Source organism: Narcine bancroftii, chromosome 11 (genome assembly GCF_036971445.1).
Source record: "Narcine bancroftii isolate sNarBan1 chromosome 11, sNarBan1.hap1, whole genome shotgun sequence".
Lineage (NCBI taxonomy): Eukaryota > Metazoa > Chordata > Chondrichthyes > Torpediniformes > Narcinidae > Narcine > Narcine bancroftii.
The window spans coordinates 27,033,337-27,103,638 of NC_091479.1; the positions used below are offsets into that span (position 1 = coordinate 27,033,337).

The following is a 70,302-nucleotide window of genomic DNA, read 5'->3' on the forward strand; positions in this document are numbered from 1 at the left end:
TGCTGGGGTTATGGCAGGTCTGGATCGTGCAGTTACGGCAGCACTGGGTAGTGGGGTTACGGTGGCTCTGGGTAGTGGGATTAAGGCGGCTCTGGTTAGTGGGGTTACGGCGGCTCTGGGTAGTGGGGTTACGGTGGCTCTGGGTAGTGGGGTTACGGCGGCTCTGGGTAGTGAGTGATATGGTGGCAATGGGTAGTGGGGTTATGGTGGCTCTGGGTAGTGGGGTTACGGAGACTCTGGGTAGTGGGAGTTACGGTGGCTCTGGGTGGTGGGGTTACATCCGCTCTGGCTTGTGCTTTTACGGTGGCTCTGGGTCGTGGGGGTTACGTTGGTTCTGGGTTGTGGGATTATGGTGGCTCTGGGTCGTGGAGTTACGGTGGATCTGGGTAGTCAGGTTACGCTGACCCTGGGTACTTAGGTTACGGTGGCTCTGGGTAGTGGGGTTACAGAGGCTGTCGGTCGTGGGGTTACGGCGGCTCTTGGTTGTGGAGTTACGGTGGCTCTGGTTGGTGGGGTTAAGGTGGCTCTGATTGGTGGCGTTACGGCGGCTCTGGGTAGTGGGGGTTACAGTGGCTCTGGGTAGTGATGTTACGGTGGCTCTGGGTAGTGGGGTTACGGTGATTCTGGGTAGTGGGGATACGGCGACTGGGTGGTCAGGATACGGCGGTTATGGCGGCTCTGGATGGTGGTGTTACGGCAGCTCTGGATGGTGTTTTTTTTCGGCGCCTCTGGGTGGTGGGGTTAAGGTGGCTCTGATTGGTGGCGTTACGGCGGCTCTGGGTAGTGGGGGTTGCAGTGGCTCTGGGTAGTGATGTTATGGTGGCTCTGGGTAGTGGGGTTACGGTGATTCTGGGTAGTGGGGATACGGCGACTGGGTGGTCAGGATACGGCGGTTATGGCGGCTCTGGATGGTGGTGTTACGGCTACTCTGGGTGGTGAGGTTAACGGTGGCTCTGGGTAGTGGTGTTACGATGGCTCTGGGTAGTGGGGTTACGGTGTGTCTGGGTAGTGGGGTTACGGCGGCTCTGGATAGTGCGGTTACGGCGACTCTGGGTCGTGGGGTTACGGCGGCTCTGGATTTTGTTGTTAAAGTGCCTGTGTGTAGTGGGGTTACGGCGGCTCTGATTAATGCGGTTATGGCGGCTCTGGGTAGTGGGGTTACGGCAGCTCTGGGTAGTGGGGTTATGGCGAATCTGGGAGGTTGGGTTTCGGCGGCTCTGGGTCGTGGTGTTATGGCGGCTCTGGTTCGTGGGGTTACAGCGGCTCAGGGTGCTGGGGTTATGGCAGGTCTGGATCGTGCGGTTACGCAGCACTGGGTAGTGCGGTTACGGCGGCACTGGGTAGTGTGGTTACGGCTGCTCTGGGTAGTGGGGTTATGGTGACTCTGGGTAGTTGGATTATGGCGGCTCTTGGTAGTGTGGATACGGCGGCTCTGGGTAGTGGGGTTATGGTGGGTCTGGGAAGTGGGGGTTACGGTGGCTGTGGGTAGTGGGGGTTACGGTGGCTGTGGGTAGTGGGGGTTACCGTGGTTCTGTGTCGTGGGGTTACGGCGGATCTGGGTAGTGGGGGTTACGGTGGCTCTGGGTAGTCGGGTTACACTGACCCTGCGTAGTTGGGTTATGGTGGGTCTGGGTAGTGGGCTTACGGCGGCTCTGGGTAGTGGGGGTTACGGTGGCTCTGGGTAGTGGGGTTACGGTGGCTCTGGGTGGTGGTGTTACGGCAGCTCTGGATGGTGGGGTTACGGCGCCTCTGGGTGGTGGCGTTACGGTGGCTCTGGGTAGTGTTGTTACGATGGCTCTGGGTAGTGGGTTTGCGGTGATTCTGGGTAGTGGGGATACGGTGACTGGGTGGTCTTTTTACGGCGGTTATGGCGGCTCTGAATGGTGGTACTACGGCGACTCTGGGTGGTGGGGTTAACGGTGGCTCTGGGTAGTGGTGTTACGGTGGCTATGGGTAGTGGGGTTACGGTGTCTCTGGGTAGTGGAGTTACGGCAGCTCTGGATAGTGCGGTTACGGCGACTCTGGGTCGTGGGTTTACAGCGGCTTTGGGTCGTGGGGTTACGGCGGCTCTGGATTGTGTGGTTAAAGTGCCTGTGGGTCGTGGGGTTACGGCGGCTCTGGATTGTGTGGTTAAAGTGCCTGTGGGTAGTGGGGTTACGGCAGCTCTGGGTAGTGGGGTTACGGCGACTCTGGGAGGTGGGGTTTCGGTAGCTCTGGCTCGTGGTGGTATGGCTGCACTGGTTCGTGGGGTTACGGCGGCTCAGGTTGCTGGGGTTATGGCAGGTCTGGATCGTGCAGTTACGGCAGCACTGGGTAGTGGGGTTACGGTGGCTCTGGGTAGTGGGATTAAGGCGGCTCTGGTTAGTGGGGTTACGGCGGCTCTGGGTAGTGGGGTTACGGTGGCTCTGGGTAGTGGGGTTACGGCGGCTCTGGGTAGTGAGTGATATGGTGGCAATGGGTAGTGGGGTTATGGTGGCTCTGGGTAGTGGGGTTACGGAGACTCTGGGTAGTGGGAGTTACGGTGGCTCTGGGTGGTGGGGTTACATCCGCTCTGGCTTGTGCTTTTACGGTGGCTCTGGGTCGTGGGGGTTACGTTGGTTCTGGGTTGTGGGATTATGGTGGCTCTGGGTCGTGGAGTTACGGTGGATCTGGGTAGTCAGGTTACGCTGACCCTGGGTACTTAGGTTACGGTGGCTCTGGGTAGTGGGGTTACAGAGGCTGTCGGTCGTGGGGTTACGGCGGCTCTTGGTTGTGGAGTTACGGCGGCTCTGGGTAGTGGGGGTTACAGTGGCTCTGGGTAGTGATGTTACGGTGGCTCTGGGTAGTGGGGTTACGGTGATTCTGGGTAGTGGGGATACGGCGACTGGGTGGTCAGGATACGGCGGTTATGGCGGCTCTGGATGGTGGTGTTACGGCAGCTCTGGATGGTGTTTTTTTTTCGGCGCCTCTGGGTGGTGGGGTTAAGGTGGCTCTGATTGGTGGCGTTACGGCGGCTCTGGGTAGTGGGGGTTGCAGTGGCTCTGGGTAGTGATGTTATGGTGGCTCTGGGTAGTGGGGTTACGGTGATTCTGGGTAGTGGGGATACGGCGACTGGGTGGTCAGGATACGGCGGTTATGGCGGCTCTGGATGGTGGTGTTACGGCTACTCTGGGTGGTGAGGTTAACAGTGGCTCTGGGTAGTGGTGTTACGGTGGCTCTGGGTAGTGGGGTTACGGTGTGTCTGGGTAGTGGGGTTACGGCGGCTCTGGATAGTGCGGTTACGGCGACTCTGGGTCGTGGGGTTACGGCGGCTCTGGGTCGTGGGGTTACGGCGGCTCTGGATTTTGTTGTTAAAGTGCCTGTGTGTAGTGGGGTTACGGCGGCTCTGATTAATGCGGTTATGGCGGCTCTGGGTAGTGGGGTTACGGCAGCTCTGGGTAGTGGGGTTATGGCGAATCTGGGAGGTTGGGTTTCGGCGGCTCTGGGTCGTGGTGTTATGGCGGCTCTGGTTCGTGGGGTTACAGCGGCTCAGGGTGCTGGGGTTATGGCAGGTCTGGATCGTGCGGTTACGCAGCACTGGGTAGTGCGGTTACGGCGGCACTGGGTAGTGTGGTTACGGCTGCTCTGGGTAGTGGGGTTATGGTGACTCTGGGTAGTTGGATTATGGCGGCTCTTGGTAGTGTGGATACGGCGGCTCTGGGTAGTGGGGTTATGGTGGGTCTGGGAAGTGGGGGTTACGGTGGCTGTGGGTAGTGGGGGTTACGGTGGCTGTGGGTAGTGGGGGTTACCGTGGTTCTGTGTCGTGGGGTTACGGCGGATCTGGGTAGTGGGGGTTACGGTGGCTCTGGGTAGTCGGGTTACACTGACCCTGCGTAGTTGGGTTATGGTGGGTCTGGGTAGTGGGCTTACGGCGGCTCTGGGTAGTGGGGGTTACGGTGGCTCTGGGTAGTGGGGTTACGGTGGCTCTGGGTGGTGGTGTTACGGCAGCTCTGGATGGTGGGGTTACGGCGCCTCTGGGTGGTGGCGTTACGGTGGCTCTGGGTAGTGTTGTTACGATGGCTCTGGGTAGTGGGTTTGCGGTGATTCTGGGTAGTGGGGATACGGTGACTGGGTGGTCTTTTTACGGCGGTTATGGCGGCTCTGAATGGTGGTACTACGGCGACTCTGGGTGGTGGGGTTAACGGTGGCTCTGGGTAGTGGTGTTACGGTGGCTATGGGTAGTGGGGTTACGGTGTCTCTGGGTAGTGGAGTTACGGCAGCTCTGGATAGTGCGGTTACGGCGACTCTGGGTCGTGGGTTTACAGCGGCTTTGGGTCGTGGGGTTACGGCGGCTCTGGATTGTGTGGTTAAAGTGCCTGTGGGTAGTGGGGTTACGGCGGCTCTGATTAATGCGGTTATGGTGGCTCTGGGTAGTGGGGTTACGGCAGCTCTGGGTAGTGGGGTTACGGCGACTCTGGGAGGTGGGGTTTCGGTAGCTCTGGCTCGTGGTGGTATGGCTGCACTGGTTCGTGGGGTTACGGCGGCTCAGGTTGCTGGGCTTATGGCAGGTCTGGATCGTGCAGTTACGGCAGCACTGGGTAGTGGGGTTACGGTGGCTCTGGGTAGTGGGATTAAGGCGGCTCTGGTTAGTGGGGTTACGGCGGCTCTGGGTAGTGGGGTTACGGTGGCTCTGGGTAGTGGGGTTACGGCGGCTCTGGGTAGTGAGTGATATGGTGGCAATGGGTAGTGGGGTTATGGTGGCTCTGGGTAGTGGGGTTACGGAGACTCTGGGTAGTGGGAGTTACGGTGGCTCTGGGTGGTGGGGTTACATCCGCTCTGGCTTGTGCTTTTACGGTGGCTCTGGGTCGTGGGGGTTACGTTGGTTCTGGGTTGTGGGATTATGGTGGCTCTGGGTCGTGGAGTTACGGTGGATCTGGGTAGTCAGGTTACGCTGACCCTGGGTACTTAGGTTACGGTGGCTCTGGGTAGTGGGGTTACAGAGGCTGTCGGTCGTGGGGTTACGGCGGCTCTTGGTTGTGGAGTTACGGCGGCTCTGGGTAGTGGGGGTTACAGTGGCTCTGGGTAGTGATGTTACGGTGGCTCTGGGTAGTGGGGTTACGGTGATTCTGGGTAGTGGGGATACGGCGACTGGGTGGTCAGGATACGGCGGTTATGGCGGCTCTGGATGGTGGTGTTACGGCAGCTCTGGATGGTGTTTTTTTTTTCGGCGCCTCTGGGTGGTGGGGTTAAGGTGGCTCTGATTGGTGGCGTTACGGCGGCTCTGGGTAGTGGGGGTTGCAGTGGCTCTGGGTAGTGATGTTATGGTGGCTCTGGGTAGTGGGGTTACGGTGATTCTGGGTAGTGGGGATACGGCGACTGGGTGGTCAGGATACGGCGGTTATGGCGGCTCTGGATGGTGGTGTTACGGCTACTCTGGGTGGTGAGGTTAACAGTGGCTCTGGGTAGTGGTGTTACGGTGGCTCTGGGTAGTGGGGTTACGGTGTGTCTGGGTAGTGGGGTTACGGCGGCTCTGGATAGTGCGGTTACGGCGACTCTGGGTCGTGGGGTTACGGCGGCTCTGGGTCGTGGGGTTACGGCGGCTCTGGATTTTGTTGTTAAAGTGCCTGTGTGTAGTGGGGTTACGGCGGCTCTGATTAATGCGGTTATGGCGGCTCTGGGTAGTGGGGTTACGGCAGCTCTGGGTAGTGGGGTTATGGCGAATCTGGGAGGTTGGGTTTCGGCGGCTCTGGGTCGTGGTGTTATGGCGGCTCTGGTTCGTGGGGTTACAGCGGCTCAGGGTGCTGGGGTTATGGCAGGTCTGGATCGTGCGGTTACGCAGCACTGGGTAGTGCGGTTACGGCGGCACTGGGTAGTGTGGTTACGGCTGCTCTGGGTAGTGGGGTTATGGTGACTCTGGGTAGTTGGATTATGGCGGCTCTTGGTAGTGTGGATACGGCGGCTCTGGGTAGTGGGGTTATGGTGGGTCTGGGAAGTGGGGGTTACGGTGGCTGTGGGTAGTGGGGGTTACGGTGGCTGTGGGTAGTGGGGGTTACCGTGGTTCTGTGTCGTGGGGTTACGGCGGCTCTGGGTCTTGGGGTTACGGCGGCTCTGGATCGTGTGGTTACAGTGGCTCTGTGTCGTTGGATTACTGTGATTCTGGGTAATCAGGATACAGTGGCTCTGGGTAGTGGGGTTACGGTGCCTCTGGGTAGTGGTGTTACCGTGGCTCTGGGTAGTGGGGTTACGGTGATTCTGGGTAATGGGGATCAAGTTGTTCTGGGTAGTGGGTTTACGGCATCTCTGTGTAGTGGAGTTACGGTGGCTCTGGGTAGTAGAGTCACGGTGGCTCTGGGTAGTGGGGTTAATGCGGCTCAGGGTAGTGGGGTACGTCGGCTCTGGGTATTGGGGTTACAGCAGCTCAAGGTATTGGGGATATGGCGGCTCTGGGTAGTGGGGTTACGGCAGCTCTGGGTAGTGGGGTTAAGGCGGCTCTGGGTAGTGGGGTTATGGCGGCTCTAGGTAGTGGGGTTACGGTGGCTCTGGGTAGTGGGGTTATGGTGGCTCTGGGTAGTGAGGTTAAGGCATCTCTGGGTAGTGGGGTTACGACGGCTCTGGCTAGTGGAGTTACGGCGGCTCTGGGTAGTGGGGTTACGGTGGCGCTAGGTAGTGGGGTTACGGCGTCTCTGGGTAGTGAGGTTACGGCAGCTCCTGCTAGTGGATTTACGGCAGCTCAGGCCTGTGGGTTTACGGAGTTACAGCGGCCCTGGGTAGTGGTTTTACGGTGGCTCTGGATGTGGGGTTACGGCAGCTCTGGATAGTGCGTTTACGGCGACTCTGGGTCGTGGGGTTACGGCGGCTTTGGGTCGTGGGGTTACGGCGGCTCTGGATTGTGTTGTTAAAGTGCCTGTGGGTAGTGGGGTTACGGCGGCTCTGATTAATGCAGTTATGGCGGCTCTGGGTAGTGGGGTTACGGCAGCTCTGGGTAGTGGGGTTACGGCGACTCTGGGAGGTGGTGTTTCGGCAGCTCTGGCTCGTGGTGGTACGGCGGCTCTGAGTTGTGGGGTTATGGCGGCTCTAGGTAGTGGGGTTACGGTGGCTCTGGGTAGTGGGGTTACGGTGGCTCTGGGTAGTGAGGTTAAGGCATCTCTGGGTAGTGGGGTTACGACGGCTCTGGGTAGTGGGGTTAAGGCGGCTCTGGGTAGTGGGGTTACGGCGGCGCTGGGTAGTGGGGTTACGGCGTCTCTGGGTAGTGGGATTACTGTGATTCTGGGTAATCGGGTTACAGTGGCTCTGGGTAGTGGGGTTACGGTGGCTCTGGGTAGTGGGGGTTACGGAGGCTTTGGGTAGTGGGGTTACGGTGACTCTGTGTAGTAGTCTTACCGTGGCTCTGGGTAGTGGGGTTACGGTGATTCTGGGTAATGGGGATCAAGTGGTTCTGGGTAGTGGGGTTATGGTGGGTCTGGGTAGTGGGGTTACGGCGTCTCTGTGTAGTGGAGTTACGGTGGCTCTGGGTAGTAGTCACGGTGGCTCTGGGTAGTGGGGTTAAGGCGGCTCTGGGTATTGGGGTTACGGCAGCTCTGTGTATTGGGGTTATGGCGGCTCTGGGTAGTGGGGTTATGGCGGCTCTGGGTAGTGGGGTTACGGAGGCTCTGGGTAGTGGGGTTACGGTGGCTCTGGGAAGTAAGGGTTACGGTGACTCTGGGTAGTGGGGTTACGGCGTCTCTGTGTAGTGGAGTTACGGTGGCTCTGGGTAGTAGTCACGGTGGCTCTGGGTAGTGGGGTTAAGGCGGCTCTGGGTATTGGGGTTACGGCAGCTCTGTGTATTGGGGTTATGGCGGCTCTGGGTAGTGGGGTTATGGCGGCTCTGGGTAGTGGGGTTACGGAGGCTCTGGGTAGTGGGGTTACGGTGGCTCTGGGTAGTAGAGTCACGGTGGCTCTGGGTAGTAGGGTTAATGCGGCTCAGGGTAGTGGGGTACGTCGGCTCTGGGTATTGGGGTTACGGCAGCTCAAGGTATGGGGTTATGGCGGCTCTGGGTAGTGGGGTTATGCGGCTTTGGGTAGTGGGGTTACGGCGGCTCAGGGTAGTGGGGTTGAGGCGGCTCTGTGTATTGGGGTTATGGCTGCTCTGGGTAGTGGGGTTATGGCGGCTCTGGGTAGTGGGGTTACGGCGGCTCTGGGTAGTGGGGTTACGGTGGCTCTGGGTAGTAGAGTCACGGTGGCTCTGGGTAGTGGGGTTAATGCGGCTCAGGGTAGTGGGGTACGTCGGATCTGGGTATTGGGGTTACGGCAGCTCAAGATACTGGGGTTATGGCGGCTCTGGGTATTGGGGTTACGGCAGCTCTGTGTATTGGGGTTATGGCGGTTCTGGATAGTGTGGTTACGGTGGCTCTGGTTAGTGGGGTTAAGGCGGCTCTGGGTATTGGGGTTACGGCAGCTCTGTGTATTGGGGTTATGGCGGTTCTGGGTAGTGTGGTTACGGTGGCTCTGGGTAGTGGGGTTAAGGCGGCTCTGGGTATTGGGGTTATGGCGGCTCTGGAATGTGTTGTTAAAGTGCCTGTGGGTAGTGGGGTTACGGCGGGTCTGGGTAGTGGGGTTACGGCAGCTCTCGGTAGTGGGGTTACGGTGGCTCTGGGTAGTGGGATTACGGTGGCTCTGGGAAGAAGGGGTTACGGTTGCTGTGGGAAGTAGGGGTTACGGTGGCTATGGTTAATGGCGGTTACCGTGACTCTGGGTCGTGGGGATACGGCGGCTCTGAGTCGTGGGGTTACAGTGGCTCTGTGTAGTAGGATTACTGTGATTCTGGGTAATCGGGATACAGTGGCTCTGTGTCGTGGGGTTACGGTGGCTCTGGGTAGTAGTCTTACCGTGGCTCTGGGTAGTGGTGTTACGGTGATTCTGGGTAATGGGGATCAAGTGGCTCTGGGTAGTGGGATTACTGTGGCTCTGGGAAGTAGGGGTTACGGTGGCTCTGGGTAGTAGAGTCACGGTGGCTCTGGGTAGTGGGGTTAAGGCGGCTCTGGGTATTGGGGTTACGGCAGCTCTGTGTATTGGGGTTATGGCGGTTCCAGGTAGTGGGGTTACGTTGGCTCTGGGAGTGGGGTTACGGTGGCTCTGGGTAGTGGAGTTATGGCGGCTCTAGGTAGTGGGGTTACGGCGGCTATGGGTAGTGGGGTTACGGTGGCTCTAGGTAGAGAGGTTACGGCAGCTCTGGCTAGTGGATTTACGGCGGCTCTGGCTAGTGACGTTATGGAGTTACAGCGGCTCTGGGTAGTGGTTTTACGGTGGCTCTGGGTAGTGTTGTTATGGCGGCTCTGGTTTGTGGGGTTACTGCGGCTCAGGGTGCTGGGGTTATGGCAGGTCTGGATCGTGCGGTTGCGCGGCACTGGGTATTGGGGTTATGGCGTCACTGGGTAGTGTGGTTACGGCGGCTCTGGGTAGTGGGGTTACGGTGACTCTGGGTAGTTGTGTTATGGCGGCTCTTGGTAGTGTGGTTACGGCGGCTCTGTGTAGTGTGGTTACGGTGGCTATGGGTAGTGGGATTACGGTGGCTCTGCGAAGTAGAGGTTACGGTGGCTCTGGGTAGAGAGGTTACGGTAGTTCTGGCTAGTGGATTTACGGCGGCTCTTGCTAGTGACGTTATGGAGTTACAGCGGCTCTGGGTAGTGGTTTTACGGTGGCTCTGGGTTGTGGGGTTATGTTGGCTCTGGGTAGTGAGGTTACGGTGGCTCAGTGTCGTGGGGTTACGGTGGCTCTGGGTATGGCGTTACGGCAGCTCTGGGTAGTGGGGTTATGGTGATTCTGGGTAGTGGGGTTACGCTTGCATGGGTAGTAGGGTTTCGGTGGCCCACGACCCAGAGCCGCCGTAACCCCATTTCCCAGAGCGACCGTAACCCCCACTACCCAGAGCCACCGTAAGCCTCACTACCCAGAGCGACCATAACCCCACGACCCCACGCTGCCGTAACACCTCGACCCAGAGCCGCCATAACCCCTCGAAGCAGATCCGCCGTAAACCCACGACCCAGAGCCGCCGTCCACCCACTAGCCAGTGCCGCCTTAACCCCACTACCCAGAGTCGCCTTAACCCTATGACTCAGAGCCGCCGCAAGCCCACTACCTAGAGCCACCGTAAACACACTATGCTGAGCCAGCGTAAACCCACTACCCACATCCGCTGTAACCCCACAACCCAGAGCCGCCGTAACCCCACTACCCAGAGCCACCGCAACCCCACTACTCAGAGCCACTGTAACCCCACTACCCAGAACCGTCGTAACACCACTACCCAGAGCCGCCGTAACCGCACTAACCAGAGCCGCCGTTACCCCACTACCCAGAGCCACCGTAACCCCACTAACCAGAGCTGCCGTAACACCAGTACCCAGAGCAGCTGTAACCCCACTACCCAGAGCCACCGTAACCCCACTAACCAGAGCCACCGTAACCCCACTAACCAGAGCCACCGTAACCCCATGAAACAGAGCCGCCGTAAACACACGGCCCAGATCCGCCGTAACCCTTCGAGCCAGAGCCGCCGTAACCCCACTACCCAGAGCCACAATAACCCCACGACCCCACGCTGCCGTAACACCTCGACCCAGAGCCGCCATAACCCTCGAACCAGAGCCGCCGTAAACCCACGACCCAGAGCGGCCGTACACCCACTAGCCAGTGCCGCCGTAACCCCACTACCCAGAGCCAGCGTAAACCCACTACCCACATCCGCTGTAACCCCACTACCCAGAGCCAGCATGACACCACAACCCAGAGCCGCCGTTACCCCACTAGCCAGTGCCGCCGTAACCCCACCTCCCAGAGCCGCAGTAACCCCACTACCTAGAGCCGCTGTAACCCCATGACCCAGAGCCACCATAACCCCACAACCCAGAGCCACCATAACTCCACTACACAGAGCTGCCGTAACCCCACCACCCAGAGGCGCCATAACCCCATCACACAGAGGCGCCGTAACCTCACCACCAAGAGCCGCGGTAAACCCACCATCCAGAGCCGCCGTAGCCCCAACACCAAGAGCTGCCGTAACCCCACGACGCAGAGCCTCCGTAACCGCACGACCCAGATCTGCCGTAACCACACTATCCAGAACCGCCTAACCCCACTACTAAGAACCTCCGTAACCCCACTACCCAGAGCCGCCGTAACCCAACCACCCAGAGCTACCGTAACCCCACTACCTAGAGCCACCGTAACCCCCACTACCCAGAGCCACCGTAACCACACTACCCAGAGGCACCGTAACACCACTACCTAAAGCCACCGTAACCCCCACTACCCAGAACCAGTGTAACCCCACTACCCAGAATCACCGTAACCCCATGACCCTGAGCCACCGTAACCTCACTACCCAGAGGCAACATAACCTCACTAACCAGAGCCACCGTAAAACCACTACCCAGAGCTGCTATAACTCCGTAAACCCAGTAGCGAGAGCCGCCGTAAACCCACTAGCCAGAGCTGCCGTAACCACTCTACCCAGAGCCACCGTAACCCCCACTACCCAGAACCACCGTAACCACACTACCCAGAGGCACCGTAACACCACTACCTAAAGCCACCGTAACCCCCACTACCCAGAACCAGTGTAACCCCACTACCCAGAATCACCGTAACCCCACGACCCTGAGCCACCGTAACCTCACTACCCAGAGACAACATAACCTCACTAACCAGAGCCACCGTAAAACCACTACCCAGAGCTGCTATAACTCCGTAAACCCAGTAGCCAGAGCCGCCGTAAACCCACTAGCCAGAGCTGCCGTAACCACTCTACAAAGAGCCTCTGTAACCCCACGACCCAGAGCCACCGTAACCCCCAAACCCAGAGTCACCGTAACCCCACTACCCAGAGCCACTGTAACTCCACTACCCAGAGCCACCGTAACCCCTCAACCCAGAGTCACCGTAACTCCCACTACCCAGAGCCACCATAAACCCACGACCCAGAGGCGCCATACGGTGGGACTCGGTAGTGGGGTTACGGTGGCTCTAGTTCGTGGGGGTTACGGTGCTTCTGGGTCGTGGGATTATAGTGGCTCTGTGTCGTGGAGTTACAGTGGCTCTGGATAGTGGGGTTACGGTGACTCTGGGTTTGGGGGTTACGGTGGCTCTGGGTCGTGGGGTTACGGCGGCTCTGGATAGAGTGGTTACGGCAGCTCTGGCTAGTGGGTTTACGGCGGCTCTGGCTACTGGGTTTACGGAGTTATAGCAGCTCTGGGTAGTGGTTTTACGGTGGCTCTGGTTAGTGGGGTTATGTTGTCTCTGGGTAGTGAGGTTACGGTGGCTCAGGGTCGTGGGGTTACGGTGATTCTGGGTAGTGGGGTTACACTGGTTCTGAGTAGTGGGGGTTACGGTGGCTTTAGGTAGTGGTGTTACGGTGCCTCTGGGTAGTGTGGTTACGGTGGCTCTGGGTAGTGGGGGTTACGGTGCCTCAGGGTAGTGGGGTTACGGTAGCTCTGGGTGGTTGGGTTACGGCGGCTCTGGGTAGTGGGGTTATGGTGGGTCTGGGAAGTGGGGGTTACGGTGGCTGTGGGTAGTGGGGGTTACGGTGGCTGTGGGTAGTGGGGGTTACCGTGGTTCTGTGTCGTGGGGTTACGGCGGCTCTGGGTCTTGGGGTTACGGCGGCTCTGGATCGTGTGGTTACAGTGGCTCTGTGTCGTGGGATTACTGTGATTCTGGGTAATCAGGATACAGTGGCTCTGGGTAGTGGGGTTACGGTGCCTCTGGGTAGTGGTGTTACCGTGGCTCTGGGTAGTGGGGTTACGGTGATTCTGGGTAATGGGGATCAAGTTGTTCTGGGTAGTGGGTTTACGGCATCTCTGTGTAGTGGAGTTACGGTGGCTCTGGGTAGTAGAGTCACGGTGGCTCTGGGTAGTGGGGTTAATGCGGCTCAGGGTAGTGGGGTACGTCGGCTCTGGGTATTGGGGTTACAGCAGCTCAAGGTATTGGGGATATGGCGGCTCTGGGTAGTGGGGTTACGGCAGCTCTGGGTAGTGGTGTTAAGGCAGCTCTGGGTAATGGGGTTATGGCGGCTCTACGTAGTGGGGTTACGGTGGCTCTGGGTAGTGGGGTTACGGCAGCTCCTGGTAGTGGATTTACGGCAGCTCAGGCTTGTGGGTTTACGGAGTTACAGCGGCCCTGGGTAGTGGTTTTACGGTGGCTCTGGATGTGGGGTTACGGCGACTCTGGGTAGTGGGGTTACGGCAGCTCTGGGTAGTGGGGTTACGGCGACTCTGGGAGGTGGTGTTTCGGCAGCTCTGGCTCGTGGTGGTACGGCGGCTCTGAGTCGTGGGGTTATGGCGGCTCTAGGTAGTGGGGTTACGGTGGCTCTGGGTAGTGGGGTTACGGTGGCTCTGGGTAGTGGGGTTACGGTGGCTCTGGGTAGTGGGGGTTACGGAGGCTTTTGGTAGTGGGGTTACGGTGACTCTGTGTAGTAGTCTTACCGTGGCTCTGGGTAGTGGGGTTACGGTGATTCTGGGTAATGGGGATCAAGTGGTTCTGGGTAGTGGGGTTATGGTGGGTCTGGGTAGTGGGGTTACGGTGGCTCTGGGTAGTAGAGTCACGGTGGCTCTGGGTAGTGGGGTTAATGCGGCTCAGGGTAGTGGGGTACGTCGGCTCTGGGTATTGGAGTTACTGCAGCTCAAGGTATTGGGGTTATGGCGGCTCTGGGTAGTGGGGTTATGTGGCTCTGGGTAGTGGGGTTACGGCGGCTCTGGGTAGTGGGGTTACGGCGGCTCTGGGTAGTGGGGTTGAGGCGGCTCTGTGTATTGGGGTTATGGCTGCTCTGGGTAGTGGGGTTATGGCGGCTCTGGGTAGTGGGGTTACGGCGGCTCTGGGTAGTGGGGTTACGGTGGCTCTGGGTAGTAGAGTCACGGTGGCTCAGGGTAGTGGGGTTAATGCGGCTCAGGGTAGTGGGGTACGTCGGCTCTGGGTATTGCGGTTACGGCAGCTCAAGATGCTGGGGTTATGGCGGCTCTGGGTAGTGGGGTTATGCGGCTCTGGGTAGTGGGGTTACGGTGGCTCTGGGTAGTGAGGTTTAGGCATCTCTGGGTAGTGGAGTTACGACGGCTCTGGCTAGTGGAGTTACGGCGGCTCTGGATAGTGGGGTTACGGCGTCTCTGGGTAGAGAGTTTACGGCAGCTCTGGCTAGTGGGTTTACGGCGGCTCAGGCTTGTGGGTTTACGGAGTTACAGCGGCCCTGGGTAGTGGTTTTACGGTGGCTCTGGATGTGGGGTTACGGCAGCTCTGGATAGTGCCGTTACGGCGACTCTGGGTCGTGGGTTACTGCGGCTTTGGGTCGTGGGGTTACGGCGGCTCTGGATTGTGTTGTTAAAGTGCCTGTGGGTAGTAGGGTTACGGCGGGTCTGATTAATGCGGTTATGGCGGCTCTGGGTAGTGGGGTTAAGGCGGCTCTGGGTATTGGGGTTATGGCGGCTCTGGAATGTGTTGTTAAAGTGCCTGTGGGTAGTGGGGTTACGGCGGGTCTGATTAATGCGGTTATGGCGGCTCTGGGTAGTGAGGTTACGGCAGCTCTGGTTCGTGGGGTTACGGCAGCTCTCGGTAGTGGGGTTACGGTGGCTCTGGGTAGTGGGATTACGGTGGCTCTGGGAAGAAGGGGTTACGGTGGCTGTGGGAAGTAGGGGTTACGGTGGCTATGGTTAATGGCGGTTACCGTGGCTCTGGGTCGTGGGGATACGGCGGCTCTGAGTCGTGGGGTTACAGTGGCTCTGTGTAGTAGGATTACTGTGATTCTGGGTAATCGGGATACAGTGGCTCTGTGTAGTGGGGTTACGGTGGCTATGGGTAGTGGGGGTTACGGAGGCTTTGGGTAGTGGGGTTACGGTGGCTCTGGGTAGTAGTCTTACCGTGGCTCTGGGTAGTGGTGTTACGGTGATTCTGGGTAATGGGGATCAAGTGGCTCTGGGTAGTGGGATTACGGTGGCTCTGGGAAGTAGGGGTTACGGTGGCTCTGGGTAGTGGGGGTTCGTTGGCTCTGGGTAGTGGGGTTACGGCGTCTCTGTGTAGTTGAGTTACGGTGGCTCTGGGTAGTAGAGTCACGGTGGCTCTGGGTAGTGGGGTTAAGGTGGCTCTGGGTATTGGGGTTACGGCAGCTCTGTGTATTGGGGTTATGGCGGTTCCAGGTAGTGGGGTTACGTTGGCTCTGGGTAGTGGGGTTACGGTGGCTCTGGGTAGTGGAGTTATGGCGGCTCTAGGTAGTGGGGTTACGGCGGCTATGGGTAGTGGGGTTACGGTGGCTCTAGGTAGAGAGGTTACGGCAGCTCTGGCTAGTGGATTTACGGCGGCTCTGGCTAGTGACGTTATGGAGTTACAGCGGCTCTGGGTAGTGGTTTTACGGTGGCTCTGGGTAGTGTTGTTATGGCGGCTCTGGTTTGTGGGGTTACTGCGGCTCAGGGTGCTGGGGTTATGGCAGGTCTGGATCGTGCGGTTGCGCGGCACTGGGTATTGGGGTTATGGCGTCACTGGGTAGTGTGGTTGCGGCGGCTCTGTGTAGTGTGGTTACGGTGGCTCTGGGTTGTGGAATTACGGTGGCTCTGGGAAGTAGGGGTTACGTTGGCTCTGGGATGTAGGGGTTACGGTGTCTGTGGGTAGTGGCGGTTAACGTGGCTCTGGGTCGTGGGGTTACGGCGGCTCTGGGTCGTGGGGTTACAGTGGCTCTGTGTAGTGGGATTACTGTGATTCTGGGTAATCGGGATACAGTGGCTCTGGGTAGTGGGGTTACGGTGGCTCTGCGTAGTGGGGTCTACGGAGGCTTTGGGTAGTGGTGTTACGGTGGCTCTGGGTAGTGGTGTTACCGTGGCTCTGGGTAGTGGGATTACTGTGGCTCTGGGAAGTAGGGGTTACGGTGGCTCTGGGTAGTGGGGGTTCGGTGGCTCTGGGTAGTGGGGTTACGGCGTCTCTGTGTAACCACACTACCAAGAGCCGCCATAACACAACTACCCAGAGTCACCGTAACCCCACGACCCAGAGACGCCGTAATGGCACTATCCTGAGCCGCCGTAACCCCACTACCCAGACACACCGTAACCCCACTATACAGAGCCACCGTAACAACACTACCCAGAGCCACCGTTAACCTCATGAACCAGAGTCGCCGTAACACCACCATCCAGAGCCGCCATAACCGCCGTATCCTGACCACCCAGTCGCCGTATCCCCACTATCCAGAATCACCTTACCCCACTACCCAGAGCCACCGTAACATCACTACCCAGAGCCACGGTAACCCCCACTACCCAGAGCCGCCGTAACGCCACCAATCGGAGCCACTGTAACCCCACCACCCAGAGGCGCCGAAAAAACCCACCATCCAGAGCTGCCGTAACACCACCACCCAGAGCCACCGTAACTCCACAACCAAGAGCTGCCGTAACCCCACGACCGAGAGCCTCCGTAACCCCACTACCCAGAGCCACCGTAACCCCACTACCCAGAATCACTGTAACCACCTAACCAGAGCCACCGTAACCCCACTACCCAGAGCCACCGTAACCCCCACTACCCAGAGACACCGTAACCCCACTACCCAGAGCCAACGTAACCTAACTACCCAGGGTCAGCGTAACCTGACTACCCAGATCCACCGTAACCCCACTACCCAGACCCGCCTTAACCCCACTACCCAGAGACGCCGTAACCCCACTACACAGAGCCGCCATAACCCCACTACCCAGAGCCGCCGTAAACCCAATACCCAGAGCTGCCGTAACCCCACTACCCAGAGCCTCCGTACCCCACTACACAGAGCCGCCAAACCCCACTACCCAGAGCCACCATAACTCTACAACCCAGAGCCACCGTAACTCCACTACACAAGGCCGCCGTAACCCAACTACGCAGGGTCAGCGTAACCTGACTACCCACATCCACCATAACCCCACTACCCAGAGCCACCATAACCCCACTACCCAGAGCCACTGTAACTCCCACTACCCAGAGTCACCGTAACCGCACTACCCATTGCCACCGTAACTCTCACTACCCAGAGTCACCGTAAGCCCCACTATCCATAGCCAGCGTAACTCTCACTACCCAGAGTCACCATAAGCCCCACTATCCATAGCCAGCGTAACCCCACTACCCTGAGCCACCGTAACCCTACTACCCAGAGCCACCATAATCCCACGACCCAGAGCCACCGTAACCCCACTACACAGAGCCACCGTAACTCCACTATCCAGAGCCATCGTAAACCCACTTGCCAGAGCCACCATAACCCCTCCTAGTAGGCCTTTCTAGTTGGGACGTGCCTTTGTTTTTGATAATTTGAACACAGCTTAAATGTACTTATAAATACCACTGCTACTATTATTCTATGTTCTAAAAAATTCCAAATTCTGAAAGTGACTGGTCCACAGGATGTCGGATAAACGATTGAGCACCTGGAGACAGAAAGAAGAAAGAGTTAGAGAAGAGAAATCAAACTATTGTATAAACACAATATCGTAACAGTCAAATGACAACAAGGTCGTAAAAACATCAACAATTATAACATATGGCGAATTGTAAAAAGTAACAAAATTATATAATACGACAAATTCTATCCTCTCCCCTTCTGAGCCACCGTAACACGACTACCCAGAGCCACCATAACCTCACGACCCAGAGCCACCATAACCCCACGACCCAGAGCCACCATAACCCCACGACCCAGAGCTGCCGTAATCCCAATACCCAGAGCCGCCATAACCCCACTACCCAGAGCCGTCTTAACCCCACTACCCAGAGCCACCGTAACCCCACTACCCAGTGCTGCCGTAACCATATGATCCAGACCTGCCATTACCCCAGCACCCTGAGCCGCCGTAACCCTACGAACCCGAGCCACTTTACCACCACGAGCCAGAGCTGCCGAAACCCCACCTCCCAGAGTCTCCGTAACCCCACTACCCAGAGCCGCCTTAACCCCACTACCCAGAGACACCGTAAACCCACTACCCAGAGCCACCATAACCGCATTAATCCAGAGCCGCCGTAACCCCACGACCCAAAGCCGCCGTAACCCCACGACCCAGAGTCGCCGTAACTGCACTATCCAGAGCTGCCGTAACCCCACTACCCAGAGCCACCGTAACTCCACTACCCAGAGTCGTCGTAAACCCACTACCCAGAGATGCCTTAACCCCACTACCCAGAGCCGCTGTAACCCCATGACCCAGAGCCACGATAACCCCACGACCCAGAGCCACCATAACTCCACTACACAGAGCTGCCGTAACCCCACCACCCAGAGGCGCCATAACCCCATCACACAGAGGCGCCGTAACCTCACCACCAAGAGCCGCGGTAAACCCACCATCCAGAGCCGCCGTAGCCCCAACACCAAGAGCTGCCCTAACCCCACGACGCAGAGCCTCCGTAACCGCACTATCCAGAACCGCCTAACCCCACTACTAAGAACCGCCGTAACCCCACTACCCAAACCTCCGTAACCCCACTACCCAGAGCCGCCGTAACCCAACCACCCAGAGCTACCGTAACCCCACTACCTTGAGGCACCGTAACCCCCACTACCCAGAGCCACCGTAACCACACTACCCAGAGGCACCATAACACCACTACCTAAAGCCACCGTAACCCCCACTACCCAGAACCAGTGTAACCCCACTACCCAGAATCACCGTAACCCCACGACCCTGAGCCACAGTAACCTCACTACCCAGAGACAACATAACCCCACTAACCAGAGCCGCCGTAACACCAGTACCCAGAGCAGCTGTAACCCCACTACCCAGAGCCACCGTAAACCCACTAGCCAGAGCTGCCGTAACCACTCTATCCAGAGCCGCCGTAACCCCACGACCCAGAGCCACCGTAACCCCCAAACCCAGAGTCACCGTAACCCCACTATCCAGAGCCACTGTAACTCCACGACACAGAGCCACTATAATCCCACGACCCAGAAGCACCGTAACCCCCACGAACTAGAGCCACCGTAACCCCACTACCGAGTCCCACCGTATGGCGCCTCTGGGTCGTGGGTTTATGGTGGCTCTGGGTAGTGGGAGTTACGGTGACTCTGGGTTGAGGGGTTACGGTGGCTCTGGGTAGTGGAGTTACAGTGGCTCTGGGTAGTGGGGTTACGGTGACTCTGGGTTTGGGGGTTACGGTGGCTCTGGGTCGTGGGGTTACGGCGGCTCTGGGTAGAGTGGTTACGGCAGCTCTGGCTAGTGGGTTTACGGCGGCTCTCGCTACTGGGTTTACGGAGTTATAGCAGCTCTGGGTAGTGGTTTTACGGTGGCTCTGGTTAGTGAGGTTATGTTGCCTCTGGGTAGTGAGGTTACGGTGGCTCAGGGTCATGGGGTTACGGTGATTCTGGGTAGTGGAGTTACACTGGTTCTGGGTAGTGGGGGTTACGGTGGCTTTAGTTAGTGGTGTTACGGTGCCTCTGGGTAGTGTGGTTACGGTGGCTCTGGGTAGTGGGGGTTACGGTGGCTCTAGGTAGTGGGGTTACGGTAGCTCTGGGTGGTTGGGTTACGGCGGCTCTGGGTAGTGGGGTTACGGAGGTTTGGGTAGTGGGGTTACGGCGGTTCTTAGTAGTGGGGTTAGGCGTTTCTGGATAGTGTGGTTACGGCAGATCTGGGTCGTGCGGTTACGGAGGCTCTGCGTCGTGGGGTTAGGGCAGCTCTTGGTGTTGGGGCTACGGCGGCTCTGGATGGTGGGTTTACCGCGGCTCTTGGTGGTGAGGTTACGGCGCCTCTGTGTGATGGGGTTATGGCGCCTCTGGGTGGTGGGGTTACGGCAGCTCTGTGTAGTGGAGTTATGGTGGCTGTGGGTCATGGGGTTACAGCGGCTCTAGGTAGTGGGGTTACTGTGGCTCTGGGAGGTGGGGTTACGGCGGCACTGGCTAGTGGGGTAACGGCGGCTCTGGGTTGTGGTGTCATGCTGGCTCTGGGTAGTGGGGTTACAGCGGATGTGGGTAGTGGGTTTACGCTGGCTCTGGGTAGTGGGGTTACGGCGGCACTGGCTAGTGGGTGTACGGCCACTCTGGGTCGTGGGTTTACGGCGGCTCTGGTTCGAGGGTTATGGCGGCTCTGGGTCGAGGTGTTACGGCAGCGTGGGGTCGTGGGGTTATTGTGGCTCTGGGTAGTGGGGTTACGGCGGCTCTGGCTCGAAGGGTTACGGCGGATCTGGGCCGTGTGTTTACGGCGGCTCTGTTTCATGGGGTTACGGTGGCTCTGGTTAGTGGGGTTACGATGGCTCTGGTTAGTGGGGTTACGGTGGCTCTGGGTAGTGGGGTTACAGCTGCTCTGGGTACTGGTGTTACGGCGGCTCTGGTTAGTGGGGTTACGGTGGCTCTGGGTAGTGGGGTAACAGCGGCTCTGGGTACTGGTGTTACGGCGGCTCTGGTTAGTGCGGTTACAGCGGCTCTGGGTAGTGGGGTTACGACGGTTCTTGGTAGTGGGGTTACGGTGGCTCTGAGTAGTGGGGTTGCGGTGGCTCTGGGTAGTGGGGTTACGGCGGCTCTGGGTTGTGGGGTTACAGCGGATGTGGGTAGTGGGTTTACGCTGGCTCAGCGTAGTGTGTTTACGGTGGCTCTGGGTAGTGTGGTTACGGAGGTTTGGGTAGTGGGGTTACGGCGGTTCTTAGTAGTGGGGTTAGGCGGTTCTGGATAGTGCGGTTACGGCAGATCTGGGTCGTGCGGTTACGGAGGCTCTGCGTCGTGGGGTTAGGGCAGCTCTTGGTGTTGGGGCTACGGCGGCTCTGGATGGTGGGTTTACCGCGGCTCTTGGTGGTGAGGTTACGGCGCCTCTGTGTGATGGGGTTATGGCGCCTCTGGGTGGTGGGATTACGTCAGCTCTGTGTAGTGGAGTTATGGTGGCTCTGGGTCGTGAGGTTATGATGGCTCTGGGTAGTCGGGTTACGGTGGCTCAGAAGGGGAGAGGATAGAATTTATCGTATTATATAATTTTGTTACTTTTTACAATTCGCCATATGTTATAATTGTTGATGTTTTTACGACCTTGTTGTAATTTGACTGTTACGATATTGTGTTTATATAATAGTTTGATTTCTCTTCTCTAACTCTTTATTCTTTCTGTCTCCAGGTGCTCAATCGTTTATCCGACATCCTGTGGACCAGTCACTTTCAGAATTTGGAATTTTTTAGAACGTGGAATAATAGTAGCAGTGGTATTTATAAGTACATTTAAGCTGTGTTCAAATTATCAAAAACAAAGGCACGTCCCAACTAGAAAGGCCTCTACACAGGCTGGGGTTACGGTGGCTCTGGATAGTGGAGTTATGGTGGCTCTGGGTTGTGGGATTATGGTGGCTCTGTGTAGTAGGGTTACGGTGGCTCTGGGTAGTGGGGTTACGATGGATCTGGATAATGGAGTTACGGTGGCTATGGATAGTGGGGCTTACGGTGACTCTGGGTAGTGAGAGTTACAGTGGCAATGGGTAGTGGGGTTACGGTGACTCTGGGTATTGGGAGTTACATCGGCTCTGGGTGGTGGTTTTACGGTGGTTCTGGGTCGTGGGGGTTACGGTGGTTCTGGTTCGTGGGATTATGGTGGCTCTGGGTCGTGGGGTTACAGTGGCTCTGGGTAGTGGGATTATGGTGGCTCTGGGTAGTGGGGTTACGGTGGATCTGGGTAGTCGGGTTACGCTGACCCTGCGTAGTGGGGTTACGGTGGCTCTGGGTAGTGTGTTTACGGTGGCTCTGGGTAGTAGGGGTTACGGTGACTCTGTGTAGTGGGGTTACGGTGGCTCTGGGTCGTGGGATTATGGTGGCTCTGGGTAGTGGGGTTACGCTGGCTATGGATAGTGGGGCTTACGGTGACTCTGGGTAGTGAGTTACGGTGGCAGTGGGTAGTGGGGTTACGGTGACTGGGTTGTGGGAGTTACGGTGGCTCTCATCAATGCGGTTATGGCGGCTCTGGGTAGTGGTGTTATGTCGGCTCTGGTTCGTGGGGTTATGGCGGCTTTGGGATGTGGGGTTACGGCGGCTCTGGATTTTGTGGGTAAAGTGCCTGTGGGTAGTGGGGTTATGGCGGCTCTGGTTCGTGGGGTTATGGCAGCTCTGGGTAGTGGGGTTACTGTGGCTCTGGCAGGTGGAATTACGGTGGCTCTGGGAAGTAGGGGTTACGGTGGCTCTGGGAAGTGGGGGTTACGGTGGCTGTGGGTCGTGGGGTTATGGCGACTCTGGGTCTTGGGGTTACGGCGGCTCTGGGTCGTGGGGTTACAGTGGATCTGTGTAGTGGGATTACTGTGATTCTGGGTAATCGGGATACAGTGGCTCTGGGAAGTAGGGGTTACGGTGGCTCTGGGTAGTGGGGGTTCGGTGGCTCTGGGTAGTGGGTTTACGGCGTCTCTGTGTAGTGGAGTTACGGTGGCTCTGGGTAGTGGGGTTAAGGCGGCACTGTGTAGTGGGGTATGTCGGCTCTGGGTATTGGGGTTATGCCAGCTCAGGGTATTGGGGTTATGGCGGCTCTGGGTAGTGGGGCTATGGCGGCTCTGGGTTGTGGGGTTACGGCGGGTCTGGGTAGTGGGGTTAAGGCGGCTCTGGGTAGTGGGGTTATGGCGGCTCTAGGTAGTGGGGTTACGTTGGCTCTGGGTAGTGGGGTTACGGCGGCTCTGGTTAGTGGGGTTACGACGGCTCTGGGTAGTGGAGTTACGGCGGCTCTGGGTAGTGGGGTTATGTCGGCTCTGGGTAGTGGGGTTATGGCGTCTCTGGGTAGCGAGGTTACTGCAGCTCTGGCTAGTGGATTTACGGCGGCTCTGGCTTGTGGGTTTATGGAGTTACAGCCGCCCTGGGTAGTTGTTTTACGGTGGCTCTGGATGTGGGGTATGTTGGCTCTGGGTAGTGAGGTTAAGGCATCTCTGGGTAGTGGGTTTACGACGACTCTGGGTAGTGGAGTTACGGTGGCTCTGGGTAGTGGGGGTACGGTGTCTCTTGCTAGTGGGGATACGGCAGCTCTGGATAGTGCAGTTACGGCGACTCTGGGTCGTGGGGTTACGGCGGCTTTGGGTCGTGGGGTTACGGCGGCTCTGGATTAATGCGGTTATGGCGGCTCTGGGTAGTGGGTTTACGGTGTCTCTGGGTAGTGGGGTTAAGGCGGCTCTGGGTAGTGGGGTTACGGAGACACTGGGAGGTGGGGTTTCGGCAGCTCTGGCTCGTGGTGGTAAAGTGGCTCGGGTTCGTAGGGTTACGGCGGCTCAGGGTGCTGGGGTAATGGCAGGTCTGGATCATATGGTTACGGCAGCACTGGGTAGTGGGGTTACGGTGGCTCTGGGTAGTGGGGTTAAGACGGCTCTGGGTAGTGGGGTTATGGCGGCTCTGGGTATTGGGATTACGGCAGCTCTGGGTCGTGGGGTTATGGTGGCTCTGGGTCGTGGGGTTATGGTGGCTCTGGGTCGTGAGGTTATGGTGGCTCTGGGTAGTCGTATTACGGTGGCTCAGAAGGGGAGAGGATAGAATTTGTCGTATTATATAATTTTGTTACTTTTTACAATTCGCCATATGTTATAATTGTTGATGTTTTTACGACCTTGTTGTCATTTGACTGTTACGATATTGTGTTTATACAATAGTTTGATTTCTCTTCTCTAACTCTTTCTTCTTTCTGTCTCCAGGTGCTCAATCGTTTATCCGACATCCTGTGGACCAGTCACTTTCAGAATTTGGAATTTTTTAGAACGTAGAATAATAGTAGCAGTGGTATTTATAAGTACATTTAAGCTGTGTTCAAATTATCAAAAACAAAGGCACGTCCCAACTAGAAAGGCCTACTAGGAGGGGTTATGGTGGCACTGGCAAGTGGGTTTACGATGGCTCTGGATAGTGGAGTTACGGTGGCTCTGTGTAGTGGGGTTACGGTGGCTCTGGGTCGTGGGATTATGGTGGCTCTGGGTAGTAGGGTTACGGTGGCTCAGGGTAGTGGGGTTACGCTGGCTATGGATAGTGGGGCTTACGGTGACTCTGGGTAGTGAGAGTTACGCTGGCTATGGATAGTGGGGCTTACGGTGACTCTGGGTAGTGAGAGTTACGGTGGCAATGGGTAGTGCGGTTACGGTGACTCTGGGTAGTGGGAGTTACAGTGGCTCTGGGTAGTGGGGTTATGGTGGCTCTGGGTAGTGGGGTTACGGTGGATGTGGGTAGTCAGGTTACGCTGACCCTGCGTAGTTGGGTTACGGCGGCCTTGTGTAGTGGTGTTACGGTGGCTCTGGGTTGTAGAGTTATGGTGGCTCTGGGTAGTGGGGTTTGGCGGCTCTGTGTAGTGGGGTACGGAGGCTCTGGGTAGTGGGGTTACGGCAGCTCTGGGTATTGGGTTTACGGCGGCTCTGGGTAGTGGGGTTATGGCGGCTCTGTGTAGTGGGGTTACGGCGTCTCTGGGTAGTGGGGTTAAGGCGGGTCTGGGTAGTGGGGTTACGGCGGCTCTGGGTAGTGGGGTTACGGTGGCTCTGGGTAGTAGAGTCACGGTGGCTCTGGGTAGTGGGGTTAATGCGGCTCAGGGTAGTGGGGTACGTCGGATCTGGGTATTGGGGTTACGGCAGCTCAAGATACTGGGGTTATGGCGGCTCTGGGTATTGGGGTTACGGCAGCTCTGTGTATTGGGGTTATGGCGGTTCTGGATAGTGTGGTTACGGTGGCTCTGGTTAGTGGGGTTAAGGCGGCTCTGGGTATTGGGGTTACGGCAGCTCTGTGTATTGGGGTTATGGCGGTTCTGGGTAGTGTGGTTACGGTGGCTCTGGGTAGTGGGGTTAAGGCGGCTCTGGGTATTGGGGTTATGGCGGCTCTGGAATGTGTTGTTAAAGTGCCTGTGGGTAGTGGGGTTACGGCGGGTCTGGGTAGTGGGGTTACGGCAGCTCTCGGTAGTGGGGTTACGGTGGCTCTGGGTAGTGGGATTACGGTGGCTCTGGGAAGAAGGGGTTACGGTTGCTGTGGGAAGTAGGGGTTACGGTGGCTATGGTTAATGGCGGTTACCGTGGCTCTGGGTCGTGGGGATACGGCGGCTCTGAGTCGTGGGGTTACAGTGGCTCTGTGTAGTAGGATTACTGTGATTCTGGGTAATCGGGATACAGTGGCTCTGTGTCGTGGGGTTACGGTGGCTCTGGGTAGTAGTCTTACCGTGGCTCTGGGTAGTGGTGTTACGGTGATTCTGGGTAATGGGGATCAAGTGGCTCTGGGTAGTGGGGGTTACGGTGGCTCTGGGTAGTAGAGTCACGGTGGCTCTGGGTAGTGGGGTTAAGGCGGCTCTGGGTATTGGGGTTACGGCAGCTCTGTGTATTGGGGTTATGGCGGTTCCAGGTAGTGGGGTTACGTTGGCTCTGGGAGTGGGGTTACGGTGGCTCTGGGTAGTGGAGTTATGGCGGCTCTAGGTAGTGGGGTTACGGCGGCTATGGGTAGTGGGGTTACGGTGGCTCTAGGTAGAGAGGTTACGGCAGCTCTGGCTAGTGGATTTACGGCGGCTCTGGCTAGTGACGTTATGGAGTTACAGCGGCTCTGGGTAGTGGTTTTACGGTGGCTCTGGGTAGTGTTGTTATGGCGGCTCTGGTTTGTGGGGTTACTGCGGCTCAGGGTGCTGGGGTTATGGCAGGTCTGGATCGTGCGGTTGCGCGGCACTGGGTATTGGGGTTATGGCGTCACTGGGTAGTGTGGTTACGGCGGCTCTGGGTAGTGGGGTTACGGTGACTCTGGGTAGTTGTGTTATGGCGGCTCTTGGTAGTGTGGTTACGGCGGCTCTGTGTAGTGTGGTTACGGTGGCTATGGGTAGTGGGATTACGGTGGCTCTGCGAAGTAGAGGTTACGGTGGCTCTGGGTAGAGAGGTTACGGTAGTTCTGGCTAGTGGATTTACGGCGGCTCTTGCTAGTGACGTTATGGAGTTACAGCGGCACTGGGTAGTGGTTTTACGGTGGCTCTGGGTTGTGGGGTTATGTTGGCTCTGGGTAGTGAGGTTACGGTGGCTCAGTGTCGTGGGGTTACGGTGGCTCTGGGTATGGCGTTACGGCAGCTCTGGGTAGTGGGGTTATGGTGATTCTGGGTAGTGGGGTTACGCTTGCATGGGTAGTAGGGTTTCGGTGGCCCACGACCCAGAGCCGCCGTAACCCCATTTCCCAGAGCGACCGTAACCCCCACTACCCAGAGCCACCGTAAGCCTCACTACCCAGAGCGACCATAACCCCACGACCCCACGCTGCCGTAACACCTCGACCCAGAGCCGCCATAACCCCTCGAAGCAGATCCGCCGTAAACCCACGACCCAGAGCCGCCGTCCACCCACTAGCCAGTGCCGCCTTAACCCCACTACCCAGAGTCGCCTTAACCCTATGACTCAGAGCCGCCGCAAGCCCACTACCTCGAGCCACCGTAAACACACTATGCTGAGCCAGCGTAAACCCACTACCCACATCCGCTGTAACCCCACAACCCAGAGCCGCCGTAACCCCACTACCCAGAGCCACCGCAACCCCACTACTCAGAGCCACTGTAACCCCACTACCCAGAACCGTCGTAACACCACTACCCAGAGCCGCCGTAACCGCACTAACCAGAGCCGCCGTTACCCCACTACCCAGAGCCACCGTAACCCCACTAACCAGAGCTGCCGTAACACCAGTACCCAGAGCAGCTGTAACCCCACTACCCAGAGCCACCGTAACCCCACTAACCAGAGCCACCGTAACCCCACTAACCAGAGCCACCGTAACCCCATGAAACAGAGCCGCCGTAAACACACGGCCCAGATCCGCCGTAACCCTTCGAGCCAGAGCCGCCGTAACCCCACTACCCAGAGCCACAATAACCCCACGACCCCACGCTGCCGTAACACCTCGACCCAGAGCCGCCATAACCCTCGAACCAGAGCCGCCGTAAACCCACGACCCAGAGCGGCCGTACACCCACTAGCCAGTGCCGCCGTAACCCCACTACCCAGAGCCAGCGTAAACCCACTACCCACATCCGCTGTAACCCCACTACCCAGAGCCAGCATGACACCACAACCCAGAGCCGCCGTTACCCCACTAGCCAGTGCCGCCGTAACCCCACCTCCCAGAGCCGCAGTAACCCCACTACCTAGAGCCGCTGTAACCCCATGACCCAGAGCCACCATAACCCCACAACCCAGAGCCACCATAACTCCACTACACAGAGCTGCCGTAACCCCACCACCCAGAGGCGCCATAACCCCATCACACAGAGGCGCCGTAACCTCACCACCAAGAGCCGCGGTAAACCCACCATCCAGAGCCGCCGTAGCCCCAACACCAAGAGCTGCCGTAACCCCACGACGCAGAGCCTCCGTAACCGCACGACCCAGATCTGCCGTAACCACACTATCCAGAACCGCCTAACCCCACTACTAAGAACCTCCGTAACCCCACTACCCAGAGCCGCCGTAACCCAACCACCCAGAGCTACCGTAACCCCACTACCTAGAGCCACCGTAACCCCCACTACCCAGAGCCACCGTAACCACACTACCCAGAGGCACCGTAACACCACTACCTAAAGCCACCGTAACCCCCACTACCCAGAACCAGTGTAACCCCACTACCCAGAATCACCGTAACCCCATGACCCTGAGCCACCGTAACCTCACTACCCAGAGGCAACATAACCTCACTAACCAGAGCCACCGTAAAACCACTACCCAGAGCTGCTATAACTCCGTAAACCCAGTAGCGAGAGCCGCCGTAAACCCACTAGCCAGAGCTGCCGTAACCACTCTACCCAGAGCCACCGTAACCCCCACTACCCAGAACCACCGTAACCACACTACCCAGAGGCACCGTAACACCACTACCTAAAGCCACCGTAACCCCCACTACCCAGAACCAGTGTAACCCCACTACCCAGAATCACCGTAACCCCACGACCCTGAGCCACCGTAACCTCACTACCCAGAGACAACATAACCTCACTAACCAGAGCCACCGTAAAACCACTACCCAGAGCTGCTATAACTCCGTAAACCCAGTAGCCAGAGCCGCCGTAAACCCACTAGCCAGAGCTGCCGTAACCACTCTACAAAGAGCCTCTGTAACCCCACGACCCAGAGCCACCGTAACCCCCAAACCCAGAGTCACCGTAACCCCACTACCCAGAGCCACTGTAACTCCACTACCCAGAGCCACCGTAACCCCTCAACCCAGAGTCACCGTAACTCCCACTACCCAGAGCCACCATAAACCCACGACCCAGAGGCGCCATACGGTGGGACTCGGTAGTGGGGTTACGGTGGCTCTAGTTCGTGGGGGTTACGGTGCTTCTGGGTCGTGGGATTATAGTGGCTCTGTGTCGTGGAGTTACAGTGGCTCTGGATAGTGGGGTTACGGTGACTCTGGGTTTGGGGGTTACGGTGGCTCTGGGTCGTGGGGTTACGGCGGCTCTGGATAGAGTGGTTACGGCAGCTCTGGCTAGTGGGTTTACGGCGGCTCTGGCTACTGGGTTTACGGAGTTATAGCAGCTCTGGGTAGTGGTTTTACGGTGGCTCTGGTTAGTGGGGTTATGTTGTCTCTGGGTAGTGAGGTTACGGTGGCTCAGGGTCGTGGGGTTACGGTGATTCTGGGTAGTGGGGTTACACTGGTTCTGAGTAGTGGGGGTTACGGTGGCTTTAGGTAGTGGTGTTACGGTGCCTCTGGGTAGTGTGGTTACGGTGGCTCTGGGTAGTGGGGGTTACGGTGCCTCAGGGTAGTGGGGTTACGGTAGCTCTGGGTGGTTGGGTTACGGCGGCTCTGGGTAGTGGGGTTATGGTGGGTCTGGGAAGTGGGGGTTACGGTGGCTGTGGGTAGTGGGGGTTACGGTGGCTGTGGGTAGTGGGGGTTACCGTGGTTCTGTGTCGTGGGGTTACGGCGGCTCTGGGTCTTGGGGTTACGGCGGCTCTGGATCGTGTGGTTACAGTGGCTCTGTGTCGTGGGATTACTGTGATTCTGGGTAATCAGGATACAGTGGCTCTGGGTAGTGGGGTTACGGTGCCTCTGGGTAGTGGTGTTACCGTGGCTCTGGGTAGTGGGGTTACGGTGATTCTGGGTAATGGGGATCAAGTTGTTCTGGGTAGTGGGTTTACGGCATCTCTGTGTAGTGGAGTTACGGTGGCTCTGGGTAGTAGAGTCACGGTGGCTCTGGGTAGTGGGGTTAATGCGGCTCAGGGTAGTGGGGTACGTCGGCTCTGGGTATTGGGGTTACAGCAGCTCAAGGTATTGGGGATATGGCGGCTCTGGGTAGTGGGGTTACGGCAGCTCTGGGTAGTGGTGTTAAGGCAGCTCTGGGTAATGGGGTTATGGCGGCTCTACGTAGTGGGGTTACGGTGGCTCTGGGTAGTGGGGTTACGGCAGCTCCTGGTAGTGGATTTACGGCAGCTCAGGCTTGTGGGTTTACGGAGTTACAGCGGCCCTGGGTAGTGGTTTTACGGTGGCTCTGGATGTGGGGTTACGGCGACTCTGGGTAGTGGGGTTACGGCAGCTCTGGGTAGTGGGGTTACGGCGACTCTGGGAGGTGGTGTTTCGGCAGCTCTGGCTCGTGGTGGTACGGCGGCTCTGAGTCGTGGGGTTATGGCGGCTCTAGGTAGTGGGGTTACGGTGGCTCTGGGTAGTGGGGTTACGGTGGCTCTGGGTAGTGGGGTTACGGTGGCTCTGGGTAGTGGGGGTTACGGAGGCTTTTGGTAGTGGGGTTACGGTGACTCTGTGTAGTAGTCTTACCGTGGCTCTGGGTAGTGGGGTTACGGTGATTCTGGGTAATGGGGATCAAGTGGTTCTGGGTAGTGGGGTTATGGTGGGTCTGGGTAGTGGGGTTACGGTGGCTCTGGGTAGTAGAGTCACGGTGGCTCTGGGTAGTGGGGTTAATGCGGCTCAGGGTAGTGGGGTACGTCGGCTCTGGGTATTGGAGTTACTGCAGCTCAAGGTATTGGGGTTATGGCGGCTCTGGGTAGTGGGGTTATGTGGCTCTGGGTAGTGGGGTTACGGCGGCTCTGGGTAGTGGGGTTACGGCGGCTCTGGGTAGTGGGGTTGAGGCGGCTCTGTGTATTGGGGTTATGGCTGCTCTGGGTAGTGGGGTTATGGCGGCTCTGGGTAGTGGGGTTACGGCGGCTCTGGGTAGTGGGGTTACGGTGGCTCTGGGTAGTAGAGTCACGGTGGCTCAGGGTAGTGGGGTTAATGCGGCTCAGGGTAGTGGGGTACGTCGGCTCTGGGTATTGCGGTTACGGCAGCTCAAGATGCTGGGGTTATGGCGGCTCTGGGTAGTGGGGTTATGCGGCTCTGGGTAGTGGGGTTACGGTGGCTCTGGGTAGTGAGGTTTAGGCATCTCTGGGTAGTGGAGTTACGACGGCTCTGGCTAGTGGAGTTACGGCGGCTCTGGATAGTGGGGTTACGGCGTCTCTGGGTAGAGAGTTTACGGCAGCTCTGGCTAGTGGGTTTACGGCGGCTCAGGCTTGTGGGTTTACGGAGTTACAGCGGCCCTGGGTAGTGGTTTTACGGTGGCTCTGGATGTGGGGTTACGGCAGCTCTGGATAGTGCCGTTACGGCGACTCTGGGTCGTGGGTTACTGCGGCTTTGGGTCGTGGGGTTACGGCGGCTCTGGATTGTGTTGTTAAAGTGCCTGTGGGTAGTAGGGTTACGGCGGGTCTGATTAATGCGGTTATGGCGGCTCTGGGTAGTGGGGTTAAGGCGGCTCTGGGTATTGGGGTTATGGCGGCTCTGGAATGTGTTGTTAAAGTGCCTGTGGGTAGTGGGGTTACGGCGGGTCTGATTAATGCGGTTATGGCGGCTCTGGGTAGTGAGGTTACGGCAGCTCTGGTTCGTGGGGTTACGGCAGCTCTCGGTAGTGGGGTTACGGTGGCTCTGGGTAGTGGGATTACGGTGGCTCTGGGAAGAAGGGGTTACGGTGGCTGTGGGAAGTAGGGGTTACGGTGGCTATGGTTAATGGCGGTTACCGTGGCTCTGGGTCGTGGGGATACGGCGGCTCTGAGTCGTGGGGTTACAGTGGCTCTGTGTAGTAGGATTACTGTGATTCTGGGTAATCGGGATACAGTGGCTCTGTGTAGTGGGGTTACGGTGGCTATGGGTAGTGGGGGTTACGGAGGCTTTGGGTAGTGGGGTTACGGTGGCTCTGGGTAGTAGTCTTACCGTGGCTCTGGGTAGTGGTGTTACGGTGATTCTGGGTAATGGGGATCAAGTGGCTCTGGGTAGTGGGATTACGGTGGCTCTGGGAAGTAGGGGTTACGGTGGCTCTGGGTAGTGGGGGTTCGTTGGCTCTGGGTAGTGGGGTTACGGCGTCTCTGTGTAGTTGAGTTACGGTGGCTCTGGGTAGTAGAGTCACGGTGGCTCTGGGTAGTGGGGTTAAGGTGGCTCTGGGTATTGGGGTTACGGCAGCTCTGTGTATTGGGGTTATGGCGGTTCCAGGTAGTGGGGTTACGTTGGCTCTGGGTAGTGGGGTTACGGTGGCTCTGGGTAGTGGAGTTATGGCGGCTCTAGGTAGTGGGGTTACGGCGGCTATGGGTAGTGGGGTTACGGTGGCTCTAGGTAGAGAGGTTACGGCAGCTCTGGCTAGTGGATTTACGGCGGCTCTGGCTAGTGACGTTATGGAGTTACAGCGGCTCTGGGTAGTGGTTTTACGGTGGCTCTGGGTAGTGTTGTTATGGCGGCTCTGGTTTGTGGGGTTACTGCGGCTCAGGGTGCTGGGGTTATGGCAGGTCTGGATCGTGCGGTTGCGCGGCACTGGGTATTGGGGTTATGGCGTCACTGGGTAGTGTGGTTGCGGCGGCTCTGTGTAGTGTGGTTACGGTGGCTCTGGGTTGTGGAATTACGGTGGCTCTGGGAAGTAGGGGTTACGTTGGCTCTGGGATGTAGGGGTTACGGTGTCTGTGGGTAGTGGCGGTTAACGTGGCTCTGGGTCGTGGGGTTACGGCGGCTCTGGGTCGTGGGGTTACAGTGGCTCTGTGTAGTGGGATTACTGTGATTCTGGGTAATCGGGATACAGTGGCTCTGGGTAGTGGGGTTACGGTGGCTCTGCGTAGTGGGGTCTACGGAGGCTTTGGGTAGTGGTGTTACGGTGGCTCTGGGTAGTGGTGTTACCGTGGCTCTGGGTAGTGGGATTACTGTGGCTCTGGGAAGTAGGGGTTACGGTGGCTCTGGGTAGTGGGGGTTCGGTGGCTCTGGGTAGTGGGGTTACGGCGTCTCTGTGTAACCACACTACCAAGAGCCGCCATAACACAACTACCCAGAGTCACCGTAACCCCACGACCCAGAGACGCCGTAATGGCACTATCCTGAGCCGCCGTAACCCCACTACCCAGACACACCGTAACCCCACTATACAGAGCCACCGTAACAACACTACCCAGAGCCACCGTTAACCTCATGAACCAGAGTCGCCGTAACACCACCATCCAGAGCCGCCATAACCGCCGTATCCTGACCACCCAGTCGCCGTATCCCCACTATCCAGAATCACCTTACCCCACTACCCAGAGCCACCGTAACATCACTACCCAGAGCCACGGTAACCCCCACTACCCAGAGCCGCCGTAACGCCACCAATCGGAGCCACTGTAACCCCACCACCCAGAGGCGCCGAAAAAACCCACCATCCAGAGCTGCCGTAACACCACCACCCAGAGCCACCGTAACTCCACAACCAAGAGCTGCCGTAACCCCACGACCGAGAGCCTCCGTAACCCCACTACCCAGAGCCACCGTAACCCCACTACCCAGAATCACTGTAACCACCTAACCAGAGCCACCGTAACCCCACTACCCAGAGCCACCGTAACCCCCACTACCCAGAGACACCGTAACCCCACTACCCAGAGCCAACGTAACCTAACTACCCAGGGTCAGCGTAACCTGACTACCCAGATCCACCGTAACCCCACTACCCAGACCCGCCTTAACCCCACTACCCAGAGACGCCGTAACCCCACTACACAGAGCCGCCATAACCCCACTACCCAGAGCCGCCGTAAACCCAATACCCAGAGCTGCCGTAACCCCACTACCCAGAGCCTCCGTACCCCACTACACAGAGCCGCCAAACCCCACTACCCAGAGCCACCATAACTCTACAACCCAGAGCCACCGTAACTCCACTACACAAGGCCGCCGTAACCCAACTACGCAGGGTCAGCGTAACCTGACTACCCACATCCACCATAACCCCACTACCCAGAGCCACCATAACCCCACTACCCAGAGCCACTGTAACTCCCACTACCCAGAGTCACCGTAACCGCACTACCCATTGCCACCGTAACTCTCACTACCCAGAGTCACCGTAAGCCCCACTATCCATAGCCAGCGTAACTCTCACTACCCAGAGTCACCATAAGCCCCACTATCCATAGCCAGCGTAACCCCACTACCCTGAGCCACCGTAACCCTACTACCCAGAGCCACCATAATCCCACGACCCAGAGCCACCGTAACCCCACTACACAGAGCCACCGTAACTCCACTATCCAGAGCCATCGTAAACCCACTTGCCAGAGCCACCATAACCCCTCCTAGTAGGCCTTTCTAGTTGGGACGTGCCTTTGTTTTTGATAATTTGAACACAGCTTAAATGTACTTATAAATACCACTGCTACTATTATTCTATGTTCTAAAAAATTCCAAATTCTGAAAGTGACTGGTCCACAGGATGTCGGATAAACGATTGAGCACCTGGAGACAGAAAGAAGAAAGAGTTAGAGAAGAGAAATCAAACTATTGTATAAACACAATATCGTAACAGTCAAATGACAACAAGGTCGTAAAAACATCAACAATTATAACATATGGCGAATTGTAAAAAGTAACAAAATTATATAATACGACAAATTCTATCCTCTCCCCTTCTGAGCCACCGTAACACGACTACCCAGAGCCACCATAACCTCACGACCCAGAGCCACCATAACCCCACGACCCAGAGCCACCATAACCCCACGACCCAGAGCTGCCGTAATCCCAATACCCAGAGCCGCCATAACCCCACTACCCAGAGCCGTCTTAACCCCACTACCCAGAGCCACCGTAACCCCACTACCCAGTGCTGCCGTAACCATATGATCCAGACCTGCCATTACCCCAGCACCCTGAGCCGCCGTAACCCTACGAACCCGAGCCACTTTACCACCACGAGCCAGAGCTGCCGAAACCCCACCTCCCAGAGTCTCCGTAACCCCACTACCCAGAGCCGCCTTAACCCCACTACCCAGAGACACCGTAAACCCACTACCCAGAGCCACCATAACCGCATTAATCCAGAGCCGCCGTAACCCCACGACCCAAAGCCGCCGTAACCCCACGACCCAGAGTCGCCGTAACTGCACTATCCAGAGCTGCCGTAACCCCACTACCCAGAGCCACCGTAACTCCACTACCCAGAGTCGTCGTAAACCCACTACCCAGAGATGCCTTAACCCCACTACCCAGAGCCGCTGTAACCCCATGACCCAGAGCCACGATAACCCCACGACCCAGAGCCACCATAACTCCACTACACAGAGCTGCCGTAACCCCACCACCCAGAGGCGCCATAACCCCATCACACAGAGGCGCCGTAACCTCACCACCAAGAGCCGCGGTAAACCCACCATCCAGAGCCGCCGTAGCCCCAACACCAAGAGCTGCCCTAACCCCACGACGCAGAGCCTCCGTAACCGCACTATCCAGAACCGCCTAACCCCACTACTAAGAACCGCCGTAACCCCACTACCCAAACCTCCGTAACCCCACTACCCAGAGCCGCCGTAACCCAACCACCCAGAGCTACCGTAACCCCACTACCTTGAGGCACCGTAACCCCCACTACCCAGAGCCACCGTAACCACACTACCCAGAGGCACCATAACACCACTACCTAAAGCCACCGTAACCCCCACTACCCAGAACCAGTGTAACCCCACTACCCAGAATCACCGTAACCCCACGACCCTGAGCCACAGTAACCTCACTACCCAGAGACAACATAACCCCACTAACCAGAGCCGCCGTAACACCAGTACCCAGAGCAGCTGTAACCCCACTACCCAGAGCCACCGTAAACCCACTAGCCAGAGCTGCCGTAACCACTCTATCCAGAGCCGCCGTAACCCCACGACCCAGAGCCACCGTAACCCCCAAACCCAGAGTCACCGTAACCCCACTATCCAGAGCCACTGTAACTCCACGACACAGAGCCACTATAATCCCACGACCCAGAAGCACCGTAACCCCCACGAACTAGAGCCACCGTAACCCCACTACCGAGTCCCACCGTATGGCGCCTCTGGGTCGTGGGTTTATGGTGGCTCTGGGTAGTGGGAGTTACGGTGACTCTGGGTTGAGGGGTTACGGTGGCTCTGGGTAGTGGAGTTACAGTGGCTCTGGGTAGTGGGGTTACGGTGACTCTGGGTTTGGGGGTTACGGTGGCTCTGGGTCGTGGGGTTACGGCGGCTCTGGGTAGAGTGGTTACGGCAGCTCTGGCTAGTGGGTTTACGGCGGCTCTCGCTACTGGGTTTACGGAGTTATAGCAGCTCTGGGTAGTGGTTTTACGGTGGCTCTGGTTAGTGAGGTTATGTTGCCTCTGGGTAGTGAGGTTACGGTGGCTCAGGGTCATGGGGTTACGGTGATTCTGGGTAGTGGAGTTACACTGGTTCTGGGTAGTGGGGGTTACGGTGGCTTTAGTTAGTGGTGTTACGGTGCCTCTGGGTAGTGTGGTTACGGTGGCTCTGGGTAGTGGGGGTTACGGTGGCTCTAGGTAGTGGGGTTACGGTAGCTCTGGGTGGTTGGGTTACGGCGGCTCTGGGTAGTGGGGTTACGGAGGTTTGGGTAGTGGGGTTACGGCGGTTCTTAGTAGTGGGGTTAGGCGTTTCTGGATAGTGTGGTTACGGCAGATCTGGGTCGTGCGGTTACGGAGGCTCTGCGTCGTGGGGTTAGGGCAGCTCTTGGTGTTGGGGCTACGGCGGCTCTGGATGGTGGGTTTACCGCGGCTCTTGGTGGTGAGGTTACGGCGCCTCTGTGTGATGGGGTTATGGCGCCTCTGGGTGGTGGGGTTACGGCAGCTCTGTGTAGTGGAGTTATGGTGGCTGTGGGTCATGGGGTTACAGCGGCTCTAGGTAGTGGGGTTACTGTGGCTCTGGGAGGTGGGGTTACGGCGGCACTGGCTAGTGGGGTAACGGCGGCTCTGGGTTGTGGTGTCATGCTGGCTCTGGGTAGTGGGGTTACAGCGGATGTGGGTAGTGGGTTTACGCTGGCTCTGGGTAGTGGGGTTACGGCGGCACTGGCTAGTGGGTGTACGGCCACTCTGGGTCGTGGGTTTACGGCGGCTCTGGTTCGAGGGTTATGGCGGCTCTGGGTCGAGGTGTTACGGCAGCGTGGGGTCGTGGGGTTATTGTGGCTCTGGGTAGTGGGGTTACGGCGGCTCTGGCTCGAAGGGTTACGGCGGATCTGGGCCGTGTGTTTACGGCGGCTCTGTTTCATGGGGTTACGGTGGCTCTGGTTAGTGGGGTTACGATGGCTCTGGTTAGTGGGGTTACGGTGGCTCTGGGTAGTGGGGTTACAGCTGCTCTGGGTACTGGTGTTACGGCGGCTCTGGTTAGTGGGGTTACGGTGGCTCTGGGTAGTGGGGTAACAGCGGCTCTGGGTACTGGTGTTACGGCGGCTCTGGTTAGTGCGGTTACAGCGGCTCTGGGTAGTGGGGTTACGACGGTTCTTGGTAGTGGGGTTACGGTGGCTCTGAGTAGTGGGGTTGCGGTGGCTCTGGGTAGTGGGGTTACGGCGGCTCTGGGTTGTGGGGTTACAGCGGATGTGGGTAGTGGGTTTACGCTGGCTCAGCGTAGTGTGTTTACGGTGGCTCTGGGTAGTGTGGTTACGGAGGTTTGGGTAGTGGGGTTACGGCGGTTCTTAGTAGTGGGGTTAGGCGGTTCTGGATAGTGCGGTTACGGCAGATCTGGGTCGTGCGGTTACGGAGGCTCTGCGTCGTGGGGTTAGGGCAGCTCTTGGTGTTGGGGCTACGGCGGCTCTGGATGGTGGGTTTACCGCGGCTCTTGGTGGTGAGGTTACGGCGCCTCTGTGTGATGGGGTTATGGCGCCTCTGGGTGGTGGGATTACGTCAGCTCTGTGTAGTGGAGTTATGGTGGCTCTGGGTCGTGAGGTTATGATGGCTCTGGGTAGTCGGGTTACGGTGGCTCAGAAGGGGAGAGGATAGAATTTATCGTATTATATAATTTTGTTACTTTTTACAATTCGCCATATGTTATAATTGTTGATGTTTTTACGACCTTGTTGTAATTTGACTGTTACGATATTGTGTTTATATAATAGTTTGATTTCTCTTCTCTAACTCTTTATTCTTTCTGTCTCCAGGTGCTCAATCGTTTATCCGACATCCTGTGGACCAGTCACTTTCAGAATTTGGAATTTTTTAGAACGTGGAATAATAGTAGCAGTGGTATTTATAAGTACATTTAAGCTGTGTTCAAATTATCAAAAACAAAGGCACGTCCCAACTAGAAAGGCCTCTACACAGGCTGGGGTTACGGTGGCTCTGGATAGTGGAGTTATGGTGGCTCTGGGTTGTGGGATTATGGTGGCTCTGTGTAGTAGGGTTACGGTGGCTCTGGGTAGTGGGGTTACGATGGATCTGGATAATGGAGTTACGGTGGCTATGGATAGTGGGGCTTACGGTGACTCTGGGTAGTGAGAGTTACAGTGGCAATGGGTAGTGGGGTTACGGTGACTCTGGGTATTGGGAGTTACATCGGCTCTGGGTGGTGGTTTTACGGTGGTTCTGGGTCGTGGGGGTTACGGTGGTTCTGGTTCGTGGGATTATGGTGGCTCTGGGTCGTGGGGTTACAGTGGCTCTGGGTAGTGGGATTATGGTGGCTCTGGGTAGTGGGGTTACGGTGGATCTGGGTAGTCGGGTTACGCTGACCCTGCGTAGTGGGGTTACGGTGGCTCTGGGTAGTGGGTTTACGGTGGCTCTGGGTAGTGGGTTTACGGTGGCTCTGGGTAGTAGGGGTTACGGTGACTCTGTGTAGTGGGGTTACGGTGGCTCTGGGTCGTGGGATTATGGTGGCTCTGGGTAGTGGGGTTACGCTGGCTATGGATAGTGGGGCTTACGGTGACTCTGGGTAGTGAGTTACGGTGGCAGTGGGTAGTGGGGTTACGGTGACTGGGTTGTGGGAGTTACGGTGGCTCTCATTAATGCGGTTATGGCGGCTCTGGGTAGTGGTGTTATGTCGGCTCTGGTTCGTGGGGTTATGGCGGCTTTGGGATGTGGGGTTACGGCGGCTCTGGATTTTGTGGGTAAAGTGCCTGTGGGTAGTGGGGTTATGGCGGCTCTGGTTCGTGGGGTTATGGCAGCTCTGGGTAGTGGGGTTACTGTGGCTCTGGCAGGTGGAATTACGGTGGCTCTGGGAAGTAGGGGTTACGGTGGCTCTGGGAAGTGGGGGTTACGGTGGCTGTGGGTCGTGGGGTTATGGCACTCTGGGTCTTGGGGTTACGGCGGCTCTGGGTCGTGGGGTTACAGTGGATCTGTGTAGTGGGATTACTGTGATTCTGGGTAATCGGGATACAGTGGCTCTGGGAAGTAGGGGTTACGGTGGCTCTGGGTAGTGGGGGTTCGGTGGCTCTGGGTAGTGGGTTTACGGCGTCTCTGTGTAGTGGAGTTACGGTGGCTCTGGGTAGTGGGGTTAAGGCGGCACTGTGTAGTGGGGTATGTCGGCTCTGGGTATTGGGGTTATGCCAGCTCAGGGTATTGGGGTTATGGCGGCTCTGGGTAGTGGGGCTATGGCGGCTCTGGGTTGTGGGGTTACGGCGGGTCTGGGTAGTGGGGTTAAGGCGGCTCTGGGTAGTGGGGTTATGGCGGCTCTAGGTAGTGGGGTTACGTTGGCTCTGGGTAGTGGGGTTACGGCGGCTCTGGTTAGTGGGGTTACGACGGCTCTGGGTAGTGGAGTTACGGCGGCTCTGGGTAGTGGGGTTATGTCGGCTCTGGGTAGTGGGGTTATGGCGTCTCTGGGTAGCGAGGTTACTGCAGCTCTGGCTAGTGGATTTACGGCGGCTCTGGCTTGTGGGTTTATGGAGTTACAGCCGCCCTGGGTAGTTGTTTTACGGTGGCTCTGGATGTGGGGTATGTTGGCTCTGGGTAGTGAGGTTAAGGCATCTCTGGGTAGTGGGTTTACGACGACTCTGGGTAGTGGAGTTACGGTGGCTCTGGGTAGTGGGGGTACGGTGTCTCTTGCTAGTGGGGATACGGCAGCTCTGGATAGTGCAGTTACGGCGACTCTGGGTCGTGGGGTTACGGCGGCTTTGGGTCGTGGGGTTACGGCGGCTCTGGATTAATGCGGTTATGGCGGCTCTGGGTAGTGGGTTTACGGTGTCTCTGGGTAGTGGGGTTAAGGCGGCTCTGGGTAGTGGGGTTACGGAGACACTGGGAGGTGGGGTTTCGGCAGCTCTGGCTCGTGGTGGTAAAGTGGCTCGGGTTCGTAGGGTTACGGCGGCTCAGGGTGCTGGGGTAATGGCAGGTCTGGATCATATGGTTACGGCAGCACTGGGTAGTGGGGTTACGGTGGCTCTGGGTAGTGGGGTTAAGACGGCTCTGGGTAGTGGGGTTATGGCGGCTCTGGGTATTGGGATTACGGCAGCTCTGGGTCGTGGGGTTATGGTGGCTCTGGGTCGTGGGGTTATGGTGGCTCTGGGTCGTGAGGTTATGGTGGCTCTGGGTAGTCGTGTTACGGTGGCTCAGAAGGGGAGAGGATAGAATTTGTCGTATTATATAATTTTGTTACTTTTTACAATTCGCCATATGTTATAATTGTTGATGTTTTTACGACCTTGTTGTCATTTGACTGTTACGATATTGTGTTTATACAATAGTTTGATTTCTCTTCTCTAACTCTTTCTTCTTTCTGTCTCCAGGTGCTCAATCGTTTATCCGACATCCTGTGGACCAGTCACTTTCAGAATTTGGAATTTTTTAGAACGTAGAATAATAGTAGCAGTGGTATTTATAAGTACATTTAAGCTGTGTTCAAATTATCAAAAACAAAGGCACGTCCCAACTAGAAAGGCCTACTAGGAGGGGTTATGGTGGCACTGGCAAGTGGGTTTACGATGGCTCTGGATAGTGGAGTTACGGTGGCTCTGTGTAGTGGGGTTACGGTGGCTCTGGGTCGTGGGATTATGGTGGCTCTGGGTAGTAGGGTTACGGTGGCTCAGGGTAGTGGGGTTACGCTGGCTATGGATAGTGGGGCTTACGGTGACTCTGGGTAGTGAGAGTTACGCTGGCTATGGATAGTGGGGCTTACGGTGACTCTGGGTAGTGAGAGTTACGGTGGCAATGGGTAGTGCGGTTACGGTGACTCTGGGTAGTGGGAGTTACAGTGGCTCTGGGTAGTGGGGTTATGGTGGCTCTGGGTAGTGGGGTTACGGTGGATGTGGGTAGTCAGGTTACGCTGACCCTGCGTAGTTGGGTTACGGCGGCCTTGTGTAGTGGTGTTACGGTGGCTCTGGGTTGTAGAGTTATGGTGGCTCTGGGTAGTGGGGTTTGGCGGCTCTGTGTAGTGGGGTACGGAGGCTCTGGGTAGTGGGGTTACGGCAGCTCTGGGTATTGGGTTTACGGCGGCTCTGGGTAGTGGGGTTATGGCGGCTCTGTGTAGTGGGGTTACGGCGTCTCTGGGTAGTGGGGTTAAGGCGGGTCTGGGTAGTGGGGTTACGGTGGATCTGGGTAGTCAGGTTACGCTGACCCTGGGTAGTTAGGTTACGTTGGCTCTGGGTAGTGGGGTTACGGTGTCTCTGGGTAGTGGGGGTTACGGTGGCTCTGGGTAGTGGGGTTACAGTGGCTCTGGTTAGGTGGTTACGGTGATTCTGGGTAGTGGGGTTACGGTGGCTCTGGGTAGTGGGGTTACGGAGGCTCTCGGTCGAGGGGTTACAGCAGCTCTTGGTTGTGGAGTTACGGTGGCTCTGGGTGGTGGTGTTACGGCAGCTCTGGATGGTGGGTTTTTTCGGCGCCTCTGGGTGGTGGCGTTACGGCGGCTCTGGGTAGTGGGGGTTACCGTGGCTCTGGGTAGTGATGTTACGGTGGCTCTGGGCAGTGGGGTAAGGTGATTCTGGATAGTGGGGATACGGCGACTGGGTGGTCAGGATACGGCGGTTATGGCGGCTCTGGATGGTGGTGTTACGGCGACTCTGGTTGGTGAGGTTAACGGTGGCTCTGGGTAGTGTTGTTACGGTGGCTCTGTATAGTGGGGTTACGGTGTGTCTGGGTAGTGGGGTTACGGCGGCTCAGGATAGTGCCGTTACGGCGTCTCTGGGTCGTGGGGTTACGGCGGCTCTGGATTTTGTGGTTAAAGTGCCTGTGGGTAGTGGGGTTATGGCGGCTCTGGTTCGTGGGGTTACGGTCGCTCTGGCTGGTGGAATTACAGTGGCTCTGGGAAGTAGGGTTTACGGTGGCTCTGGGAAGTGGGGGTTACGGTGGCTGTGGGTCGTGGTGGTTATCGTGGCTCTGGGTCGTTGGGTTACGGCGGCTCTGGGTCTTGGGGTTACGGCGGATCTGGGTACTGGGGATCAAGTGGTTCTGGGTAGTGGGGTTATGGTGGCTCTGGGAAGTAGGGGTTACGGTGGCTCTGGGTAGTGGGGGTTTGGTGGCTCTGGGTAGTGGGTTTACGGCGTCTCTGTGTAGTGGAGTTACGGTGGCTCTGGGTAGTAGAGTCACAGTGGCTCTGGGTAGTGGGGTTAAGTCGGCTCTGGGTAGTGGGGTATGTCGGCTCTGGGTATTGGGGTTACGCCAGCTCAGGGTATTGGGGTTATGGCGGCTCTGTGTAGTGGGGTTATGGCGGCTCTGGTTTGTGGGGTTACGGCGGGTCTGGTTAGTGGGGTTAAGGCGGCTCTGGGTAGTGGGGTTATGGCGGCTCTAGGTAGTGGGGTTACGTTGGCTCTGGGTAGTGGGGTTACGGTGGCTCTGGGTAGTGGGGTTACGACGGCTCTGGGTAGTGGAGTTACGGCGGCTCTGGGTAGTGGGGTTACGTCGTCTCTGGGTAGTGGGGTTATGGCGTCTCTGGGTAGAGAGGTTACTGCAGCTCTGGCTAGTGGATTTACGGCGGCTCTGGCTTGTGGGTTTACAGAGTTACAGCTGCCCTGGGTTGTTGTTTTACGGTGGCTCTGGATGTGGGGTATGTTGGCTCTGGGTAGTGAGTTTAAGGCATCTCTGGGTAGTGGGTTTACGACGGCTCTGGGTAGTGGAGTTACGGTGGCTCTGCGTAGTTGGGGTACGGTGTCTCTGGGTAGTGGGGTTACGGCAGCTCTGGATAGTGCAGTTACGGCGACTCTGGGTCGTGGGTTTACGGCGGCTTTGGGTCGTGGGGTTACGGCGGCTCTGGATTAATGCGGTTATGGCGGCTCTGGGTAGTGGGGTTGTGGCAGCTCTGGGTAGTGGGGTTACGGCGACTCTGGGAGGTGGGGTTTCGGCACCTCTGGCTCGTGGTGGTAATGCGGCTCTGGTTCGTAGGGTTACGGCGGCTCAGGGTGCTGGGGTTATGGCAGGTCTGGATCATGTGGTTACGGCAGCACTGGGTGGTGGGGTTACAGTGGCTCTGGGTAGTGGTGTTAAGACGGCTCTGGGTAGTGGGGTTATGGCGGCTCTGAGTATTGGGATTACGGCAGCTCTGGGTATTGGGGTTACGGCGGCTCTGGGTAGTGGGGTTATGTCGGCTCTGGGTAGTGGTGTTACGGTGACTCTGGGTGGTGGGGTTCACGGTGGCTCTGGTTAGTCGTGTTACGGTTGCTCTGGGTAGTGTGGTTACGGTGGCTCATGGGTAGTGGGGTTACTGCAGATCTGGGTAGTGAGAGATATGGTGGCAATGGGTAGAGGGGTTATGGTGGCTCTGGGTAGTGGGAGTTACGGTGGCTCTGGGTGGTGGGGTTACATCCGCTCTGGCAAGTGCATTTACGGTGGCTCTGGTTCGTGGGGATTATGGTGGCTCTGGGTCGTGGGGTTACAGTGGCTCTGCGTAGTGGGGTTATGGTGGCTTTGGGTAGTGGGGTTACGGTTGATCTGGGTAGTCGGGTTACGCTGACCCTGGGTAGTTAGGTTACGGTGGCTCTGGGTAGTGGGGTTACGGTGGCTCTGGTTAGGTGGTTACGGTGGCTCTAGTTAGGTGGTTACGGTGATTCTGGGTAGTGGGGTTATCGTGGCTCTGGTTAGTGGGGTTACGGAGTCTCTCGGTCTTGGGGTTACGGCGGCTGCTGGTTGTGGAGTTACGGCGGCTCTGCGCGGTGGTGTTACGGCAGCTCTGGATCGTGGGTTTTTTCGGCGCCTCTGGGTGGTGGGGTTACGGTGGCTCTGGGAAGTGGGGGTTACAGTGGCTCTGGGTAGTGATGTTACGGTGGTTCTGGGTAGTGGGGTTACGGTGATTCTGGGTAGTGGGGATACGGCGACTGGGAGGTCATGATACGGCGGTTATGGCGGCTCTGGATGGTGGTGTTACGGCGACTCTGGGTGGTGAGGTTAACGGTGGCTCTGGGTAGTGGGGTTACGGTGTGTCTGGGTAGTGGGGTTACGGCGGCTCTGGATAGTACGGTTACGGCGACTCTGGGTCGTGGGGTTACAGCGGCTCTGGGGCGTAGGGTTACGACGGCTCTGTATTTTGTGGTTAAAGTGCCTGTGTGTAGTGGGGTTACGGTGGCTCTGATTAATGCGGTTACGGCGGCTCTGGGTAGTGGTGTTACGGCAGCTCTGGGCAGTGGGGTTATGGCGAATCTGGGAGGTGGGGTTTCGGCGGCACTGGGTAGTGGTGTTATGGCGGCTCTGGTTCGTGGGTTTACGACGGCTCAGGGTAGTGTGGTTACGGTGACTCTGGGTAGTTGGGTTATGGCTGCACTTGGTAGTGTGGTTACGGCGGCTCTGGGTAGTGGGGTAACGGTGGCTCTGGGTAGTAGAATTACGGTGGCTCTGGGATGTAGGGGTTACGGTGTCTGTGGGTAGTGGCGGTTAACGTGGCTCTGGGTCGTGGGGTTACGGCGGCTCTGGGTCGTGGGGTTACAGTGGCTCTGTGTAGTGGGATTACTGTGATTCTGGGTAATCGGGATACAGTGGCTCTGGGTAGTGGGGTTACGACGGCTCTGGGTAGTGGGGTAACGGTGGCTCTGGTTAGTGGAATTACGGTGGCTCTGGGATGTAGGGGTTACGGTGTCTGTGGGTAGTGGCGGTTAACGTGGCTCTGGGTTGTGGGGTTACGGCGGCTCTGGGTAGTGGGGTAACGGTGGCTCTGGTTAGTGGAATTACGGTGGCTCTGGGATGTAGGGGTTACGGTGTCTGTGGGTAGTGGCGGTTAACGTGGCTCTGGGTTGTGGGGTTACGGCGGCTCTGGGTCGTGGGGTTACAGTGGCTCTGTGTAGTGGGATTACTGTGATTCTGGGTAATCGGGATACAGTGGCTCTGCGTAGTGGGGGCTACGGAGGCTCTGGGTAGTGGGGGTTCGGTGGCTCTGGGTAGTGGGGTTACGGCGTCTCTGTGTAATGGAGTTACGGTGGCTCTGGGTAGTAGAGTCACGGTGGCTCTGGGTAGTGGGGTTAAGGCGGCTCTGTGTAGTGAGGTATGTCGGCTCTGGTTATTGGGGTTAAGGCATGTCTGGGTAGTGGGGTTATGGCGGCTCTGGGTAGTGGGGTTATGGCGGCTCTGGGTAGTGGGGTTACGGCAGCTCTGGGTAGTGGGGGTAAGGTGGCTCTGGGTATTGGGATTATGGCGGCTCTAGGTAGTGGGGTTACGTTTGCTCTGGGTAGTGAGGTTAAGGCATCTCTGGGTAGTGGGGTTACGACGGCTCTGGGTAGTGGAGTTACGGCGGCTCTGGGTAGTGGGGTTACGGCGTCTCTGTGTAATGGAGTTACGGTGGCTCTGGGTAGTGGAGTTACGGCGGCTCTAGGTAGTGGGATTACAGCGGCTCTGGGTAGTGGTTTTACGGTGGCTCTGTGTAGTGGGGTTATGTTGGCTCTGGGTAGTGAGGTTACGGTGGCTCAGGGTCGTGGGGTTACGGCGGCTCTGGGTAGTGGTGCTACGGCAGCTCTGGGCAGTGGGGTTATGGCGAATCTGGGAGGTGGGGTTTCGGCGGCACTGGGTAGTGGTGTTATGGCGGCTCTGGTTCGTGGGTTTACGACGGCTCAGGGTGCTGGGGTTATGTCAGGTCTGGATCGTGCGGTTACGCGGCACTGGGTAGTGGGGTTTACGGCGGCACTGGGTAGTGTGGTTACGGCGGCTCTGGGTAGTGGGGTTACGGTGACTCTGGGTAGTTGGGTTATGGCGGCTCTTGGTAGTGTGGTTACGGCGGCTCTGGGTAGTGGGGTAACGGTGGCTCTGGGTAATGGAATTACGGTGGCTCTGGGAAGTAGGGGTTACGTTGGCTCTGGGATGTAGGGGTTACGGTGTCTGTGGGTAGTGGCGGTTAACGTGGCTCTGGGTCATGGGGTTACGGCGGCTCTGGGTCGTGGGGTTACAGTGGCTCTGTGTAGTGGGATTACTGTGATTCTGGGTAATCGGGATACAGTGGCTCTGGGTAGTGGGGTTACGGTGGCTCTGCGTAGTGGGGTCTACGGAGGCTTTGGGTAGTGGTGTTACGGTGGCTCTGGGTAGTGGTGTTACCGTGGCTCTGGGTAGTGGGATTACTGTGGCTCTGGGAAGTAGGGGTTACGGTGGCTCTGGGTAGTGGGGGTTCGGTGGCTCTGGGTAGTGGGGTTACGGCGTCTCTGTGTAATGGAGTTACGGTGGCTCTGGGTAGTAGAGTCACGGTGGCTCTGGGTAGTGGGGTTAAGGCGGCTCTGTGTAGTGGGGTACATCGGCTCTGGGTATTGGGGTTAAGGCAGGTCTGGGTAGTGGGGTTATGGCGGCTCTGGGTAGTGGGGTTATGGCGGCTCTGGGTAGTGGGGTTACGGCGGCTCTGGGTAGTGGGGTTAAGGTGGCTCTGGGTATTGGGATTATGGCGGCTCTAGGTAGTGGGGTTACGTTCGCTCTGGGTAGTGAGGTTAAGGCATCTCTGGGTAGTGGGGTTACGACGGCTCTGGGTAGTGGAGTTATGGCGGCTCTGGGTAGTGGGGTTACGGCGTCTCTGTGTAATGGAGTTACGGTTGCTCTGGGTAGTGGAGTTACGGCGGCTCAGGGTCGTGGGGTTACGGCGGCTCTGGGTAGTGGTGTTACGGCAGCTCTGGGTAGTGGGGTTATGGTGATTCTGGGTAGTGGGGTTACGCTGGCATGGTTAGTAGGGTTTTGGTGGCCCACGACCCAGAGCCGCCGTAACCCCATTTCCCAGAGCGACCGTAACCCCCACTACCCAGAGCCTCCGTACGCCCCACTACCCAGAGCCACCATAACCCCACGACCACACGCTGCCGTAACACCTCGACCCAGAGCCGCCATAACCCCTCGAACCAGAACCGCCGTAAACCCACGACCCAGAGATGCCGTACCCCCACTAGCCAGTGCCGCCTTAACCCCACTACCCAGAGTCACCGTAAACCCACTACCCAGAGCCGCCGTAACCCCACTACCCAGTGCCGCCGTAACCCCACTACCCAGAGCCACCATATCCCCTCAACCCAGAGTCACCGTAACTCCCACTACCCAGAGCCACCATAAACCCACGACCTAGAGGCGCCGTACGGTGGCACTCGGTAGTGGGGTTACAGTGGCTCTGGGTCATGGGGGTTACAGTGGTTCTTGGTCGTGGGATTATGATGGATCTGGGTCGTGGGGTTACAGTGGCTCTGGGTAGTGGGGTTACGGGGGCTCTGGGTCGTGGGGGTACGGAAGCTCTGTGTAGTGGGATTATGGTGTCTCTGGGTCATGGGGTTAGAGTGGCTCTGGGTCGTGGGGTTACGGTGGCTCTGGGTAGTGGGGTTACGGTGGCTCTGGATAGTGGGGTTTCGGTGGCTCTGGGTAGAGAGGTTACGGCAGCTCTGGCTAGTGGATTTACGGCGGCTCTGGCTAGTGAGGTTATGGATTTACAGCGGCTCTGGGTAGTGGTTTTATGGTGGCTCTGGGTAGTGGGGTTATGTTGGCTCTGGGTAGTGAGGTTATGGTGGCTCAGGGTCGTGGGGTTACGGCGGCTCTGGGTAGTGGCGTTACGGCAGCTCTGGGTAGTGGGGTTATGGTGATTCTGGGTAGTGGGGTTACGCTGGCATGGGTAGTAGGGTTTCGGTGGCCCACGACCCAGAGCCGCCGTAACCCCATTCCCAGAGCGACCGTAACCCCCACTACCCAGAGCCACCGTAAGCCCCACTACCCAGAGCCACCATACGCCATGACCCCACGCTGCCGTAACACCTCGACTCAGAGCCGCCATAACCCCTCGAACCAGAACCGCCGTAAACCCACGACCCAGAGCCGCCGTAAACCCACGACCCAGAGCCGCCATACTACCACTAGCCAGTGTCGCATTAACCCCACTACCCAGAGTCGCCTTAACACTATGACTCAGAGCCGCCGCAACCCCACTATCTAGAGCCACCGTAAACTCACTACACAGAGCCAGCGTAAACCCACTACCCAGAGCCGCCGCAACCCCACTACTCAGAGCCACCGTAACCCAACTACCCAGAACCGTCGTAATCCCACTACCCAGATCCGCTGTAACCCCACTAACCAGAGCCGCCGTAACACCAGTACCCAGAACCGCTGTAACCCCACTACCCAGAGCCACCGTAACCCCACTAACCAGAGCCACTGTAACCCCATGAAACAGAGCTGCTGTAAACACACGGACCAGATCCGCCATAACCCCACGAGCCAGAGCCGCCATAACCCCAGTACCCAGAGCCACCATAACCCCACGACCCCATGCTGCCGTAACACCTCGACCCAGAGCCGCCATAACCCCTCGAACCAGAGCCGCTGTAAACCCACGACCCAGAGCCGCCGTACACCCACTAGCCAGTGCCGCCGTAACCCCACTACCCAGAGCCAGCGTAAACCCACTACCCACATCCGCTGTAACCCCACTTCCCAGAGCCACCGTAACGCCACTACCCAGAGCCGCCGTTACCCCACTAGCCGGTGCAGCCGTAACCCCACTTCCCAGAGCCGCCGTATTCCCACTACCCAGAGCCAACGTAAACACACTACCCACATCCGCTGTAACCTCACTACCCAGAGCCACCGTAACCCCACTTCCCAGAGCCGCCGTAACCCCACTACCCAGAGCCAGCGTAAACCCGCTACCCACATCCGCTGTAACCCCACTACACAGAGCCACCGTAACCCCACTACCCAGAGCCGTCGTTAACCCACTACCCAGAGCCGCCGTAACCCCACTACCCAGAGCCGCCGTTACCCCACTAGCCAGTGCTGCCGTAACCCCACTTCTCAGTGCCGCCGTACCCCACTACCCAGAGCCGCCGTAACCCCACTACCCAGAGCCGCCGCAACCCCACTACTCAGAGTCGCCGTAACCCCACTACCCAGAACCGTCGTAACCCCACTACTCAGAGTCGCCGTAACCCCACTACCCAGCGCCGCCGTAACCCCACTACCCAGAGCCGCCGTAACCCCACTACCCAGCGCCGCCGTAACCCCACTAACCAGAGCCGCCGTAACCCCACTACCCAGAGCCGCCGTAACCCCACTACCCAGAGCCACCGTAACCCCACTACCCAGAGCCGCCGTAACCCCACTACCCAGAGCTGCCGTAACCCCACTACTCAGAGTCGCCGTAACCCCACTACCCAGAACCGTCGTAACCCCACTAACCAGAGCCGCCGTAAACCCCCTACCCAGCGCCGCCGTAACCCCACTACCCAGAGCCGCCGTAACCCCACTACCCAGAGCCGCCGTAACCACACTACCCAGAGCCGCCGTAACCCCACTACCCAGAGCCGCCGTAACCCCACTAACCAGAGCCACCGTAACCCCATGAAACAGAGCCGCCATAACCACACGGCCCAGATCTGCCATAACCCAACGACCCAGAGCCGCCGTAATCCCACTACCCAGAGCCCCCATAACCCCACTACCCAGAGCCGGCGTAACCCAACTACCCAGAGCCGCCGTAACCCCACTACCCAGAGCCGCCGTAACCTCAGTACCCAGAGCCGCCGTAACTCCACTACCCAGTTCCGCCTTCACCCCACCACCCAGAGCCACCATAACCCCACTACCCAGAGCCACCGTAACCCCAGTACCCAAAACCACCGTAACTGCACTACCCAGAGCCACCATAAACCCACGACCCAGAGGCGCCATACGGTGGGACTCGGTAGTGGGGTTACGGTGGCTCTGGGTAGTGGGGTTACGGTGACTCTGGGTTTGGGGGTTACGCTGGCTCTGGGTCGTGGGGTTACGGCGGCTCTGGGTAGAGTGGTTACGGCAGCTCTGGCTAGTGGGTTTATGTCGGCTCTGGTTAGTGGGGTTATGTTGTCTCTGGGTAGTGAGGTTACGGTGGCTCTGGGTAGTGGGGTAACGGTGGCTCTGGGTAGTGGGATTACGGTGGCTCTGGGAAGTAGGGGTTACGTTGGCTCTGGGATGTAGGGGTTACGGTGGCTGTGGGTAGTGGCGGTTAGCGTGGCTCTGGGTCGTGGGGTTACGGCGGCTCTGGGTCGTGGGGTTACAGTAGCTCTGTGTAGTGGGATTACTGTGATTCCTGGTAATCGGGATACGGTGGCTCTGGGTAGTGGGGTTGCGGTGGCTCTGCGTAGTGTGGGTTACGGAGGCTTTGGGTAGTGGGGTTACGGTGGCTCTGAGTAGTGGTGTTACCGTGGCTCTGGGTAGTGGGATTACTGTGGCTCTGGGTAGTGGGGTTACGGTGGCTCTGCGTAGTGTGGGTTACGGAGGCTTTGGGTAGTGGCGTTACGGCGGCTCTGGGTAGTGGGGGTTACAGTGGCTCTGGGTAGTGATGTTACGGTGGCTCTGGGTAGTGTGGTTACGGTGATTCTGGGTAGTGGGGTTACGGTGGCTCTGGGTAGTGGGTTTACACTGGTTCTGTGTAGTGGGGTTTACGGTGGCTGAAGGTCGTAGCGTAACGGTGGCTCTGGGTTTTGTGTTTATGGTGGCTCTGGGTAGTGGGGGTTATGGTGGCTCTATGTAGTGGGGTTACGGTAGCTCTGTATAGTGTGGTTATGGTGGATCTGGGTAGTAGGTTTACGGTGGATCTGGGTAGTGGGGTTACGGTGGCTATGGATAGTGGGGGTTACGGTGACTCTGGGTAGTGAGAGATATGGTGGGAATGGGTAGTGGGGTTACGGTGGCTCTGGGTAGTGGGGTTACGGTGACTCTAGGTAGTGGGAGTTACGGTGGCTCTGGGTAGTGGGGTTACGGTTACTCTGTGTAGTGGGAGTTACGATGGCTCTGGGTCGTGGGGGTTACGGTGGGTCTGGGTAGTGGGGTTACGGCGTCTCTGTGTAATGGAGTTACGGTGGCTCTGGGTAGTAGAGTCACGGTGGCTCTGGGTAGTGGGGTTAAGGCGGCTCTGTGTAGTGAGGTATGTCGGCTCTGGGTATTGGGGTTAAGGCAGGTCTGGGTAGTGGGGTTATGGCGGCTCTGGGAAGTGGGGTTATGGCGGCTCTGGGTAGTGGGGTTACGGCAGCTCTGGGTAGTGGGGGTAAGGTGGCTCTGGGTATTGGGATTATGGCGGCTCTAGGTAGTGGGGTTACGTTTGCTCTGGGTAGTGAGGTTAAGGCATCTCTGGGTAGTGGGGTTACGACGGCTCTGGGTAGTGGAGTTACGGCGGCTCTGGGTAGTGGGGTTACGGCGTCTCTGTGTAATGGAGTTACGGTGGCTCTGGGTAGTGGAGTTACGGCGGCTCTGGGTAGTGGGATTACAGCGGCTCTGGGTAGTGGTTTTACGGTGGCTCTGTGTAGTGGGGTTATGTTGGCTCTGGGTAGTGAGGTTACGGTGGCTCAGGGTCGTGGGGTTACGGCGGCTCTGGGTAGTGGTGTTACGGCAGCTCTGGGCAGTGGGGTTATGGCGAATCTGGGAGGTGGGGTTTCGGCGGCACTGGGTAGTGGTGTTATGGCGGCTCTGGTTCGTGGGTTTACGACGGCTCAGGGTGCTGGGGTTATGTCAGGTCTGGATCGTGCGGTTACGCGGCACTGGGTAGTGGGGTTTACGGCGGCACTGGGTAGTGTGGTTACGGCGGCTCTGGGTAGTGGGGTTACGGTGACTGGGTAGTTGGGTTATGGCGGCTCTTGGTAGTATGGTTACGGCGGCTCTGGGTAGTGGGGTAACGGTGGCTCTGGGTAGTGGAATTACGGTGGCTCTGGGAAGTAGGGGTTACGTTGGCTCTGGGATGTAGGGGTTACGGTGTCTGTGGGTAGTGGCGGTTAACGTGGCTCTGGGTCGTGGGGTTACGGCGGCTCTGGGTCGTGGGGTTACAGTGGCTCTGTGTAGTGGGATTACTGTGATTCTGGGTAATCGGGATACAGTGGCTCTGGGTAGTGGGGTTACGGTGGCTCTGCGTAGTGGGGTCTACGGAGGCTTTGGGTAGTGGTGTTACGGTGGCTCTGGGTAGTGGTGTTACCGTGGCTCTGGGTAGTGGGATTACTGTGGCTCTGGGAAGTAGGGGTTACGGTGGCTCTGGGTAGTGGGGGTTCGGTGGCTCTGGGTAGTGGGGTTACGGCGTCTCTGTGTAATGGAGTTACGGTGGCTCTGGGTAGTAGAGTCACGGTGGCTCTGGGTAGTGGGGTTAAGGCGGCTCTGTGTAGTGGGGTACATCGGCTCTGGGTATTGGGGTTAAGGCAGGTCTGGGTAGTGGGGTTATGGCGGCTCTGGGTAGTGGGGTTATGGCGGCTCTGGGTAGTGGGGTTACGGCGGCTCTGGGTAGTGGGGTTAAGGTGGCTCTGGGTATTGGGATTATGGCGGCTCTAGGTAGTGGGGTTACGTTCGCTCTGGGTAGTGAGGTTAAGGCATCTCTGGGTAGTGGGGTTACGACGGCTCTGGGTAGTGGAGTTATGGCGGCTCTGGGTAGTGGGGTTACGGCGTCTCTGTGTAATGGAGTTACGGTTGCTCTGGGTAGTGGAGTTACGGCGGCTCAGGGTCGTGGGGTTACGGCGGCTCTGGGTAGTGGTGTTACGGCAGCTCTGGGTAGTGGGGTTATGGTGATTCTGGGTAGTGGGGTTACGCTGGCATGGTTAGTAGGGTTTTGGTGGCCCACGACCCAGAGCCGCCGTAACCCCATTTCCCAGAGCGACCGTAACCCCCACTACCCAGAGCCTCCGTACGCCCCACTACCCAGAGCCACCATAACCCCACGACCACACGCTGCCGTAACACCTCGACCCAGAGCCGCCATAACCCCTCGAACCAGAACCGCCGTAAACCCACGACCCAGAGATGCCGTACCCCCACTAGCCAGTGCCGCCTTAACCCCACTACCCAGAGTCACCGTAAACCCACTACCCAGAGCCGCCGTAACCCCACTACCCAGTGCCGCCGTAACCCCACTACCCAGAGCCACCATATCCCCTCAACCCAGAGTCACCGTAACTCCCACTACCCAGAGCCACCATAAACCCACGACCTAGAGGCGCCGTACGGTGGCACTCGGTAGTGGGGTTACAATGGCTCTGGGTCATGGGGGTTACAGTGGTTCTTGGTCGTGGGATTATGATGGATCTGGGTCGTGGGGTTACAGTGGCTCTGGGTAGTGGGGTTACGGGGGCTCTGGGTCGTGGGGGTACGGAAGCTCTGTGTAGTGGGATTATGGTGTCTCTGGGTCATGGGGTTAGAGTGGCTCTGGGTCGTGGGGTTACGGTGGCTCTGGGTAGTGGGGTTACGGTGGCTCTGGATAGTGGGGTTTCGGTGGCTCTGGGTAGAGAGGTTACGGCAGCTCTGGCTAGTGGATTTACGGCGGCTCTGGCTAGTGAGGTTATGGATTTACAGCGGCTCTGGGTAGTGGTTTTATGGTGGCTCTGGGTAGTGGGGTTATGTTGGCTCTGGGTAGTGAGGTTATGGTGGCTCAGGGTCGTGGGGTTACGGCGGCTCTGGGTAGTGGCGTTACGGCAGCTCTGGGTAGTGGGGTTATGGTGATTCTGGGTAGTGGGGTTACGCTGGCATGGGTAGTAGGGTTTCGGTGGCCCACGACCCAGAGCCGCCGTAACCCCATTCCCAGAGCGACCGTAACCCCCACTACCCAGAGCCACCGTAAGCCCCACTACCCAGAGCCACCATACGCCATGACCCCACGCTGCCGTAACACCTCGACTCAGAGCCGCCATAACCCCTCGAACCAGAACCGCCGTAAACCCACGACCCAGAGCCGCCATACTACCACTAGCCAGTGTCGCATTAACCCCACTACCCAGAGTCGCCTTAACACTATGACTCAGAGCCGCCGCAACCCCACTATCTAGAGCCACCATAAACTCACTACACAGAGCCAGCGTAAACCCACTACCCAGAGCCGCCGCAACCCCACTACTCAGAGCCACCGTAACCCAACTACCCAGAACCGTCGTAATCCCACTACCCAGATCCGCTGTAACCCCACTAACCAGAGCCGCCGTAACACCAGTACCCAGAACCGCTGTAACCCCACTACCCAGAGCCACCGTAACCCCACTAACCAGAGCCACCGTAACCCCATGAAACAGAGCTGCTGTAAACACACGGACCAGATCCGCCATAACCCCAAGAGCCAGAGCCGCCATAACCCCAGTACCCAGAGCCACCATAACCCCACGACCCCATGCTGCCGTAACACCTCGACCCAGAGCCGCCATAACCCCTCGAACCAGAGCCGCTGTAAACCCACGACCCAGAGCCGCCGTACACCCACTAGCCAGTGCCGCCGTAACCCCACTACCCAGAGCCAGCGTAAACCCACTACCCACATCCGCTGTAACCCCACTTCCCAGAGCCACCGTAACGCCACTACCCAGAGCCGCCGTTACCCCACTAGCCGGTGCAGCCGTAACCCCACTTCCCAGAGCCGCCGTATTCCCACTACCCAGAGCCAACGTAAACACACTACCCACATCCGCTGTAACCTCACTACCCAGAGCCACCGTAACCCCACTTCCCAGAGCCGCCGTAACCCCACTACCCAGAGCCAGCGTAAACCCGCTACCCACATCCGCTGTAACCCCACTACACAGAGCCACCGTAACCCCACTACCCAGAGCCGTCGTTAACCCACTACCCAGAGCCGCCGTAACCCCACTACCCAGAGCCGCCGTTACCCCACTAGCCAGTGCTGCCGTAACCCCACTTCTCAGTGCCGCCGTACCCCACTACCCAGAGCCGCCGTAACCCCACTACCCAGAGCCGCCGCAACCCCACTACTCAGAGTCGCCGTAACCCCACTACCCAGAACCGTCGTAACCCCACTACTCAGAGTCGCCGTAACCCCACTACCCAGCGCCGCCGTAACCCCACTACCCAGAGCCGCCGTAACCCCACTACCCAGCGCCGCCGTAACCCCACTACCCAGAGCCGCCGTAACCCCACTACCCAGAGCCACCGTAACCCCACTACCCAGAGCCGCCGTAACCCCACTACCCAGAGCTGCCGTAACCCCACTACTCAGAGTCGCCGTAACCCCACTACCCAGAACCGTCGTAACCCCACTAACCAGAGCCGCCGTAAACCCCCTACCCAGCGCCGCCGTAACCCCACTACCCAGAGCCGCCGTAACCCCACTACCCAGAGCCGCCGTAACCACACTACCCAGAGCCGCCGTAACCCCACTACCCAGAGCCACCGTAACCCCACTACCCAGAGCCGCCGTAACCCCACTACCCAGAGCCGCCGTAACCCCACTACCCAGAGCCGCCGTAACCACACTACCCAGAGCCGCCGTAACCCCACTACCCAGAGCCGCCGTAACCACACTACCCAGAGCCGCCGTAACCCCACTACCCAGAGCCGCCGTAACCCCACTACCCAGAGCCACCGTAACCCCACTACCCAGAGCCACCGTAACCCCACTAACCAGAGCCACCGTAACCCCATGAAACAGAGCCGCCATAACCACACGGCCCAGATCTGCCATAACCCAACGACCCAGAGCCGCCGTAATCCCACTACCCAGAGCCCCCATAACCCCACTACCCAGAGCCGGCGTAACCCAACTACCCAGAGCCGCCGTAACCCCACTACCCAGAGCCGCCGTAACCTCAGTACCCAGAGCCGCCGTAACTCCACTACCCAGTTCCGCCTTCACCCCACCACCCAGAGCCACCATAACCCCACTACCCAGAGCCACCGTAACCCCAGTACCCAAAACCACCGTAACTGCACTACCCAGAGCCACCATAAACCCACGACCCAGAGGCGCCATACGGTGGGACTCGGTAGTGGGGTTACGGTGGCTCTGGGTAGTGGGGTTACGGTGACTCTGGGTTTGGGGGTTACGCTGGCTCTGGGTCGTGGGGTTACGGCGGCTCTGGGTAGAGTGGTTACGGCAGCTCTGGCTAGTGGGTTTATGTCGGCTCTGGTTAGTGGGGTTATGTTGTCTCTGGGTAGTGAGGTTACGGTGGCTCTGGGTAGTGGGGTAACGGTGGCTCTGGGTAGTGGGATTACGGTGGCTCTGGGAAGTAGGGGTTACGTTGGCTCTGGGATGTAGGGGTTACGGTGGCTGTGGGTAGTGGCGGTTAACGTGGCTCTGGGTCGTGGGGTTACGGCGGCTCTGGGTCGTGGGGTTACAGTAGCTCTGTGTAGTGGGATTACTGTGATTCCTGGTAATCGGGATACGGTGGCTCTGGGTAGTGGGGTAGCGGTGGCTCTGCGTAGTGTGGGTTACGGAGGCTTTGGGTAGTGGGGTTACGGTGGCTCTGAGTAGTGGTGTTACCGTGGCTCTGGGTAGTGGGATTACTGTGGCTCTGGGTAGTGGGGTTACGGTGGCTCTGCGTAGTGTGGGTTACGGAGGCTTTGGGTAGTGGCGTTACGGCGGCTCTGGGTAGTGGGGGTTACAGTGGCTCTGGGTAGTGATGTTACGGTGGCTCTGGGTAGTGGGGTTACGGTGATTCTGGGTAGTGGGGTTACGGTGGCTCTGGGTAGTGGGTTTACACTGGTTCTGTGTAGTGGGGTTTACGGTGGCTGAAGGTCGTAGCGTAACGGTGGCTCTGGGTTTTGTGTTTATGGTGGCTCTGGGTAGTGGGGGTTATGGTGGCTCTATGTAGTGGGGTTACGGTAGCTCTGTATAGTGTGGTTATGGTGGATCTGGGTAGTAGGTTTACGGTGGCTCTGGGTAGTGGGGTTACGGTGGCTATGGATAGTGGGGGTTACGGTGACTCTGGGTAGTGAGAGATATGGTGGGAATGGGTAGTGGGGTTACGGTGGCTCTGGGTAGTGGGGTTACGGTGACTCTAGGTAGTGGGAGTTACGGTGGCTCTGGGTAGTGGGGTTACGGTTACTCTGTGTAGTGGGAGTTACGATGGCTCTGGGTCGTGGGGGTTACGGTGGGTCTGGGTAGTCGGATTACGCTGACCCTGCGTAGTTGGGTTATGGTGGGTCTGGGTAGTGGGCTGACGGTGGCTCTGGGTAGCGGGGTTTACGGTGGCTCTGGGTAGTGGGGTTACGGTGGCTCTGGGTGGTGGTGTTACGGCAGCTCTGGATGGTGGGGTTACGGCGCCTCTGGGTGGTGGGGTTACGGTAGCTCTGGGTGGTGGCGTTACGGTGGATCTGGGTAGTGGGGTTACGGTGATTCTGGGTAGTGGGGTTACGGCGACTGGGTGGTCTTTTTACGGCGGTTACGGCGGCTCTGAGTGGTGGTGTTACGGCGACTCTGGGTGGTGGGGTTACGGTGGCTCTGGGAGGTGGGGTTTCGGCAGCTCTGGCTCGTGGTGGTACAGCGGCTCTTGTTCGTGTGGTTACGGCGGCTCAGGATGTGGGGGTTATGGCAGGTCTGGATTGTGCGGTTACGGCAGCACTGGGTAGTGGGGTTACGGTGGCTCTGGGTAGTGGGGTTAAGACGGCTCTGGGTAGTGGGGTTACGGCGGCTCTGGGTAGTGGGGTTACGGTGGCTCTGGGTAGTGGGGTTACGGCAGCTCTGGGTAGTGAGAGATATGGTGGCAATGTGTAGTGGGGTTTTGGTTCCTCTGGGTAGTGGGGTTACGGAGACTCTGGGTAGTGGGAGTTACGGTGGCTCTGGGTGGTGGGGTTACATCCGCTCTGGCTCGTGCTTTTACGGTGGCTCTGGGTCATGGGGGTTACGGTGGTTCTGGGTTGAGGGATTATGGTGGCTCTGGGTCGTGTGGTTACAGTGGCTCTGGGTAGTCAGGTTACGCTGACCCTGGGTAGTTAGGTTACGTCGGCTCTGGGTAGTGGGGTTACGGTGTCTCTGGGTATTGGGGGTTACGGTGGCTCTGGGTAGTGGCGTTACGGTGGCTCTGGTTAGGTGGTTACTGTGATTCTGGGTAGTGGGGTTACAGTGGCTCTGGGTAGTGGGGTTACGGTGGCTCTGGGTGGTGGTGTTACGGCAGCTCTGGATGGTGGGTTTTTTCGGCGCCTCTGGGTGGTGGGGTTACAGTGGCTCTGATTGGTGGCGTTACGGTGGCTCTGGGTAGTGGGGTTAAGGTGATTCTGGATAGTGGGGATACGGCTACTGGGTGGTCAGGATACGGCGGTTATGGCGGCTCTGGATGGTGGTGATACGGCGACTCTGGTGAGGTTAACGGTGGCTCTGGGTAGTGGTGTTACGGTGGCTCTGGATAGTGGGGTTACGGTGTGTCTGGGTCGTGGGGTTACCGCGGCTCTGGGTCGTGGGGTTACGGCGGCTCTGGTTCATGGGGTTATGGCGGCTCTGGGTTGTGGGGTTACGGCGGCTCTGGATTTTGTGGTTAAAGTGTCTGTGGGTAGTGGGGTTATGGCGGCTCTGGTTCGTGGGGTTATGGCGGCTCTGGGTAGTGGGGTTACGGTGGCTCTGGCTGGTGGAATTACGGTGGCTCTGGGAAGTAGGGGTTACGGTGGCTCTGGGAAGTAGGGGTTACGGTGGCTGTGGGTCGTGGTGGTTACCGTGGCTCTGTGTCGTGGGGTTACGGCGGCTCTGGGTCTTGGGGTTACGGCGGCTCTGGGTCTTGGGGTTACGGCGGCTCTGGGTTGTTGGGTTACAGTGGCTCTGAGTAGTGGGATTACTGTGATTCTGGGTAATCGGGATACAGTGGCTCTGGGTAGTGGGGTTACGGTGGCTCTGGGTAGTGGGGGTTACGGAGGCTTTGGGTAGTGGGGTTACGGTGGCTCTGGGTAGTAGTCTTACCGTGGCTCTGGGTAGTGGGGTTACGGTGATTCTGGATAATGGGGATCAAGTGGCTCTGGGTAGTGGGGTTACGGTGCCTCTGGGTAGTGGGGGTTCGTTGGCTCTGGGTAGTGGGGTTACGGCGTCTCTGTGTAGTGGAGTTACGGTGGCTCTGGGTAGTAGAGTCACAGTGGCTCTGGGTAGTGGGGTTAAGGCGGCTCTGGGTAGTGGGGTATGTCGGCTCTGGGTATTGGGGTTATGCCAGCTCAGGGTATTGGGGTTATGGCGGCTCTGGGTAGTGGGGTTATGGCGGCTCTGGGTTTTGGGGTTACGGCGGGTCTGGGTTGTGGGGTTAAGGCGGCTCTGGGTAGTGCGGTTATGGCGGCTCTAGGTAGTGGGGATACGTTGGCTCTGTGTAGTGGGGTTATGGCGTCTCTGGGTAGAGAGGTTACTGCAGCTCTGGCTAGTGGATTTACGGCGGCTCTGGCTTGTGGGTTTATGGAGTTACAGCGGCCCTGGGTAGTTGTTTTACGGTGGCTCTGGATGTGGGGTATGTTGGCTCTGGGTAGTGAGGTTAAGGCATCTCTGGGTAGTGGGTTTACGACGGCTCTGGGTAGTGGAGTTACGGTGGCTCTGGGTAGTGGGGGTACGGTGTCTCTGGGTAGTGGGGTTACGGCAGCTCTGGATAGTGCATTTACGGCGACTCTGGGTCGTGGGGTTACGGCGGCTTTGGGTCGTGGGGTTACGGCGGCTCTGGATTGTGTGGTTAAAGTGCCTGTGGGTATTGGGGTTACGGCGGCTCTGGGTAGTGGGGTTATGGCGGCTCTGGGTAGTGGGGTTACGGCGTCTCTGGGTAGTGGGGTTAAGGCGGGTCTGGGTAGTGGGGTTCTGGCGGCTCTAGGTAGTGGGGTTACGGAGTCTCTGTGTAGAGAGGTTACGGCAGCTCAGGCTAGTGGATTTACGGCGTCTTTGGTTCGTGGGGTTACGGCGGCTCTGTGTAGTGGGTTTACGGAGTCATAGCGGCTCTGGGTAGTGCTTTTACGGTGGTTCTGAGTAGTGGGGTTATGTTGGCTCTGGGTAGTGAGGTTACGGTGGCTCAGGGTCGTGGGGTTACGGTGATTCTAGGTAGTGGGGTTACGCTGGTTCTGTGTAGTTGGGGTTATGGTGGCTGAAGGTCGTGGCGTAACGGTGGTTCTGGGTTCTGTGTTTACGGTGGCTCTATGTAGTGGGGTTACGGTAGCTCTGTGTAGTGTGGTTATGGTGGCTCTAGGTATTAGGTTACGGTGGCTCTGGGTAGTGGGGTTACAGTGACTCTGGGTAGTGGGAGTTACGGTGGATCTGGGTAGTGGGGTTACGGTGACTCTGGGTAGTGGGAGTTATGATGGCTCTGGGTCGTGGGGGTTACGGTGGTTCTGGGTAGTGGGGGTTACGGTGGATCTGGGTAGTCGGGTTACGCTGACCCTGCGTAGTTGGGTTATGGTGGGTCTGGGTAGTGAGCTTACGGTGGCTCTGGGTAGTGGGGGTTACGGTGGCTCTGGGTAGTGGGGTTACGGTGGCTCTGGGTGGTGGTGTTACGGCAGCTCTGGATGGTGGGGTTACGGTGGATCTGGGTAGTGGGGGTTACGGTGGCTCTGGGTAGTGTTGTTACGATGGCTCTGGTTAGTGGGGTTACGGTGATTCTGGGTAGTGGGGATACGGCGATTGGGTGGTCTTTTTACTGCGGTTACGGCGGCTCTGGATGGTGGGGTTATGGTGGCTCTGGGTAGTGGGGTTATGGTGTCTCTGGGTAGTGGGGTTACGGCGGCTTTGGGTCGTGGGGTTACGGCGACTCAGGGTTCTGGGGTTATGGCAGGTCTGGATCGTGCGGTTACGGCAGCACTGGGTAGTGTAGTTACGGTGGATATGGGTAGTCAGGTTACTCTGACGATGGGTAGTGAGGTTACGGTGTCTCTGGGTTGTGAGGTTACGGTGTCTCTGGGTAGGGGGGTTACGGTGGCTCTGGGTAGTAGGGGTTACGGTGGCTCTGGGAAGTCGGGGTTATGGTGGCTCTGGGTAGTGGCGGTTACCGTGGCTCTGGGTCGTGGGGTTACGGCGGCTCTGAGTCGTGGCGTTACAGTGGCTCTGGGTAGTGGGGGTTACGATGGCTCTGGGTAGTGGGGTTACGGCGTCTCTGTGTAATGGAGTTACGGTGGCTCTGGGTAGTAGAGTCACGGTGGCTCTGGGTAGTGGGGATAAGGCGGCTCTGGGTAGTGGGGTACGTCGGCTCTGGTTAGTGGGGTTACGGCAGCTCTGGGCAGTGGGGTTATGGCGAATCTGGGAGGTGGGGCTTCGGCGGCTCTGGGTAGTGGTGTTATGGCGGCTCTGGTTCGTGGGGTTAAGACGGCTCAGGGTCCTGGGGTTATGGCAGGTCTGGATCGTGCGGTTACGCGGCACTGGGTAGTGGGGTTACGGCGGCACTGGGTAGTGTGGTTACGGCGGCTCTGGGTAGTGGGGTTACGGTGACTCTGGGTAGTTGGGTTATGGCGGCTCTTGGTAGTGTGGTTACGGCGGCTCTGGGTAGTGGGGTTACGGTGACTCTGGGTAGTTGGGTTATGGCGGCTCTTGGTAGTGTGGTTACGGCGGCTCTGGGTAGTGGGGTAACGGCAGCTCTGGATGGTGGGGTTACGGTGGATCTGGGTAGTGGGGGTTACGGTGGCTCTGGGTAGTGTTGTTACGATGGCTCTGGTTAGTGGGGTTACGGTGATTCTGGGTAGTGGGGATACGGCGATTGGGTGGTCTTTTTACTGCGGTTACGGCGGCTCTGGATGGTGGGGTTATGGTGGCTCTGGGTAGTGGGGTTATGGTGTCTCTGGGTAGTGGGGTTACGGCGGCTTTGGGTCGTGGGGTTACGGCGACTCAGGGTTCTGGGGTTATGGCAGGTCTGGATCGTGCGGTTACGGCAGCACTGGGTAGTGTAGTTACGGTGGATATGGGTAGTCAGGTTACTCTGACGATGGGTAGTGAGGTTACGGTGTCTCTGGGTTGTGAGGTTACGGTGTCTCTGGGTAGGGGGGTTACGGTGGCTCTGGGAAGTAGGGGTTACGATGGCTCTGGGTAGTGGGGATTCGGTGGCTCTGGGTAGTGGGGTTACGGCGTCTCTGTGTAATGGAGTTACGGTGGCTCTGGGTAGTAGAGTCACGGTGGCTCTGGGTAGTGGGGATAAGGCGGCTCTGGGTAGTGGGGTACGTCGGCTCTGGTTAGTGGGGTTACGGCAGCTCTGGGCAGTGGGGTTATGGCGAATCTGGGAGGTGGGGCTTCGGCGGCTCTGGGTAGTGGTGTTATGGCGGCTCTGGTTCGTGGGGTTAAGACGGCTCAGGGTCCTGGGGTTATGGCAGGTCTGGATCGTGCGGTTACGCGGCACTGGGTAGTGGGGTTACGGCGGCACTGGGTAGTGGGGTTACGGTGACTCTGGGTAGTTGGGTTATGGCGGCTCTTGGTAGTGTGGTTACGGTGGCTCTGGGAAGTAGGGGTTACAGTGGCTCTGGGAAGTCGGGGTTATGGTGGCTCTGGGTAGTGGCGGTTACCGTGGCTCTGGGTCGTGGGGTTACGGCGGCTCTGAGTCATGGCGTTACAGTGGCTCTGAGTAGTGGGGATTCGGTGGCTCTGGGTAGTGGGGTTACGGCGTCTCTGTGTAATGGAGTTACGGTGGCTCTGGGTAGTGGGGATAAGGCGGCTCTGGGTAGTGGGGTACGTCGGCTCTGGGTATTGGGGTTACGGCAGCTCTGGGTATTGGGGTTATGGCGGCTCTGGGTAGTGGGGTTACGGTGGCTCTGGGTAGTGGGGTTACGGTGGCTTTGGGTAGTGGTGTTACCGTGGCTCTGGGTAGTGGGGATAAGGCGGCTCTGGGTAGTGGGGTACGTCGGCTCTGGGTATTGGGGTTACGGCAGCTCTGGGTATTGGGGTTATGGCGGCTCTGGGTAGTGGGGTTACGGTGGCTCTGGGTAGTGGGGTTACGGTGGCTCTGGGTATTGGGATTATGGCGGCTCTAGGTAGTGGGGTTACGTACGCTCTGGGTAGTGGGGTTACGGTGGCTCTGGGTAGTGAGGTTAAGGCATCTCTGGGTAGTGGGGTTACGACGGCTCTGGGTAGTGGAGTTACGGCGGCTCTAGGTAGTGGGGTTATGGCGGCTCTGGGTAGTGGGGTTACGGTGGCTCTGGGTAGAGAGGTTACGGCAGCTCTGGATAGTGGATTTACGGCGGCTCTGGCTAGTGACTTTACGGAGTTACAGCGGCTCTGGGTAGTGGTTTTACGGTTGCTCTGGGTAGTGGGGTTATGTTGGCTCTGGGTAGTGAGGTTACGGTGGCTCAGGGTCGTGGGGTTACGGCGGCTCTGGGTAGTGGTGTTACGACAGCTCTGGGTAGCGGGGTTATGGTGATTCTGGGTAGTGGGGTTACGTTGGCATGGGTAGTGGGTTTTCGGTGGCCCACGACCCAGAGCCGCCGTAACCCCACTTCCCAGAGCGACTGTAACGCCCACTACCCAGAGTCACCGTAAGCCCCACTACCCAGAGCCACCATAACCCCACGACCCCACGCTGCCATAATTCCTCAACCCAGAGCCGCCATAACCCCTCAAACCAGAACCGCCGTAAACCCACGACCCAGAGCCACCGTACACCCACTAGCCAGTGCCGCCGTAACCCCACTACCCAGAGCCAGCGTAAACCCACTACCCACATCCGCTGTAACCCCACTACCCAGAGCCACCGTGACCCCACTACCCAGAGCCGCCGTTACCCCAATAGCCAGTGCTGCCGTACCCCACTACCCAGAGCCGCCGTAACCCCACTACCCAGAGCCACCGTAAACCCACTACCCAGAGCTAGCGTAAACACACTACCCAGCGCCGCCGTAACCCCACTACCCAGAGCCACCGTAACCCCACTAACCAGAGCCACCGTAACCCCATGAAACAGAGCCGCCGTAACCCAACTACCCAGAGCCGCCTTAACCCCACTACCCAGAGCCGCCGTAACTCCACTACCCAGTTCCGCCTTCACCCCACTACCCATAGCCACCATAACCCCACTGCCCAGAGCCACCGTAACCCCACTACCCAAAACTACCGTAACTCCACTACCCTGAACCACCGTAACCCCACAACCCAGAGTAACCGTAACTCCCACTACCCAGAGCCACCATAAACCCACGACCCAGAGGCGCCATACGGTGGGACTCGGTAGTGGGGTTACAGTGGCTCTAGTTCGTGGGGGTTACGGTGTTTCTGGGTCGTGGGATTATGGTGGCTCTGTGTCGTGGAGTTACAGTGGCTCTGGGTACTGGGGTTACGGTGACTCTGGGTTTGGGGGTTACGGTGGCTCTGGGTCGTGGGGTTACGGCGGCTCTGGGTAGAGTGGTTACGGCAGCTCTGGCTAGTGGGTTTACGGCGGCTCTGGCTACTGGGTTTACCGAGTTATAGCAGCTCTGGGTAGTGGTTTTACGGTGGCTTTGGTTAGTGGGGTTATGTTGTCTCTGGGTAGTGAGGTTACGGTGGCTCAGGGTCGTGGGGTTACGGTGATTCTGGGTAGTGGGGTTACACTGGTTCTGGGTAGTGGGGATTACGGTGGCTTTAGGTAGTGGTGTTACGGTGCCTCTGGCTGGTTGGGTTACGGCGGCTCTGGGTAGTGGGGTTACGTTGGTTTGGGTAGTGGGGTTACAGCATTTCTTAGTAGTGGAGTTAGGCGGTTCTGGATAGTGCAGTTACGGCAGATCTGGGTCATGCGGTTACGGAGGCTCTGCGTCGTGGGGTTACGGCAGCTCTTGGTGTTGGGGCTACGGCGGCTCTGGATGGTGGGTTTACCGCGGCTCTTGGTGGTGAGGTTACGGCGCCTCTGTGTGATGGGGTTATGGCGCCTCTGGGTGGTGGTGTTACGGCACCTCTGGGTGGTGGGGCTACGGCGGCTGTGATTAGTGGGGTCACGGCGGCTCTGTGTCGTGGGGTTACAGTGTCTCTGGGTCATGGGGTAATGGCGGCTCTGGGTAGTGGGGCTACGGCAGCTCTGATTAGTGGGGTTACGGCGGCTCTAGGTAGTGGGGTTACGGCTGCTCTGGTTAGTGGGGTTAAGGCGGCTCTGGGTGGTGGGGTTGCGGCGGCTCGCTCGTGGGGTAACGGCGCCTCTGGGTGGTGGTGTTACGGCACCTCTGGGTGGTGGGGCTACGGCGACTGTGATTAGTGGGGTCACGGCGGCTCAGTGTCGTGGGGTTACGGAGCGTCTGGGTAGTGGGTTTACCGTGGCTGTGGGTCGTGGGGTAACGGTGGCACTCGGTAGTGGAGTTACGGTGGCTCTGGGACGTGGGGGTTACAGTAGCTCTGGGTAGTGGGATTATGGTGGCTCTGGGTGGGTTTATGGTGGCTCTGGGTAGTGGTGTTACAGTGGGTCTGGTTAGTGGGGTAACGGTGGCTCTGGGTAGTGGAGTTACGGTGGCTCTGGGTAGTGGTGTTACGGTGGCTCTTGATAGTGGAGGTTACGGTGGCACTGTGTAGTGGGGTTATGGTGATTCTGGGTAATGGGGATATGGTGATTCTGGGTAGTGGGGTTACGGTGGCTCTGGGTAGTGCGATTACGGTCACTCTGGGAAGTAGGGGTTACGGTGACTCTGCGTGGTGTGGTTAGGGCGTTTCTGGGTAGTGGGGTTACGGCGTCTCTTGGTAGTGGTGTTACGTCGGTTCTGGATAGTGGGGTTACGGCAGCTCTGGCTCATGCGGTTACGGAGGCTCTGCGTCGTGGGGTTACGGCAGCTCTTGGTGGTGGGCCTACGGCGGCTCTGGATGGTGGGGTTACGGCGTTGCTTTGTGGTGGGGTTACAGCGCCTCAGGGTGGTGGCGTTACTGCGCCTCTGGGCGGTGGGGTTACGGCAGCTCTGGCTAGTGGGGTTATGGTGGCTCTAGGTGGTGGGGTCGACAGCATCGAGTCCACGCTGCTGAAGATCCAGCTGCGCTGGATGGGTCACGTCTCCAGAATGGAGGACCATCGCCTTCCCAAGATCGTATTATATGGCGAGCTCTCCACTGGCCACCGTGACAGAGGTGCACCAAAGAAAAGGTACAAGGACTGCCTAAAGAAATCTCTTGGTGCCTGCCACATTGACCACCGCCAGTGGGCTGATAACGCCTCAAACCGTGCATCTTGGCGCCTCACAGTTTGGCGGGCAGCAGCCTCCTTTGAAGAAGACCGCAGAGCCCACCTCACTGACAAAAGGCAAAGGAGGAAAAACCCAACACCCAACCCCAACCAACCAATTTTCCCTTGCAACCGCTGCAATCGTGTCTGCCTGTCCTGCATCGGACTGGTCAGCCACAAACGAGCCTGCAGCTGACGTGGACTTTTTACCCCCTCCATAAATCTTCGTCCGCGAAGCCAAGCCAAAGAAAAAAAGGTGGTGGGGTTACGGTTGTTCTGGGTCATGGGGTTACGGTGGCATTCGGTAGTGTAGTTACGGTGGCTCTGGGTCGTGGGTGTTACGGTGGCTCTGAGTCGTTGGATTATGGTGGCTCTGGGTCATGGGTTTACAGTGGCTCTGGGTAGTGGGATTAAGGTTGCTCTGGGTACTGTACTTATGATGGCTCTGGGTAGTCAGGTTATGGTGACTCTGGGTAGTTGGGTTATGGTGGCTCTGAGTAGTGGGGGTTACGGTGGCTCTGGGTAGTGGTGTTACATTGGCCCTGGGTAGTGGGGTTACGGTGGCTCTGGGTGGTGAGGTTACTGTGGCTATCGATTGTGGGTTTACAGAGGCTCTGGGTAGTGGGGTTACATTGGCCCTGGGTAGTGGGGTTACGGTGGCTCTGGGTGGTGAGGTTACTGTGGCTATCGATTGTGGGTTTACAGAGGCTCTGGGTAGTGGGGTTACGGCGGCTCTGGGTAGTTGGGTTACGGTAGCTTTGGATAATGGGGTTACAGTGGCACTTGGTCATGGGGTTAAGGTGGCTCTGGGTCGTGGTGTTACTGCGGCTCTGGATGGTGGGGTTACGGCGTCTCTGGATAGTGGTGTTATGGTGGCTCTGGACAGTGGGATTACGGCGGCTCTGGGTGGTGGGGTAACCGCGGCTCTGTGTAGTGGGGTTACGGCGACTCTGTATAGTGGGGTTACTGCGGCTCTTGGACGTGCGGTTACGGTGTCTCTGGGTCGTGGGGTAACCGCGGCTCTGGGTGGTGGGGTTATGGTGGCTCTGGGTAGTGGGGTTACGGCGGCTCTGATTAGTGGAGTTACGGCGGCTCTAGGTAGTGGGGTTATGGCTGCTGTGGTTAGTGGGGTTACGGCGGCTCTGGGTGGTGGGGTTGCGGCGGCTCTGGGTCGTGGGGTTATGGCGCCTCTGGGTGGTGGTGTTACGGCACCTCTGGGTGGTGGGGCTACGGCGGCTGTGATTAGTGGGGTCACGGCTGCTCTGTGTAGTGGGGTTACGGAGGGTCTGGGTAGTGGGTTTACGGTGGCTCTGGGTCGTGGGGTAACGGTGGCACTTGGTAGTGGAGTTTCGGTGGCTCTGGGTCATGGGGGTTACGGTAGCTCTGGGTAGTGGGATTATTGTGGCTCTGGGTAGTTGTTTTACGGTGGCTCTGGGCAGTGGGGTTACGCTGGCTCTGGGTAGTGGGGTTACGGCGCCTCTGGGTAGTGGACTTACGGTGGCTCTGGGTAGTGGGGGTTAAGGTGGCTCTGGGTAGTGGGGTTACGTCGGCTCTGGGTAGTTGGCTTGGGACTCATTTAAGGACTCTTATGTTTAGACTTTAGCGATTGTTTTCCAATGTATTGTACACTTTGTTTACAGTTCTTCATGTTTTTACATGTATATGTTGTGTACAGTTTTTTAGACCGCCAATCAGTTGTAATTGTGTCTGTCCAGAGGAAAAATGAATCTCTGAGTTTTATATGTGTGTACTTGTCAATAAATCGGAATCTATATGGCACCATTTGTTCCCAGTTGTTCTTTATTTGTTTAGCTGCGTAGGTTGAGTTGGTTCTTTTTGGCATGACCAAGAAGTGGTAACTCTGCCTCGCCTACAGGAACAAGAATCTCAGGGTTGAATGTGACGTCATGCACTGAACTCTGACAGTCAATCTGTAGTTGGCCCAAAGGGCCTGTTTCTACGCTGGGAAACTTTATGACTCTGTGAAAAGATCTGAGTGGCGGGAAATAATTTTTTTCAGGGAATGCCACAGTAAAGTCTGGAAATTCAAACTGGGTTTAATTGTAATGATTCAGCAAAAATATGAGGAGAATTAGGATCAGTTGTTGGGAGAGAACAGGGAAGCAGAGCTCAAGTCCCCTCCTTTCCTGTCACAAGGAAATACAAGACCACGAGAGAAGGTCCCACGGACATTGAGCCATGTACACGGTGCACAGGCTTTGTTGGGAAGAGTTGGAGCTGAAGCAGGGGCCCTCACCAAAGCCACATCTATCCCCATCTTTATCACCATCCTGATTGGGACTGTTGGAACCCTCCTTATTTGCTCAACAGCATTGAACACAGAACATTCCAGCACAGACCAGCCGTTCAGTCCACGATGTTGTGCTGACCGACGTAAACCTACTCCTTAACAATCTAACCCCTCCCCACCTTACACCCATCACCCTTTATTATCCTTACATCCATCTGCCTGTCAATGAGTCTTCAATATCCCGGTTGTCCCAGCCTCGATCACCACCCTCGGCAATGCATTCCAGGCAGCACCACTCTCTGTGTGGACAAACGAAAGAGTCAGATCTCTCTCACATTTCCAAGAGTTAAGATTCAATTTATTGCCATGTAATAAAGACAGTGCAACATAACACAAAATTTGTTTTTCGTCTGCTGTAGGGCAGACAGATTTGACATTGGCAGAAATTGCTTGAAGCACCTCTTTACAGTCAGAGAAAGAGAAGCAAATGAGACCTTCCCAGAGTCACTGAGCGTCCGTCAATTTGCCTCCAACCCTCCCATAGCCCCTGTTACCACACAGAATCTAGTCCAAACCATCAGCAGCTTGAGCTCCAGATCTGAGCCCCCAATCACAATGAGGAACCCTTCAGGGACCTCGGCCCCCTCTCTCATCCTGCTTCAGATCCCTGGATCCCCTTCGGCCAATCTTGAGCCAGTCTCCTGCAGTCCTGTGAATCCCTCAACTGCACTCGTCAGCAGCTCACAGCCTGAGGAGTTTCCTTCCCTCGAATCGCCCCCACCCCCCTGCCTGTGGGTTCAACGACAGAACCCCTCTCTGGGCTGCCGCTGTGATCCTGTCCCAGGGGTCACCTCCTCTGCATCTCCTTCTTAAACCGGGGTGGGCTCCCCATTTCCTGGTGCCCTGAGCCAGTCCTCTGCTTCCCCGAAGTCTCTCACCTCTCCTGGCTGCTGCCAATCATAGGCCCTGCTATCCTGGAGGCGGCCCCCACGGCTGCAGCATTTTTAAAATAAAACCAGCGTCAGGTCAATTTACAGGTCTTTTAAAGCCTTTCCGGATCCAACAGCATTCAGACTAGATGGTAGGAGCCCACGACAGAACACTGGGTTTCCACTCTCCGTGGGTCTGCAGCTCCGCCAGTGCTGCCATGTTCTCCCAGTCCCAGCTCTCTGAACAGTCAGGGTACCAAGGCTGTGTGGAGAAGCAGGGGAGTGGGGCGGTGGGAGAATGGATCAGTTCATGATGAAATGGGGGAGCGGACTCGATGGGCTGAATGGCCGACCTGCTCCTAGGTCTCATTGTCTCATCTTTTGCAAAGTACAGACATGGTTTTTAAACCAAAACACACAATTTGTAAATCACAGTTTGGGCTTTTTAAATGAAAACTGCCCACATTTCGGCCCTGCAAAGTTGTGGTTTTTGACCCCAAAACACCACACATTTTGTCAAATACAACCTGATCTTTTGAAAAAAAAAATCACTGTGCACTTTCCTGCAAAACACAGCACAGGCCCTTCGGCCCTCGACATTGTGCTGACCCATATATTCCAATACAAACATTTCCCGACCCACTACCAGTGAATCCCAATTCACTGCATTCACCCCTTCTTGTAGAATTTAGGGTCTGTGAATGAAGACAGAAATCATGGGTTCAGAAGAAAAGTTAAAAAATAAACATTTACAAATTTACGGAATTAAGCAATGCGGGGACCTGTAGATCCTGGTGGAGGACCTTAGCACTGGGGGGGGCCTTAGGCTCCTTGGGTCTCCTGGTCCCCTTGTGAGGGAGGAGAGGTGGGCTGGTCCTCTGGCTCAGTGGTGGAGGGGGATGCACTTTCCTCCTGAACTGGATCCCCCGAGGCCCTGACTGGGGGCTGTGAGAATGAGCTCCGTGACTTGCAGGGCACCTGAGGCAACAGACCCTTTGATCTGGTGGTTGCCAGGTCCTGATGGAGACCGTGTTCTCCCTCCCATCCGTGTATCCACAAAGGCATACGTGGGATTGGTGTGGAGCAGGTTCGCCCTTTCCACCAGGGGGTCGGTTCTTGCTTCTCCTCACGTACTTCCTGAGAAGGATTGGACCCGGAGTGGTGATCCAGGTTGAGAGTGTTGTTCTCCATGTCGACCTACTTTCAAAATTGAGTAAGAGCTTGTGACGAGTAGTGTTAGTCATGGTACATAGTAGCGACTGGATGGAATGGAGCGTCATAGGGAGGACTTCCTGTTACCCCTCACCAGCAGGTGGCTCGTCACTCATAAAGGATGAATATAGCTGGGACACCTGAACAGTGCTCTAACAAACCTTTCCCAATTGATCTCCCAAAAACATATCTATATACTCTGTCACACATTGCTGAAGTCCACAATCAGCTCTTTGACGCAGACAGTGGGTGTTATATTGCTTCAGCCAAGATTTCTGTCTCCGTCCTGTGTGCTGACCCATTGACCCTTTTTATACACTGCACTGCTGTGGTATCATTTGCTAATAAGTGATTGGAAAACGTAATTTCTGAATCAGTCATAGGTGCAAAGAGAATAGAGCAGGAGATGGAATTGGCCCCCCTGTGACTCTCCGCTCCTGATTGTGGAGGAGATGAGTTTGCCAATCCGTACTCTTTGGGGTCTGAAGGGAAGGAAATCCAAGTGGTCAAGTCACCTTTATTTATCATTCAAACCATTGCCATTAATATCACAGGAAAGATGAGAGAGGGTTTCTCCAGGAACAAGGAGCATATTGACATAAATCGGAATGAACTATTAAGTCATAAGACAATTTTTTAAAAAACCCACGAAAACAAACCCATGATATACGAGTACACATATGTTCTCGGAATAGAGGAGCCTGATG

General features: G+C 57.6%; 1 long non-coding RNA gene across 1 annotated transcript; it reads left to right on the forward strand.

Moving 5' to 3' along the window:
* The first annotated feature begins 21,046 nt into the window (after positions 1–21,046).
* Positions 21,047–40,096, forward strand: LOC138746335 (uncharacterized). Its single transcript, XR_011346874.1, has 4 exons — positions 21,047–21,126; positions 23,572–23,656; positions 37,262–37,346; positions 39,815–40,096. It is a non-coding gene; the product is annotated as an uncharacterized lncRNA (long non-coding RNA).
* Positions 40,097–70,302: the final 30,206 nt, after the last annotated feature.